Source organism: Lactuca virosa, chromosome 4 (genome assembly GCF_052849685.1).
Source record: "Lactuca virosa cultivar CGN04683 chromosome 4, Lactuca_virosa_CGN04683_v6, whole genome shotgun sequence".
NCBI classification, from domain to species: Eukaryota; Viridiplantae; Streptophyta; class Magnoliopsida; order Asterales; family Asteraceae; genus Lactuca; species Lactuca virosa.
In genome coordinates, this window is record NC_136429.1 from 257,612,062 (window position 1) to 257,684,150 (window position 72,089).

General features: G+C 38.5%; 1 protein-coding gene across 2 annotated transcripts; it reads right to left on the reverse strand.

Annotated features, from left to right (window-relative positions):
- Positions 1-31,626: 31,626 nt before the first annotated feature.
- Positions 31,627-35,951, reverse strand: LOC145108211 (RING/U-box superfamily protein). 2 transcript variants are annotated; one of them, XM_079045221.1, is made up of 5 exons: positions 35,660-35,951; positions 32,508-32,683; positions 32,333-32,416; positions 32,097-32,246; positions 31,627-32,006 (listed from the first exon to the last, which is right to left on the reverse strand). In XM_079045221.1, exons 1-5 carry the CDS (start codon positions 35,766-35,768, stop codon positions 31,884-31,886), a joined length of 642 nt encoding a protein of 213 aa, XP_078901347.1. In that variant the 5' UTR covers positions 35,769-35,951; the 3' UTR covers positions 31,627-31,883. The 2 variants fall into 2 exon arrangements, with proteins under 2 accessions (XP_078901347.1, XP_078901346.1); XM_079045220.1 differs by having other exon boundaries at positions 32,097-32,249; positions 35,660-35,950.
- Between the last annotated feature and the right edge of the window lie 36,138 nt (positions 35,952-72,089).

Consider the following 72,089-nt stretch of genomic DNA (forward strand, 5'->3'; position numbering starts at 1 on the left):
TTAACATAAAGGGGAAAACAGAAAACACTAGAACATTTACAAAGAGTACAATTTCGAACACACTAGAAGTACATAGTCGAGCGCACTAAGAGTACATTTCGAACGTGCTAGGGATACATCATCGTATAACATACATTCCCTTCTAATCGGCCGAACTTTGTTCAGTAAAGGGTCTGATGCTATCATTCGTCATGAATTGGCGTGGTCCTCACCATACTAAAGTTCATATGTTTCTATCGCCTCGATCGGCAAGTTCTCGAAGCTTTCGTCATTCATATCGACAGTCCGACATAAACCTTAGTTTTATCTCTCGTATTCTAAACCCCGAAGTACTCATGCGAAGAGTACTTTGTCCTCCGAAACCTCATCGTCGAATGTCCGCAGACCATCACGGAATACCACTTGTCCAGCAGACCCAGTTCGAGCAGAGAGGCTATGGACGAATACAGCCCACCTATCACTATACAGTGTATACACGAGGGTGGTATATGATCATGATTATGCAAATTTAGTATGTGTGTTTCTGCCCTATCTCCTGTTCCTTGTTTGGTTGTGGACCTGGGGCAGAGCCGCACATCCGACCGTCTTACTAATCCTAATTATATATGACTTGTATACACGAGGTGATGATATAGGCACCAAGTACAAATCCTATCATGAACACCAGGGCAAAAATTGCCAGGTCTACGAGTAGGTATTCTGCAAATCAGAGGAGCGCAACCCCAGCAGTACTGTAAGAAAGCCAATTTCGGGGCGAAATTCCCTCTAACGGGGGGATGATGTGACAACCGTCAATTTTGGTCAAACAAAGTCAACAAAAGTCAACAAGGTCAACTCAACTTGTATAGAATTTTAGGTGAATTGTGATATTCCCTAATGTGTCCAATGTACGATTGACAAATTATAATACAAAGTACCTCTCTTATTGGAAAATATTTGAATATAAGCCCTAAATAATGTTAGTATCGTAACAATTCGGTAATTCAATTCTATACTATTTTAGTATAAATAATATTTATAACTCAATGTAGTGGAGTCCATAAACCCTATGCTACATGGAAAATTCATAACAAATGGTACAAATACAAATTTTTGGTGAAAGCGTCACCAAATGCGACAAATTCTATACCCGGCCTAAAACGCCCAACTTTTAACGGAAAGAATCTAGGAATCAACCTAATTTTCGTGTAACGTATTATTATTTTTGATAATAATGATTTTATTAACAATTTGAATTTTTATAATTCAAATTAAATATTTATACATCGTTTATACAATATTTTCCTTATAAAAATACCACACTTTTTATAAAAAAAATGCCAACATTTTATAAAAATAAAGAGGGTTGACTTTGTAGGTTATGGAATCCATAAACTAGACATGATGTTTCCCCTCTTCCCAACAAAATCCTTATCCAACATACAACCAAGTCTTAACCATCAAATAACCAAGCTTTTACACCACATGTAACCATGCAACACCCCACCCCACCCCCCACCCACCCTCCCTCCCCTCCCCCTTAAAAGTTACAGCCAAAAGATGCCCCCTCCCACTCCATCTCCTTCACTCTTCTTCATTCCTCTCTCTTCATCTTCCTCTTCAAGAACAACCCAAGTTCTTTCAAGGATAATTTTCCACAAGTTAGTTCTTAGATTTTTAGTAAGCCTTTCTTCACTAATCTAGTAATTCTACACACAAATATACTAGTTTTGTTACATTTAAACACATCTATTTGTGTTATTATCCATAGGGTAATTCGACATTTAAGTGTTCTTCAAGAATCTTCAAGTCTTCTAAGCTTGAAAACCTTCATCTTCATCTCTTTATCCACTAAGAAATCCACTCAAGGTGAGTTCATACCCCTTCATTTTCGTTTTATCCAAGTTTTAGGGGGGAATACAAGTAAATTTGTGTAATAACACTACTTGTTATGCATGCTTAGTCTTCAAATTGTGTAAAAGTATTATTTACATGAAATAATGTTATTACCTAGTATTATGAACATTTATGTGTGGTATGTTGTTTAAAATATACAAAAAATCTATGAATAATGAGCATAAACATACTATATGTTCTTGAGAAAAGGTCACAAAAACAAATTTATAAAAACTATGGTTTTTAAGAACATAATATGACTTTACTAGCGAAAATGGTTTTAACCAAGCTATTACATTAATTTTGTATGAAACAAACCAAAATATGTTATTTGGGAAATATGTCTTGAAACTAGTCAAAAATATCAAAGAATTAGTTTTACAAATAGAAAACTCAAAAATCTATCATTTTATGTGTAACACCCCGTTTATTTAATAAATAAAAAATAAATTAATGAATGTATAACAGCCCTAAAAGCGGAATAGTGTAGCAAGGAGTTAGTTTCGGGGGTTAAAAAGTTATAATTGAAAGTTTAGGGGGTTAAAAATATAATCTTCGGGTTAGTTTATAAAGGATTTTTGAAGTCAGGGGCTGAAAGGTAAATATTGGAGTAAAGTGAAAAGGTTCTATGGAGTAAGGGGCTACAGAGTAAATTTTGGACCTAATTTGAAAATGATTTGTAGAGGGAGGGGTTGTTGGTAAATTTCGGGTTTAATTTGTAAAGGGTTTTGAAGGAAGGGGTTACAGTGGTAACTTTTGGACTCAGTTTGAAAGAAAAAGGGGAGGGAGGGACCAAATGTGACATTATGGAGAAAAGCTTGGGAAGGCGTCGGGTATATATCCCTCCCGAAACCCTAACCCTAGGGGTGACATCCAGCCTCCACCTTATACTCCACCCTTATGCCTCCCCGTCGGCGCTGCCGCTGTGTTGTTTCCGATCTACATCTGACGACGACACCACCGGACGACCACCCTACTTCTTCTTCTTCTCCTTCTTCGACTGCCGCCACCTTTATTCTACAGTACATTGTTGCGCGTCGCTGCCTGTTTCCATTGAAGACTAGTGGCCGTCGCTATCACGCAAGGGCCGTAGATCATTGTCACTTTTATGTTGTCGGCGAAACCACCAAATATAGAGCCGATACCCAGCCATGAGCAGTAGAGAGTTATGGTGGCTTGGCCGCTGTCCAGATGACAGATAACCGCCGCCTCTTTTCTGTATTCTTCCTTTCCTTCTCCGTTTCTGCCCGGTGCTACGACGCTGTTGGGATTCCTGTCACACCCCGATCCTTGTCGGAATCGATCAAGGCGTGATATATTGTTCAAAGTCTCATGACAACTATGTTATAATATGATTAGATTCAATTAAGTACTAAGTATGCAAACAAGATCCACAACATAAAAATACAAATCCAAATACGAACAACATTTATTACATCAAATTTAATTAGTCTTGTGGATTTCTAAGGCACAACCTATTTTTCATCAACTTCATTCTTCAAATCTGCATCATGGGTAAAAACAGGTCAACTACGAGAGTTGGTGAGATTTGAAGAATGAAGTTGACCTGTTTTTACCCATGATGCAGATTTGAAGAATGAAGTTGATGAAAAATAGGTTGTGCCTTAGAAATCCACAAGACTAATTAAATTTGATGTAATAAATGTTGTTCGTATTTGGATTTGTATTTGTATGTTGTGGATCTTGTTTGCATACTTAGTACTTAATTGAATCTAATCATATTATAACATAGTTGTCATGAGACTTTGAACAATATATCACGCCTTGATCGATTCCGACAAGGATCGGGGTGTGACAGATTGGTATCAGAGCCCTTGACTATAGGGAATTAGGTTAATTGCCTTGACCTAGTCTATAGCCTCTAGGGTCCTCTCGTATGCTAGTTTATAAAATGCACACACAACTGCATGCAATTCACACTTAGAAAATCCTAGGAATACCTTTGTGTGTTAATTGCTCCCTTAAGTGCATACGTATTACTCCTGACGCTTATATGTGTGCATACACTGGTGAATATTCTCCTCTTTCTCTGAAAATCACACACATATTCAAGTGGTTTAAAAAAAATGTATATACATATATATTCCTTAGAGCTCATAGGAAATTCAAAGTCATCCACTCTAGTTGGGTAGGATCATAGTAATGGACGTGTAGTAACTGGAAGGGGGAGGTGCCGGTAGCCCGAAAGTCCTGACTAGGCAAGCATTCGTATACATCCCAATCAACTGAGGGACCAGTTTGCTTACCTGGGGACCAAAGGCGAGAGTTCCCAAACCTATAGGCCAAAGCGCGTCATTCACATTACTTTTGAGCCATCAAAATACTCGACCTTATCAAACGTATCCAAAAGGATACACTCCAAAATGGCCAACTCATTGGACTATTAAGTTCCCTAATGGGCCTAGAAGTGGGAAAGACATGTGAAAACTTAGTTTTGTGGGGGCCCACGCAAGTGCTACATGTTTCACATTTAGTAACCATGGAAAGCCCAAAAGGTGCCCAACACTCCTAACCATGGCCCAACAAGTGTTTTACAATTATTTTACCCAACAATGTCTAAAAACTTTATTTCCATAATCAATTTACAAATAACTCACAAGTCCATATGCGTGTTTCTCGTAGATGGCATTACGACCCCCATACGCTGCTCGCAACAACCGAAGGCTAGCTGCCCTTATCGCCAAGGAGGTAGCAAACGTCATCCCAACAATTGCAACCCAACTTCATTCTCTTCAGCCACAAGCTCCAGCAACCACTCCTCGTTGCTCGTTCAAGCACTTTCGTAACTGCAATCCGCCTTACTTCAAAGGCATCGAGGGTGCCACCGCACTCCTCACATGGATTGAAGAAATGGAGAGTACTTTCATCCATAGCGAGTGTCCTGAGGACCTGATGGTCCGTCATGCTACAGGGTGCCTCCAAGGTCATGCTCTCACATGGTGGAACCTAGAAAAAACGGGCAAAGGGAGAGGCTGTATGCCTTGGTATATGTGAATCAAGTCTGGGAAGGATATAGCCTGATCAACTATATCTGTCCGAGGAGTGACTTGCATATACTGGGGGATAGTCATAATGGGAAACAAATCTAACAACCTAACTACATCCTACAGGGAATACTTTAAGAATCGAATCTAAACACCTAAAAATATTATAGGAGTATTTGGTGATACTATAACCAACTTATGTGAAAACTAAAGACCTCTATTAGTAGGCCTATGATAACTGAGTGCATACGCCAAAGGTTATACATAATTAAAGATATTATAGACTCAGAATCTATGACTATTGCTCTACTTCCTGTTCCTTGTTTGGTTGTGGACTTAGAGTAGAGTCATTTATTCGAAGGTCTATTCTATCTCAAATTATGTATAACTGGTATGCACTACGTGATTATAGACGTAACTAATAAGGATCACCCCCTATAAGTAATTATAGGATTAGGCGTCTATTAATTATCTCTTCTACCCCTATTCTCGCACGAACAACATGATGGGTAAATCTTAACGCCCGTACAAAACCTACTTCTACCCACTACCATAACTCCGTCTCCAAGACGTTAACAGAAACACCAAGAATAGTTCACTAAAGTGCGAAATTATACATGTGTATATAAATGGTAAGGATATTTACTAAAAGGTTCATCAATGAAATTGGCATGCATTTTATTTCATTGAATCTCACTACTTGGTATTACAAACAATTTACGACTGGTAACTCTAAGATTCTTTAGGTGTACCTCGAAGTTATGTGTAATTAAGAAATGATTGACCTAGAAATGGTGAGTCCGCCTTAGGACCTGTTCCTTGTTTGGTTGTGGACTTAGGGTAGACTCATTAGGATCAACAGTCTAATAAAATTTTAATTACACATAACTGGGGGCATGTTGAGTGAATCTTAGGAGTGGATCAGACATGGAACAAATCACAAGATTATAATCAAATTATTCCTACTAAATTCATAAGTCTATTTATAAAGACCTCTGGTATGGAGTCGTCGGCGTAGTCATGTCGGCAATCTAGAATATAGTTAAATACATAATACAAACTATAATACCCAAATTATACAAAATTTTCTGCATTAAAAATCAATAGACAAACACAATGAAACTGAAAAGGGTATCAAACTATCAAGAGAAAAACACATACAATGTAGATTAAAATCCACTAATTATAACAAAATGGCTAAAAGAAAAGGTAAGGACTAAGGATTGTTAAGTCCTCTCTTCTTATAAATAGCTTTGAAGCAAGTTTGCCTAAGCTTCTTTGTTCCTTCTGTCAATTCCATATCTGGCAATTTCTCCATCATCTTCTTGTGCCCTTCTAACGTCTCTATCTCCTCCTTTAATCCCAACTCCTAGTTTTTTTTAAAGGTAGATGTAATATATTCTTTCGTGTGAGTTCACAAAAAAATTTACAATGAGTTAAGTTTAAATAAATATAAATCAGGAAATCGTAGTAAATCAATTGATTTGATGTGGCATATACCTAGGGCCTATGTTTATGTTATAAAGAAACTAATAATTAAAATTTTAGAAAATACCAAAACTACTTTGGTTACCAAGTGCATGCATACATGCATGAGTAATGTATAGAAGGTTATTATCGTAGTTTACCTTGGCATTTTGAATGAGGGATTGAAGGCTCTTAAGTTTTCTATGAGGCCATCTGTTTATGTTTAGCTCTCTGCATCTTTTCTTCAACACTGTTAACCCTATCCCTAGTTCCTTTGCTGCCATGATTATCGGCATCTCAAAGTACTTCTCTATCTCTTCAAACTCTAATGGTCCCAATCTCTTTGCCATCTTCCGGCCACCGTGATCAGTGGTGGCAGCACTAGAACTACATGTAGCCTCACCACCAGATTTACAGTCTTTACTGAAACTAACCAATGGTAAATTACCATCCTCCCAACAATCCCATAAGCTTATGTCTTCAAGGGGATCAAAATCGTGAAACTCATTTCTAGAAATGATGTTTTGATCTTTGTTAAGTACTGTGGAAACGTTCTGATCGAGCACTTCATGCAATTTTTCCGACAACTCGTAATCATGATGGTCGAGCATGTCACCACTGCAAAAATCCAAAAAACTCAAGATAATCAAATCCAACACGAGGAAAGACTCTTTTTGATCCCTACAAATCCAAACCATGTTTTGATCAATGTCGACAAAATCACTTTTCTGTGCGAAAGATGGTGTAATGAGTGACGTTTAGATATACCTGAAAAGATCTTGATGATCAAAGTACTGAAACCAATCGAGGTCATCTATGGGGTTTTGACGATCTGCAGGTGGATCCATTTGTGAGGGAGAAGTTAAAAGTCGCAGTAAGAATGTGATGATTTATATAAGTGAAGTGGGAGAAGTAATTAATAGCAAATTGTTGGGAATGCAACAAAACAAGTTAAGCACTTCTGAAAAATTGATAAATGATTTCGGTAACACTCGTGGAATATAAACTAGTGAAAATTACAAACGAAATTGAATATATATAGTCTATGATGTTATGGTTATTGTGTATCTAACAAATGAAGAGAAAATGAATATATATATTCTTTGAGCCGTAACCTTCTTCTTCAATTCACACACATATACGTATCTGTTGCTGCAAATTATGACTTGTGTGCCTCATGCATTTAATGCATCACATGCCTACTGCATATTCTTGACTTTGAAGCTACGTATCAGTTTCCAATTTCCCCAGTAGCACACTTTTCATTAGAAAATACTCCAAGTCTTTACACATGAACCAGTTAGAAAGTACTCTAAGTCTTCACACATGAACCAATTAGAAAGTACTCCAAGTCTTCACACATGCAAATTATGACTTGTGTGTCGCTATAGGTATGTCGTTGGCTCTTGTTAAAAACCTATAGCGACAACAAGTCATCGTAATAGATTAAACCTGTGGTGACGACGAATGCCCTTGCAATCTTAATGATATACGACTAGTTTACGCCAAGCGACTATAAAAGAACTGGTAGGACTTATAATGCAAATTTCGTCAAAATTTGTTGTAACATTCGTAATGATGGAACTCGCTAACTATAAAATATTCATAGTGGTAATACCAAGGATAAAACAGGGAGTATAAAAGCACACATAGAATACTCTATCATCCTAAAACAATAAACTCCTTTTAAATTGACTCAGCTCAAGTTACAATAAGAAATTTCCAAGGTCGTCATGTGACATCAGGCGGGTTGTTCCTCACCATAATCAATTTCTTGTACTACGAGAAGTTTTCCACATCTTTTTCCAAACTCTTGAAGTCCCAGTCAAAATGCAAATTTCGGGACGAAATTCCCTCTAACGGGGGGATGATGTGACAACCGTCAAATTTCGGTCAAGTCAAAGTCAAACAAAGTCAACAAGTCAAACCGGTCAACTCCATTAACCCTTGTATGTTAGGGTTTACATTATACAATTCGCTATTTCAATGAGAAAACATCATTTGAAAAATTCATGTGTTTGATTTTCCTTAGCCTTAACAGTGCTAAACAACGAACCAAAGCGATAAAACACTATTGCACAATCATCAGGATTGTGTAAGACACTAAATCATGGCTTAACGGGGTTTATGGACCTTTCGTTGCGAAGCCAGACACTCAAAAAGATCACAAACGAAACCTCTCACAATCTCTTTCACTCAACCTCTCCCTATTAAAATCTCTCCCAAATCTCTCTCAAAAGTTCCTTTAAATTTTTGTAATCATTCGGGCCATCCCGACCCTTAACTGGGTCAAAAACCACTTGAAACGGGGTAAAAACGGGTAAAATAGGCTTAAGGACCCAAAACTGAAGCTTCAGGACCGAAGTCCCTGTCATAAAGGATGACGACACACATTTGTCTGTCGTAACCTTACGATGCGCGTGTTGATGACACGCAATGAGTATCAAGGAAGCCCCTGTCATAAAAGAAGACGACATGCATTTTTGCGTGTCATAATTTTTCCGGTTTTTCGACTACGACTTCGTTTTAGGCCCGTTTTTCATCATTTTAACGCGGGATTTTCACCAAAAAACTTTATTTTTACAGTTAGAACTCTATATTTCAGTAATCCCCACGTTTTTAGGGCCATTCATACCAATAATTAGTGGGGGAGGTGCTTGAGGTGGAAAGATGACTTTACTTTACTTTATGTCACATGCCACCACTCACAACCACTACATGGCCAACTCTTTCCCACTACATGACCAGCTCTTACCCACCATATGACCAACTCATACCCACTACATGACCAGCCCCACTCCTTGTCTAAGTATAAAAACCCATCCCCTCTCTTCATACTTCTTTCATTCTCTCATTTTCCTCCAAGGATCACACTCCAAATTCTCTCACCATTCTCTCTCAATTCCAAGACTTCCAAGGCTGATTATCAAGCTTTCTTCCACTCTTGGTAAGTATAATTCATTCTTCTTATGATTATTACACATCCTTCTACTCAAAATCATAAGAATCTTACACAAACATCGTCACCTTCATGTTAGGTTCTCGATTCGTCAAGGCATCTTCTAAGTGTTCTTGGGTTGAACACTTCTCTTCTCCAACATCCATACTCTAATAACACATAAGGTGAGTTCATACCCCTATATTTTCATGTTTTTCTTAAGTTTTAAGAGGGGGGGGGGAATACAAGTTAAAACACCAAAAACACAACTAAACTTATTTAACAGTCTTCAACAGAAACGTTTAACTCCATTCACGGACTGTTTTGGTCAACTTAAACATTTTAGTTTTAAAAACTGTTTCAGACGCATATAGTTCAGGTTCATACCTTTAAAATGACTACTTGCACATCACCATATGATTTTTCTACGATTTATGGTGATTTTTACAAAACTGTCTATCATTTCAGAAACAAAACCGGACCAGTCTGTGAATATGAATATTTTCACACAAGTTGGAGATCACTAAAAATCATGAGAAAATTTATGAACAAACTAGACACACTTTCTAAACTCTCAGAATTTGCGGTTTTTGATTTAGACCTTTGATGATTTTTCTATAAATTTTCTAAGAACAGTAACAGAAACGTTATTACTAGAAAAATACCATCAATTTCATTTACGCCTTGTAACTCGTTGAGCAAGGTGTATATCATTATGTAATCATATATTATTACATTATATGTCATTTTGTCTTGGTAATTAGACATACATCAGAAAACAAATGGATTTTTACCTTCACAAGTATGTTAAATAATTAATTTTTATAAACAAAGTTTACATCCGTTATACACAAACATTTGGTAAACTATGACAATTATAGTTTATGAACACTACTACTACCCTTGTTGTGATAAACTATAATAGGTATAGTTTATGATACATTTACATAACAAACTATAATTTGTATTAATACTGTCTTCTCGTTTAGCAGTTCCTAAACCAAAACTATTAATTATATTAGGTTCTACGCCATTTTGACCCGAACCGTCTATCGTACGACACATGCATTTCGTTTTGGGACTAAAGTGAGTAATCTACCCCATATTTTATAATTTTCAATACTTTTGGGGTGTATTATGTGGTTCTAATATGTTCCAACTTCATTTTATTGTTTTATCACAATTGAGACATTGTTGGGACATTTATACGTGAGTCATTAATTGTATAACTACTGTTTGTTTACGCTACATGTACTTGTAGTGCATTACCATTTTTAGTCTAATCTCCATGACTATGCCCGTATTCTTGAGGTACGTTATGGACAATAATAGCGCTATTGGGTTGACCACCCCGCCTTGGGACGCTAAGGTGATTGATCGCACGTGGTTGAGTGTGTTTGATGATTAGATGCTCCATCCTATATATATATATATATATATATATATATATATATATATATATATATATATATATATATATATACATATGTATATATAGGGTGAGGACTTATTGTTGTTGTTATCATTTGTTATCAATTTTGAATTTATAAACCGTTATCTCAAATACAATTGTTTGCCGACTTCAAAAGAAAACAAATTTCAAATTATAAATGTTTCAACTTCACAAATTTTCTCTACTAAAATTAGATTACTCACCAACTCTCGTAGTTGACCTGTTTTTACCCATGATGCAGATTTGAAGAATGAAGTTGATGAAAAATAGGTTGTGCCTTAGAAATCCACAAGACTAATTAAATTTGATGTAATAAATGTTGTTTGTATTTGGATTTGTATTTGTATGTTGTGGATCTTGTTTGCATACTTAGTACTTAATTGAATCTAATCATATTATAACATAGTTGTCATGAGACTTTGAACAATATATCACGCCTTGATCGATTCCGACAAGGATCGGGGTGTGACAGATCTGTCACACCCCGATCCTTGTCGGAATCGATCAAGGCGTGATATATTGTTCAAAGTCTCATGACAACTATGTTATAATATTATTAGATTCAATTCAGTACTAAGTATGCAAACAAGATCCACAACATACAAATACAAATCCAAATACGAACAACATTTATTACATCAAATTTAATTAGTCTTGTGGATTTCTAAGGCACAACCTATTTTTCATCAACTTCATTCTTCAAATCTGCATCATTGGTAAAAACAGGTCAACTACGAGAGTTGGTGAGTAATCTAATTTTAGTAGAGAAAATTTGTGAAGTTGAAACATTTATAATTTGAAATTTGTTTTCTTTTGAAGTCGGCAAACAATTGTATTTGAGATAACGGTTTATAAATTCAAAATTGATAACAAATGATAACAACAACAATAAGTCCTCACCCTATATATACATATGTGTGTATATATATATATATATATATATATATATATATATATATATATATATATATATATAAATATATATAGGATGGAGCATCTAATCATCAAACACACTCAACCACGTGCGATCAATCACCTTAGCGTCCCAAGGCGGGGTGGTCAACCCAATAGCGCTATTATTGTCCATAACGTACCTCAAGAATACGGGCATAGTCATGGAGATTAGACTAAAAATGGTAATGCACTACAAGTACATGTAGCGTAAACAAACAGTAGTTATACAATTAATGACTCACGTATAAATGTCCCAACAATGTCTCAATTGTGATAAAACAATAAAATGAAGTTGGAACATATTAGAACCACATGATACACCCCAAAAGTATTGAAAATTATAAAATATGGGGTAGATTACTCACTTTAGTCCCAAAACGAAATGCATGTGTCGTACGATAGACGGTTCGGGTCAAAATGGCGTAGAACCTAATATAATTAATAGTTTTGGTTTAGGAACTGCTAAACGAGAATACAGTATTAATACAAATTATAGTTTGTTATGTATATGTATCATCAACTATACCTATTATAGTTTATCACAACAAGGGTAGTAGTAGTGTTCATAAACTATAATTGTCATAGTTTACCAAATGTTTGTGTATAACGGATGTAAACTTTGTTTATAAAAATTAATTATTTACCATACTTGTGAAGGTAAAAATCCATTTGTTTTCTGATGTATGTCTAATTACCAAGACAAAATGACATATAATGTAATAATATATGATTACATAATGATATACACCTTGCTCAACGAGTTACAAGGCGTAAATGAAATTGATGGTATTTTTCTAGTAATAACGTTTCTGTTACTGTTCTTAGAAAATTTATAGAAAAATCATCAAAGGTCTAAATCAAAAACCGCAAATTCTGAGAGTTTAGAAAGTGCGTCTAGTTTGTTTATAAATTTTCTCATGAATTTTAGTGATCTCCAACTTGTGTGAAAATATTCATATTCACAGACTGGTCCGGTTTTGTTTCTGAAATGATAGACAGTTTTGTAAAAATCACCATAAATCGTAGAAAAATCATATGGTGATGTGCAAGTAGTCATTTTAAAGGTATGAACCTGAACGATATGCGTCTGAAACAGTTTTTAAAACTAAAATGTTTAAGTTGACCAAAACAGTCCGTGAATGGAGTTAAACGTTTCTTTTGAAGACTGTTAAATAAGTTTAGTTGTGTTTTTGGTGTTTTAACTTGTATTCCCCCCCTTAAAACTTAAGAAAAACATGAAAATATAGGGGTATGAACTCACCTTATGTGTTATTAGAGTATGGATGTTGGAGAAGAGAAGTGTTCAACCCAAGAACACTTAGAAGATGCCTTGACGAATCGAGAACCTAACATGAAGGTGACGATGTTTGTGTAAGATTCTTATGATTTTGAGTAGAAGGATGTGTAATAATCATAAGAAGAATGAATTATACTTACCAAGAGTGGAAGAAAGCTTGATAATCAGCCTTGGAAGTCTTGGAATTGAGAGAGAATGGTGAGAGAATTTGGAGTGTGATCCTTGGAGGAAAATGAGAGAATGAAAGAAGTATGAAGAGAGGGGATGGGTTTTTATACTTAGACAAGGAGTGGGGCTGGTCATGTAGTGGGTATGAGTTGGTCATATAGTGGGTAAGAGCTGGTCATGTAGTGGGAAAGAGTTGGCCATGTAGTGGTTGTGAGTGGTGGCATGTGACATAAAGTAAAGTAAAGTCATCTTTCCACCTCAAGCACCTCCCCTACTAATTATTGGTATGAATGGCCCTAAAAACGTGGGAATTACTGAAATATAGAGTTCTAACTGTAAAAATAAAGTTTTTTGGTGAAAATCCCGCGTTAAAATGATGAAAAACGGGCCTAAAACGAAGTCGTAGTCGAAAAACCGGAAACATTATGACACGCAAAAATGCATGTCGTCTTCTTTTATGACAGGGGCTTCCTTGATACTCATTGCGTGTCATCAACACGCGCGTCGTAAGGTTACGACAGACAAATGTGTGTCGTCTTCCTTTATGACAGGGACTTCGGTCCTGAAGCTTCAGTTTTGGGTCCTTAAGCCTATTTTACCCGTTTTTACCCTGTTTCAAGTGGTTTTTGACCCAGTTAAGGGTCGGGATGGCCCGAATGATTACAAAAATTTAAAGGAACTTTTGAGAGAGATTTGGGAGAGATTCGGGAGAGATTTTAATAGAGAGAGGTTGAGTGAAAGAGATTGTGAGAGGTTTCGTTTGTGATCTTTTTGAGTGTCCGGCTTCACAACGAAAGGTCCATAAACCCCGTTAAGCCATGATTTAGTGTCTTACACAATCCTGATGATTGTGCAATAGTGTTTTATCGCTTTGGTTCGTTGTTTAGCACTGTTAAGGCTAAGGAAAATCAAACACATGAATTTTTCAAATGATGTTTTCTCATTGAAATAGCGAATTGTATAATGTAAACCCTAACATACAAGGGTTAATGGAGTTGACCGGTTTGACTTGTTGACTTTGTTTGACTTTGACTTGACCGAAATTTGACGGTTGTCACAATTCCGATGAGCATTCTATCGTTGTTTCCGTTCGAGTGCTTCACGCCACCGCAGGGGTGGCCGGGACTGGTGTATATTCGGAGATGGATATGCGTGTTTTGGTGTGTTATGCGTGTTTCCTGTTGTACTGTGGGTTGCGTGTGTTATGACTAGCCGGAAGATCGAGCATAGCCACCACCACCACCGTGAGGTGATGGCTGCCACCATGTGCAACCGTCAGCCACTACTAGGATGGTTGTGTGTGTGTGCTTATGTTAGTTAGTGTGTGTGTGTCATTTTGTTGTTTTCATTGTAAACTGTAAAAATGGAATAATGGAAAGAAACTGAAAACCACCACCTTAGGGTGGTGGTTGCCGCCACCGGCCGCCGTGTCGGGTGGCGGTGTGCTTAGTTGTGTTGGGATTCCTTTTTTTGGACGTTTGGACAAATGACTAAAACCCTAATGGGCCTATTAAACCCTAATGGGCCCAATGAAGCCCTAATGGACCCAAAAGCCCAAACATGTGACTAGTGGGTGTAATAAACCCTAATTGACCTCAGGAAAACCCTAATGGGCTTAAGGACTTGGTTTTGGGCCTATTGGGCTAAGATGGGGTTGGAAACCCTAATTATGGTTTAGAAAACCCTAATATTGGATTTATGGGCTTGGACTTATCGGGACCCACATTTGGGCCATTGGAATGGAATTGTATATTAAGCCCAATCACACCATATGATTTATTTAGAAGAGTGATGGACTTAATGGATTAAGTCCTTAATGGGTTAAGTGAGAAACACTTAACCCTAATCATCATTTTATGTGAAAACCCTAATTTCACTTGGGCCTTGAGTTGGGCCTTTCCATTGGGCTTTGGTAATTGGATTATTAATGGGCTATCCAAGAATAATCATATGGACTAGAATATGTTGATGGACTTGGGGTAAGGCCCATATGAGGGTTTGGGCCCAATTTGGAAAATTGGGCCATAGTTGGGCCTTAATGATCATATGATATTGGGCCATTAGAATGTCAAATGTTGGTCTGGAATAAATGGTTGGGCCTTAGAGTGTGACCCTGTAAAGGTTTGGGCCCAATTTGGAAAATTGGGCCATATGTTGGGCTTTGATACCTAGTTTGACTTTTGGGCCTTTGGTTGGGCCTTGGGCTTGAATCGAGCCAAGATGGGGTAATGTAGCCTGCTACTCCAAGAACTTATGGTTATGTGTCGGGACCCAATTATTAATTGGGTGATGTTTTGATATTGACAGTTCGGGAATCTGTCATCTGCAGCTGGGATTGTGTCTGCGAGACTTCAGCAGTGCGGGGTTGGGTCTGCGGGACTTCAGCAGTGTGAGGTGAGTTACCTTCCAGTAGGGGTGGGTCTAAGGCACCAATTTCTGCCCACCATAAGGTGATTATGTTTGAGATGATTGTCTTTTTGATAATTATCTGGTTGCCATTATTTGATATGCTTATTGTGCTGGGATGCTATGAGATATGTGTTAGTAGTAGTAGGGGTGCAATAGTCCCCAGTTACCGGTTGAAAGATACCGAAGACGGTTACCGGTTAAAGATACCAAAGGGGTGGACAGAACCCATGCATGCCTAGTAGTATGTTTATGATATGTTATTATGTGACCAATATGTTTATGATATCTTATTATGTGACCAGTATGGTTTTGATATGCCATTATGTGATTCAGTATGTTTATGTTATGTTATCATGGAACCAATATGTTTATGACATGTTATTATGTGATAGTGATAGGGGTGAAATAGTCCCCGGATACCGGTTGAAAGATACCGAAGGGGAGGTTAGTTCCCGAGTACCGGTTGAAAGATACCGAAGGGGAGTCCAGCTCCCAGTTATGCCAGACAGATACCGGTTGCAAGATACCGAGGGATAGGCATTATGTGGTATGTGGTATGATAGGGGAACTCACTAAGCTTCGTGCTTACGGTTTTCAGTTTTGGTTTCAAGTACTTCGTTTTCAAAGGAAGGGAGCCGGCTCGATCACAGCGCATCACACCATGTTTTCCGCACACGAGATCCTTGGGATTACACTCTGATATGGTTTTATGATACTATGTTTTGATTATTGACACTTTGGTTTTGACATGAGATATTATTAGGAATTTTTTATACTAATGGTTTTATGTAATAACTTAATTAAAACGAAATTTTTGGCCTGTATTTTTGGGATGTTACAAGTTGGTATCAGAGCCTTGGTTTGAGGGATTCGGGCACACTCTCGGGTGTGTCTGAACTCAAACTAAGGACTTGGTATGAAAATTTCAAAAGTAAAAAATCATTTTATAAAAAGAAGTTTGAAAAGGGAAGAGAACTTTGAAAAGAACAAGGTGTGTGATGCATGCAATCAGCCGAGCTCAAGTAAGTTTTCCCCAAGATACCCATACATGTTATGTTATGATACGATTATAATAACTGCATGCTAGATTAGGGCTGAGGATCTAGGAGGATGTCTTATATGTCTGTTGTATGTGCTTGTAGACTTGCATGCTAGTACTGATCAGTCAGTGATAGGATAGCCCGTTTAGGTTATGCCTGATTGTATGAACCTTTGAATTGCATGTACAGACTCCTGAGTAGAGGATAGAATGGTTTGATTGGAATATGATGGTTAGATTTTCCATTGTCTGAATGTTGCTTGCTCTGTGCTTTGTGGGACTCTTAATAATGTGAGCTAGCTATATTCATGAAATAGCTAGTTGACATTACTGGGAATCTTTCAGCAGCTGAGGACTGGGTGAGTTCGAGAACCTAGGAAAGCCTAGGATACATTTCAGTGGGTTAGTAGTGAGGTTCAGTGAGACTTAGGTGTACCAGTTTGAGGAAGTGACTTGGAGGATTCGGGAGGATTGCTGAGGAAAGTAGGTGTCACACCCCCAAACCAAGGATGGCGGAAACGTCCGGGGGTGGAGGACTTCATGTATAGTATCACAACAACGAGTATGATAGTGCTCAAAGTAAATACAACCATCATAAATATAATTGAAAAAGTTACACCAAAGTATATGTTTACATGATTCAAATCAATTACATTATGATGACAAAATGAACTGTTTGACGATTTATCGTCCCATCCTCAAAATGTTGTTGGTTTTCCTGTTTCACTGATTTCCTGAGAATACAAGTAGTTTTGAAAAAGTGTCAACAATTAAGTTGGTGAGTTCATAAGAGTTTTGTTTGAGAAAGAAACCGTTTTCCTTGTAAAAGCGACAAAGTATGTTTCCAGAAAATCCAATATTTTCTTTATTAAGTGAAATGAATGCTTCTATGTTATGCAATAATGAACCCTAGAAGGACCCATAGATTCCTTCTATAATCGCCCAACGTATATAAGTTATATAAAATTTAAGTTAAATAAACCGTTGAATATAATGGGTCTGCCCAAGGTCCACAACCAAACAAGGAACATGAGATGAGGCGGACCCACCAATTCTAAGTCGATTGTGACTAGATTCTAATATAACTCTATCATATACACTTAGCAATTATAGCTGAAGTCTAACAATTCTAGCTTTATGTAGTTTTAATAGAAATATGTTCCAAAGAAAATCCAATATTTTCCTTATAAAAGTTAGGTAGTCCTAAATCCCAGGACCGAAAATGAACAAGTATTTTCCATACTTAAAGTAATTCTTGCAAGTTTAAAATGACATAAATGCGTTTAGTTTAGAAGTAAAACCCCTTTTCAAAGTAGAAGTTTACATGTAAACTTGAAAGATTGTTAACTACCTATGTGAGTCGCTATAACCATACTATGATGAGAAAATAACCTGCACAACGTTTTTCAGACGTTAAGATACTATGACTCTTGTCACCCGTAGAACTGCAGGTCCCGCTGTAGCTAGCAGCAAGGTGTGGGGTGTCAAACCCAATATAGATCTATGCACAATTCTCACGCTCTCCCTACAAGAGACTCTGGTTATAACTTACAGGAATTGGGATCCCGTACTCGAACGTACGGGGAGAGAATTGCCTCACAACCTAAGTTAACTAGTTTACACATAGTTTGATATTAAAACCTCTTCCGTGGAGGAAGTAAAATCACCTTCTCTGAATAAATTAGTGATATGAAATCCTTAAACTAATACTATTATATTTTATCACGTAGGATATGAAAAACCCATTTGTTTTGAGAGTAAAACCTTTTTCATGAAGTAAAAATCCGTAAACTATGTTTATTGAAGTTTATTATATGAGTTCGAAATGAATGAGTAAACCTTATCATGAATGACTAAATTTCAGTTTATGATGATAAACTAACAAGAAAATACATTCAATATTTAGAACTTATGGTTATACACTTTGCTCAACATACTACAAAGTGTTATGAAAGTTGTAAGCTGTTAACTAGTTTTTAATCTTTCTACACTGTTTTAGAAAAATTATAGAAAAATCATACGAAGTCGAAAACTAAATCCGTAAATACTGAGAGTTCACAAAATGTGTCTAGTTTATTCGTAAATTTTATTATGATTTTTAGAAGTCTTTAACTTGTGTTAAAATGTTCATATTCACAGACTGGTCCGAATTCGTTTATGAAATGATAGGCAGTTTTGTAAAACTCACCATAAATCGTAGAAAAATAGTATGATGATGTACAAATAGTCATTTTAAAGGTATGAACCTGAACTATTTTCACCTAATACAGTTTTGAAAACTAAAATGTTTAAGTTGTCCAAAACAGTCCGTGAATGGAGTTAAACTTTTCTGATGAAAGCTGTTGAATGAGTTTAGTTGTGTTCTTGGTGTTTTAACTTGTATTCCCCCCTTAAAACTTAAAAAAACATGAAAAGATAGGGGTATGAACTCACCTTGAGTGATTTCAGTAGGTGGATGATGGAGAAAAGAAGTGTTCAACTCAAGAACACTTGGGAGATGCTTTGAAGATTTGAAGATCTAACAACAAATATGACGATATTTGTGTAAGCAATCTATAATTTGGATGAAGGATAGTAGAATAATCATAAGGAGGATAATATCACTTACCAAAAGTGAAAGAAAACTTGATGATCAGCCCTTGAATCTCGAATTTGAGAGAGAGAGAGAGAGAGAGAGAAGTGAGAGAGAAAGGTGTTTGTTCTTTGGTGGAAAATGAGAGAAATATGAGGAGAGAGGAGGGTTTTCCAGCTCTTGACCAAGTGTGTGGCTGAAAAATGGTGGGAAAAGTACTATGGAATGACTAGGTATGGTGGAAGGACAAGGGGTTGTACTATGAAGGTATGGGGAGGTTGCTTGTGTCCTTGTCCAAAGGATAAGTCAACACTCCACCTAAATATCTCACCAAGTAGATTTTATTCTTAGGCAAGGATTTTCCCCAAAAATATAATTAAAGTATGAATAGTTGGGGTTTATTATGTTAAAATACGAGTTTGGGTGAAAATCCCGCGTTAAAATCTCGAAAAACGGGCTTAAAACGAAGTTTGGGTCAAAAACTGGCAATCTGGACCGAACCTGTGAGGTTCGGCTCTAAGGGAGTGAGAACCGAGAGTGGAGAAGGAAGGAACCGAGAGTAGAAGAGAGGACCGAAGGTGCGAGGGTTCGGTCGTGGCTCGCATCTCGGAACCGAAGGTCAAGTCCTCGGACCGAAGGTCAGGTCCTCGGACCGAAAGTGAGAAGAGAAGAGCAGAAGGTCAGGCTCGGTTCGGAATGATCAGGGGACCGAAATAGACAGAGCGCTCCGTCCATTTCGGTTGAGAGGGTTTCGGTTCTCAGGAGGTTCGGCTCTAAGAGGTTCGGCTCCTAAGAGGTTCGGCTCCTAAGAGGAGTTTCGGTTCCTAAGAGGAGTTTCGGCTCCTTAAGGCTGTTTTTCGCGTAGACTTCCGTTTTCGAGCGGTTTTCGACTAAATTAAGGGTCGGGATGCCCCGAGTGATTATAAGGAGTTGAGAGAGATTTGGGAGAGATTTGACATACTTGGAGAGATTTGACATACAGAGAGAGATTTGGGAGAGATTTCACATTCTTGGAGAGATTTCTCATACAGAGAGAGATTTAGGAGAGATTTCACACACTTGGAGCGATTTCTCCTACTTAGAGAGTTTTGGGAGAGTTAGAGTGAAAGAGATTGGGAGAGACTTCTTTTGTGACCTTTTTGAGTGTTTGGCTTCGCAACGCAAGGTTTGTACATCCCGTTAAGTCTCGTTATGATTGTTATATGCCCCTGAGGGTTAAGGAACAATGTTTTATCGAGTAGTTTCATCACTTGCCCTGATTAGGGTTTAGAATTTCCGAACACGTGAAATCTCTAAGTGATACTTTGTATTAAGATTGCGAGTTGTTCAATAAGAAACATAATGGAAACCCTAATGTACAATGGTTAGATGAGTTGACCGATTTGACTCATTGACTTTAGTTGACTTTGAGTTGGCCAAAAATTGACGGTTGTCACAGTATGGATAGGTGTGGAAGGTAGTATTGGGCCTGTACTACTGAAAGCACAGGATCCATACTCGAATCGGTGAGAGTCTTGGAGAATCTGAGAAGCTTCGGGGAGAACTTTGTGACCCGGTTTGGGGACAGAGGATGTTCTAATTGTTGCAGCTTAGCCATTGGCAAGCAAGCTAGCGAGCGTGACAGGGTGTCAGACCCTGAAGGATATTACTTCCAAGAGTTTTTAGACGCGAGATTGGTTTAGAGCGCCCTGGGAAGAGAGGTTTGTGCTAGGTGCATATAGTAGAGGGTCCCGGGGAGAGACCCATGACTTCTGATCATCGGGTGAAAGGCATGCAGGGCCAGAGTCAGTGCAGCACGTGTAGGAAAGTGCACAAGGGAGTTTGTCGCTCCAAGGGTTTAGGCTACTACAGGGTAGCGGGGTTGGTCATGTCAGCAGAAGGTGATCAGTATTCCTCCAGATGTTGCGGGTATGTCATCTTCTATTACTACTAGATGGATGTTGGGGATACATATCACTTTGGGATTGTGAGTGAGTTTGGATAAGTCAGATCTCGAGGCGGTTTTCTGCTAGTGTTTGAGTTATCAAGGATCATACATGCCATCTTGCATGCTGAAAGGTCCTTGATGAACCCACAGAGGGACGCATCTTCTGAAGTAGGTTCCGCGTGTACCGTTATCATTCTGGATCTTTGTCGAGATTTGTGCAGGGGTATTATTTGGGAGATCCTTGGTCGGGAATTAGTGGGATGGTTCTCCAGTGAAGTCAGAGTTCAGTGATTCTATCATTTGTTCGTATATGGTCGACATTTGCCTATGGAAGAACCTTGGAGTTCAAGGCACTACTGTTGCTAAGATAGGATTAGTAGCACGAAGATGGTGATGTCAGTTGCGGGTGTTAGATGTAGAAGTAGTTGGTCTTTGGATGTTCAAGAGAATTGCATCTCTCGCATGGGTTGTGTTCGGTTAGAGTTCAGTGATACTGCAAGAATGAAAGTGGGAATAAGGATTCGTCAGCCAGAGTGAAGATTAAGGCCTTCAGTTGACAGCATGGGAGATGGACTGAGGTGTCAGACTATACCAGATTTCAAGAGTACTTATCAAGATTTCCAAGGATGGGCGATCTCAAGGTTTAACCGGTGATTAATCGCTAGCATTGGTAAGCACAGGTTGTCATCAGTGGGATATTAGAAAGCGAGAAGGATTGGGAATCCTTCAATTCTCGCGTGCCGTGAAGACTTAGTCGAATCTAAGTGGGGAGTGACTTTTTTATAAAGTTCTCCAAATGTGAGTTCTGGTTGCGCGAGGTGCAATCTCTTGGGCACCTTGTCAACTAGAAGGGTCATCTGGTCGATCCGGCCAAGATAGAGGCCGTGATGCAGTGGGAGATTCTGAGGTCTCCATCTGAGATTCGGAGTTTCCTGGGTCTAGCGGGTTATTACCGGAGATTTATACGGGACTTCTCCGAGATTGCAGTTCCTTTGACCCGACTGACCAAGAAGTCGGTGGTCTTTCGCTGGGGGCCTGAGCAGCAGGCAGCCTTCGAGACTCTCAGATAGCAGGTTTCAGGAACCAGGGTAGAGCTCCAGTTAGGACTCAAGTTCAGTTGTGTGTTAGGTCGAGTGCGTGTTCAACCCAGTATGGAAAGTGTTGTAAGACTACGGGGGTAGCCGTAGCATTCACTGACAGTCAGATAGTGTGAAAGGTATTGTAAGTCTGCGGGTGTAGCCGTAGCATTCACCAGGTTGCCAGATAGTGTTAGAGTGTTGTAAGACTACGGGGGTAGCCGTAGCATTCACTGACAGTCAGATAGTATGGAAGGTGCTGTAAGTCTGCGGGTGTAGTCGTAGCATTCACCAGGTTGCCAGATAGTGTTAGAGTGTTGTCAGACTACATGGGTAGCCGTAGCATTCACTAGCGGTCAGATAGTGATAGAGTGTTGTAAGACTGCGGGTGTAGCCGTAGCATTCACTAGGTTAGTAGATAGCATGAGCGCGTTGTCAGATCGCGTAAGGAGCAGTAGTACCCACCAGTTCGAGTGTAGGAGTGAGGATGTGGAAATCCACAGATTGGTTTATGGATTTCCCCAGAGGGATTAGATCTGGGTAATCAAGCGTGAAGAACAGAGTAATCCATCGGCATTAGGGTTGCTCCACCTTTAGTATCGTGCTTAGGACCTCACGAAACTGACTCCACCATCCGCCTCGCCATTGCCACTGTTAGTCGCCCTCACAATATCGACCGACGATTTTAGGGCTTCTTTTTCTTGTATGCAGCACAATTGTTGGTATCACATTGCCGATTTCACAAGTATGAGTCATTGACTTTACAGGACTTTCAATTGTAAAGTATATGTTAATTCCAAAATCACTAATTTCTCTCGGTTTTCTTTGTCTCCGGTTTGTTCTCCTTCGTAGTCGTGAAAGGAAATATGCTATAGTAGGCCTGTTCTTCTGCCACCAATGTTAATTCCTCCCATTTACCCTTCTGATTTGGTGCAAATAAATCTAGTGTGCTCAATATGCGTCCCTATTGTTCCGAGGATGTTTCTCTTGTAATCTCATTACTGATGTTCACTTATTCGTGTTTGTTATATGTCTATTGATTCTATTAATCTTGTTGGCTAATATCTATCGGAGTCACTTCTTAGTTATCGTCAATTCTTGGGGTACATTCAATCACTCGGGATTGCCTTCGATATATGTCACTCGATTAACCGTGATCTTTCCATTTGTTACTTTGCCATATCCTTTAACTTTGCATTTATTGTTATTCCCAAACTTCGCAACACCAGCATTGTTTAGACTTCGATAATCTCGCGGATTTTCCTTTCAACCTGTCATGTGACGAGAGCAACCACTATCGATATACCACTGTTTATCGTATTACTCGTCACTCAACACCTGCAATCAATTAAAGAATTTAGGTCCCCAAGGCTTTTTGGGTCCTTGGTTATTAGAGTTGAATGCATTATGAAATGAAGATCCTAAAACCCAATTACGAACTTTATATTTCAAACTATGGATTAAGTCAACTTCCACAGACTTTGGTATCGAAATGAAATCATTCAATGGTTTAGAGTCGATACTGACTTTCCCTTTTCCATCGATAGTGCGTTGTGACTCTACTCTTGCTTCAAGAACTTATTTCCACTTTTGAACAGAGGGATTTGATTCCATTGATGAAGAACTACGAGTTTGGGATACATTTAAGTAACTTTCATAAGCATACCAGATTTCCTCTTGAGAAAACTTCCCAGATTGATAAGCTTTTCCTTTGCCTTTGAGCCAATGATTAATATTCTTCACATCAGATTTCCCTTTGGCAAATGAAGCTCTAACTTGTTTCTTCGAAACAGGATTAGGAAAGTGAGGTTGTTTTGGTTTGAAAGGTTCCTTTCTCTTCCCATTGACTTCCAACTTATTAGAGTGTCGTTTTGGAAATGTCGATTGTGCATGTGGTTGGGAACGATTTTGAAAAAGTTTATTACAACCGACACTTGTTCGATTAAAAACTTGTTGTGCATTGGAAAATCTTCTTTGATTTTGAACTTGAGGAAAGAATCTTTGTTTATTTTGTGGAAAACCATTTCTTTGAAAATTATTGTGTGAAAACCTTTCATTTTGTTGATTAGGAACAAAAGTCCTTTGTTGTTGGTTTTTAACAAAATTCTCATTTCTTGGTTTTTGAACAACCGGTTTTTGACTTGGCTTTTGAACTTTGGAATGAATTTTTGATAAATCATTTTGTTTTTGAGTGGGTTTATTCTGAATAAAAGACTTATTTTGAGAAGAATTCTTAACTTTTTCAGCCTTTTTCTGTTCAGATGATTTTTTTAACAGAACTTTTTGTTTCTTACGAGACTCGACATTTTGCCAATAAACCTTTTTCCTTGCTTTAGTCATCGAAATTCCTTCATCATTTGAAATATTTTGAATTTGTTCATAAAACATTTGAGCTTTAGTATTTTGAGAAACTTATTCATTTGAATGGTTGTCATCATTGACTTTATCTTTCTTAACTTCTCAAACTCTTTTTGGTTTTTGCCTTTGAAAAGTGGATGAGCTTTTGTTAAGATTTGTTTTCTATGGTACTTTGAGTTGAGAAAAATCCTTCTTTCGAAACTGCTTTGTTGTCCTCAACAACAATTTTGTTGATCTCCGGTTTAACTTTGTCACCATTTTCTGAGGTAACAAACACTTGATTTGGAAAGACAATATCATCTGTACATTTGAAGTTTGGATAAACGACAGAGTTCGATTCAAGATAATGAGAACCTTTTTCCTTCATTACCTTTTAGAATGTATCTATACCCTCATACACTTGATCAACAACAACTCTTGGAATAGTTGTTTCACTCGGAACATTTTCGTCATCATCACTATCTGTTTGACTATCTTCGATAGTTACATGATCATAGTCACAAAATTTTGATGTTGAGGGTTGATCAGGGTTAACTTTTAACCAAAGAATCATCACAAATTTCTTTACCCTTAGCCATCAAAGTGACATTAATGACAGATAGCTGAGAACAATCAACAACTTCCTCCTCCTCAGTTTCCCTGATATTGTCAGAATCATCTTTGATATCAACAAAATTGTTTTGAGAGTCAGATGTCGAATGCTCAGTCTTTTGTAAAATTTTCATTTGTTCGTTTTTGGTCAAGGTCTTTTTCACAATATTAACCAGATCATTTGCATCTAAACATTCATCTATCTTAACAATACCATATGCATATGAGTCATTCGGGACCTTGTCAAACTCAGAAATTTTTTTCTCGCAGTCAAAGGTGGTCGAATCTATCTTTTCCCTTTCGAAAGTCAAGAAAGGTAAAAGTTTCCTATGCTATTCTTTGCTTATATCCGATGAATGATGTAATGCAATCAACTTAGCATAAAGTCTTAGTTGAATTACAATATATGTTTCTTTATTTAAGCAGAATACAATTGTCAATTCTCAAACCATCCTTATCACAAATAACATTTTAAAGCTCCAATTATAAATGATCTACTCTACTGCGCTTCGACTCCAGTCTTTTCTGAGATTCTAGTAGTAAATATTTTGATTTTTCAGCTTCACTACTAACAGAAATAAGCATGTCATTAAATCAAAATAAAGTATTATCGAAGTCAGACAAGATAGCAGCATATGAACTAAAAGGAATTTCAAAGGATTCGAGAAGAGCACATACCTTCAAAGTCATTGGAGACTTGTAAGCACCAGTAGTAACGAAGCATTTGTCAGTCACCTTCTCTTCTTCCTCGCTTTCCTCATCATACTCAACAAACATAGCACCATGCGTGGGGTTTCGCATTTCCTCATCATCTAATCCAGATGACCAGATTTGGTATGTTCCATCCCCTTCGCCATTTCCTCTCGCAACCAAGGACATCACTTTCATCTTAGCTCTTACTTCTTCTAGCCTCTCAGTATAATACACCTCGTCCTTCACTCTTTCTTTCTTCTCTTCTCTCTTCCTTAACATGTTGTCGATTGCCATATGGTTTGCACCATTACAGTAATGGCAATCGAAACCAGAGTCACCTTTCAATTTCTTCTCTGGCTTCACAACCTCAGACTTGTTTTCTTTTATCTCCACCTTCATCTCCTCTCTCATACCCTTCGAATTTGATGAGTTTCCCTTAAAATCACTTTTTTCCTTTGAACTTCGAATTGAACGGATTCTTGAATAATTTCTTTAATTTATTTGTTTGAGTAAAAAGCCACCGCTTCATCATCAGAATTAACAATCAGACCAGGGCCGGTCCAAACGTATATGGGGCCCGGGGCGAAAAGAAAAAAAGGGCCCCTCAAAGACAAATATAATAAAGATTAAAAAAAATATCATTTATTCTTCGGTTTAGACGTGTTCAATTAGCAATAACAAGCAAGTCAAATTGTTTATCTTTTGAGCTAATTTGAGTTTGAACCCACTTTACGCCCTAAAAATCATTTAGGTAATAACTTTTTTTTATATATATACACTACATAGCCCATAAATTTTGGGGCCCCCTGGAGACGTGGGCCCTAGGCGGTCGCCCGGGTTTCCCACCGTCTGGACCGGCCTTGAATCAAACCTTCATCTTCGGATCCATCATTCTCAGCTGATTCGACTTCAGTTTCTCTAACTGTCACCTTCGACACCAGTGCTAGAGGACCTCCCAAATTCATTTTTGTTTCTTCAGCTATTTCGTTGATCTCACTTTCATGAGCCTTCAAAACATTGTAGAGATCACCAAGAGGAAAGTTGTCAAAACTTTGTTGGGTCTTAATCATCAAACTGATATTACGCCACTCCTTACGAAGCCCCATCAGAAAAGTCAAGTTGAATTCAAGAGTAGGACGATTGACTCCATATCGACTACATTTGAAGATTAATTCATTTAGACGATCATGGTAGAGTTCAATATTCTCACCTTCCTTCTGTTTGAATTCTCCTAATTCAAGAAGACACTGCTTAACAGAACTTTTCTTCATCTTCTCTGATACTTGTCTTTCAAAGTATCCCAAATCTCTTTAGCCGTTTTGCATCCACGAACATAGTTGTACACCACAGGTGGAAGAGCTCCACGTAATTCAGGCATACAACGTTTGTCATTAGATTTGTATTTTTCAGTTTGAGTAGCAACATCAACAGATGAACCATCATTTCCGATTTCAGCAAGCATCGAAGGACGAAAGTTTCCACTCTTTACACATCGCCATAGATCTTCATTGATCCCAGTCAGATAATCTTTCATCCTATCAGTCCATTGATCATAGTACTCAGGAATCAACATAGGAATTTTGGTTCAAGAACCGAGGAGATGAGAAAATCCAGTCATCGTGCATGTTGAAGTTCGCCATTAACGTACGGACAGAATTGATGAAAAGCTTCTAGAAATCAATCACTGAACACTCGATTTATCAAACAAAAAGCAGAATCGAATCAAAACAATTGATTAGAAAAGATTTTCTAGATCAAAAGTGTTGAATATTTTTGAATCTAGAACAGCGACTCAAAAACTTTTGAAACAAAGAGAAAATCAAAAATCAATTGTTAGAATCCTGCTCTCTGATACCAAATGTAGTTTGTATTGATCGAGTAAATGAAATGAAATCAGAGTTTGAATTGAATCTTAGAAAACAAGAGTAAATATAATCTGGATGGCTCAATTAAACTCCTAAAGGTTACAAGAGCAAATAGAGTAAGAACACGAAAATGCCCAAAAGTTACTCTATCTCTAGTACCTATCCCTATTTATAGGCATTACAGAAGTTTACAAAAAATACATAAGGGCTAAATCTATTAAGCTTCAACATACAAAAGTGCCCCTATGATATACATACAACAAAAGCTGATATACATACTTCGACGCTAAGACAGACTCATGACACTTCGACACCTCACAGCATAATTTGACCTTAACAACGCCAAACATCCTTTCCTTTTCTTTTTATATAGTTACTCATTCTAGTTTTCCATTGTTCATATTCATAATAAATCAGTATGGGTGCTCATGTGGAACATCCCAGACCGATGGAGACATTTACAACATATATCGGTTGTAAATTAGCCATTTTTGCAAAAGATTTTTTGAGCGACGATGGTATATAAAGACTACTTCCAGCTTCCTTGAATTTTAAGTTACCAAGGTTCCTTACAATGATAATATGGTGAGAGTGGATAGTAGACAACCAATCTAGGCTCTGATACCAAATGATAAAACCAGGAAAATGCTCTTAAGTAAAATGACCGAAGTAAGTGTGGAAATAATAACTTAACAACTGATATAAAGAACAATAATGAAAGATCAAAAGCGTAAGTAAATGAATATTGTAAGTTAACAAAGAATAATCATATATTGAGTAGATTGTTTATCCAGATAGCCAAGAAACGTGTAAGGAGAACCACATCCTGGTTCCCCTTTTTATAGACATACTATGATGAAAAAATGGTAAATAAGTTCTGACAAAAGATAGTGACATGACTAAGTAGTCTATTCATTATCCAACAATCATTACAATCTAGCAGATATTAACTACCATAACTAAAAGACAAAACAAGAGTCAACTTATCTTGAACTTCACATCTCCTTCTGAAATTAGAAACTTCTGGATCCCTTCACAACTTCGGTTATAACACCCTTCGGTCAGCAAGTATTGACCTCAACATAGGGTCACTTTCGGGTTCAACAAGATCTTTACATTTAAACCTCTTAAGTCTACAAGTTTCTTATTAATCAATTAAAATCTTAATTAATTAACAAACTAAACCCCAATACAACTCTCATGTCAGTTTTTGCTCTTACTTATCCTTATATGTAACCCAAAAGAAACCTACTATTAATAGTAATATTACCTTATGATGTGACAGTTGACACTATTTTCAACATATTAAAAAATATCAAAGTAAATCCATGTTCTATAAAGCAACAAAGGGTAAAGTGCTAACTTACCACAAATTTAAAAAATTACTAAATTAAAATACGCATCATATATTTTAGGAAAATATTCATTAAAGTCCATATAATTTGAACTTAAATCCAATTAAGTCCTATATTAGTTTTTTTCTTAAAATCAAGCCCAAAATACTTGTAATTGTAATTAATTGGGTTTTATGCAAAAAGTTTCATTATTTTGGAAAATTTTATATAAAGTCCCAAAAAAATTTGAACATAAAAGTCTCGATTATTTAATATTTTGCCCAAATTAACGAAAAAATCTTTATTTTTATTTTAACAGAAAATGACAGATTATCGTCTAAAATTAAATAATCAGGATTTTTCTGTTCAAAAAAAATTAGGACTTTATCAAAGCATTTGCCAAAATAATGAGACATTTCTGCATAAAACAATAATCAATTTCGGGTAAATAACTAGTTTCACAATAAACACTTGGTAACCATCTAATGTGATATTGTATATCTTCAATGAAGTCTGCATTCTGACCTTATGTACAATTAAGCCCTAGTTTTTATTTAACAATATTACTAAATTGATATTGTCTCCCCTATACTTTTATTGACATGTGTTCCATGTTAAAGATTGAAGTTTTTGGACTTGGATCCTTAGAAGAGGAAGTGTGAATTTAAAGAGACTTAGACATCAGGATTAGCACCTAGCAAACACTTTACAGTTTTAATTAATGGTAGTTTTGTAATTAGTGTTGCTATGGATTTGGAATTTTGGAGACCCCAAATTATGCAATGGCATGTATTTATATGTTGAATATATTGGACTTGCTTCCATTGGAATGTTGAATATATTGGACTTGCTTCCATTAGACATGACATTAGTGCAACTAATATCTACTATTTTATGCTAGTCCTAGTATTAAAATATAGGGTGTTACACAGCCTATGTGAATTGCAGGTCATAACAGAAATGTCAAAAATAGAAACCTACTTTGCTAAATTTGATTTTAACACTTCAAACATCATTTTTTAATGGTTTTCAATGATTAGACTAATTTCTAATCTTAAGTGCACCTTTTTTAATGCATTCGCTATCATCATTACCACAATTAGACCTTGAATCAAAATGAACATTCTGAGAACTTCAATTTTAGACTTTAAAACGTAAAAATGGTTGTTAGTTTGAGTTTTCATCCATGATTTGCATTGATGATGATATGAATCAATTCCAAAACATATTAAAAGGTTAATTACATGATTAATTAATAACACCAATGGATCTATGAGTGTTTTTGTCAATTTGTGCTTAAAACTCCATAGAAGCTTAAAACCTCCAAAAACTTAGAATTAGCAACATGCATTTCAATATTTATTAGAGCGCTTAATAATAGATTTCAATTGAAAAAAAAAAAAAAAAAAAAAAAAAAAAAAAAAAAAAAAAAAAAAAAAACTTGTATAATAGAATCATAAAGTATTATTTAGATATTTGAGTGAAATCAACGATCTACATTACATTCAAACTCCATGGATGATAGCTAGAAGCTCCAAAACATAAATTATTCTCAACAATCACCAATAGAAGCTTGATTTGCAAACTTAACTAAGATTGATAATCTGGTAACTTGAAATGAACTTAGAGATCATCTTAGCTACTCAATTCCATCCATGAAATTCGAATTTTAAAGGAGCTAGGGTTAGAAATCCCCAAAAACTTATTCAAACTCCAAATCTCACCATTATAATGGAAGTAGTGGATTGAATCATGAACTAGAAAGGAATTGAGAGCTAATAACTCAACTGAAAACGGGAAAGGATACGTAGTTTATCTAATTTAATCGAAGTCAACACAAGTTTTTCAAACTTAACAAAAAAAGTTACTCGACACTAAAATCTTGATTTATCTCTTAGTTAATCTTTGTAATAACTTTGAATCTTTAAATTTCACTATCATAATTTTATTTAATTATTTTCTATAATTTATTTTATTATGCATATTTAGTTCAATTATTTTTATTTTATTTCATTTTTTAGAACTTAATCTAGTAAAACGTCCAAAAACGCCCTAAAATAAGAATGTTACAAATTATTGACTAATTATTTGTCTTATTTTAATCTCCGATAATACATATTAAATTAGTAATAGTCGTGAGTTTAATCGTCAAAATGTTTCATCAAATGTTGTGCGAGGATATATGAGTGAAATATTATAAACTCTACATTTGATACTTACTCATTTTAATTTTGTGTCTCGTAATATACTGATTTTATTTAATGTTATCATTAAATGTTTTGTGTTTTTTTAGATATTACATATGTTTAAAAACAAAAAAATTAGATTATAAGGCTTTATAAAACATTTCAAAAATATAGTGTTAAATAAGTGAAATTTTAGAAAGTACCTTAATATTGAAAATTTTGGTTTTTTCGTAGGGTTTTTGGCTTTTTGCTTCCATTAAGGTGGGATCTTGATTTTTTTTCCCATGTTAATTTTGGATCCGGAAGAAAAATGGAAGGTAATTTTTTATTTTGGCTTCTTCCTTTAACGAATACGACATTTTTTTATTTGTATCAATACTTCAATAGTTCATTTCTACACCACTCAAAACAATTATAAATTATAATCAACATCAACCTTTTATTTATTATTAACTCAAAGATATACAATAACACATTTATTTCAAAATAGTCTCCATGACTCCATATACATACCCTAAATTGCATATTTGTAACAAAACACAACCCATCTTACAAGAAGCTATACACATCCCAATGGCATCATCATCTTCTTACAACAATCAACACACACACACATGTATACATAAATATATATATATACACCAATAATTTTATACATAATTTATTTAACAAAAACTTACACATGTTGTCGGCATATGGGGCATGATCCATGTCTAGATAACCACTTATCCACACAACTCTGGTGAAACATGTGTTGACAATGAGGCAAGCTTCGAGCAATTTCACCAACTTTAACATCCTGCCATGGTCAACCAAATACTTGATATCGGTCAACTCAAACATATATGATTAAAAAAATATATAGTTTTGAGGTGAGAATATGATAAACCTGCAAACATATTGTGCAACAAATGGTTTGATTCGGTTTACTTTCATCTGAAATCTTGTGCCATGGTAAACGTCTCAATGAATCATCTGACAACCCTTTGTGTGCCACGTCATCATTAAAATCAAGTACATCAACAGGACTCATGCTCACCTGCTGGAAAAGTTTGATAATGTCCAAAGTATAATTATTTTTTTTATGTTTTGCATTTGGATTATGGTTTGTTGCAAAATTTGGACCTGAAAATGATATGCTGTTAAAAGTTCAGGTGGAAAACGTTCCTCTGAAAACCTTCCACGAAGAAGCTCCTCCATAAAATCTGCCTATAATAACCAGGAGTATGTTTATAAGATATTTATATATGTTTTGGGAAAATATTATTTAAATGTGGAGTGATTAGTGATTATTAATTACCATTGATGAGTTTCTGTTGGAAGCGAGTTCTTGAGACCAATAAGCACGTGAAGCTTCTAAAACCTCAACAGAAAGAACAGCTCCAGCAAGAGCACCGAGTCCAGCTCCACGGAGGGCCCCACAATCAGAAGCTCTACCTGCCACAGCACCAGTGATGGCACCCGTGAAGGCCCCACCTGCAACAAAAGTCAACACCAAGTCAATGCTACATATATGTTCATTGAGAAATCAATGGTTTACTTTGACTGAATTAATGTATATAAATGTTCATTACTATATAAGCATAAGATCATTTTTAATTGTTATTTGTTAGCTAGTTTTTTATGTAGTATACATTAACATGAAAAAACAAACCTTATGGATCGGGTAATATGGCCAACGAGCATTTACAATAGATAGATTTCAAATACGGAGGAAATTTAGTGGGAAAAATGTGCACAAAAAGCATGTAATGAACACTTATGATTAACAACCCAAAAAAATAATTAAATTTATAATCCTAAAACTTTATAAAATTAACAAAACATTCCAAAATAAATTTCACACATAGTACAAATAATTATGTAATAATTAACAAAATAATAAAATAAAATAGGGATTTTCTAATATGTGCCCTAAGGACACATATAAGAAGCATTGATTGAAGTATTAATTATAAAAAATATTACTATAACTAAATGTGATGAACATTAATTATGTGTAATATTACCATAGTTAAATGTAAAATACATTAATTATAAAGGATAGTAGTATTATTTATAATTAATAATTATCACATTTAATTATGGTAATATTTCACATAATGAATACTTCAATTAATACTTCTTATATGTGTCCTTAGGCTACACGGTGCTGTGATGGGGTAACCGGCGGTATCCGACGTGTCACCCTTTCACCGCCGGTGAACACCGCGCTGTGAAGGTGGTTTTACCGCGAGTGAAATACCGCCGGTGGCCTTCTACCGTTGGCAAAATTTTAAATTTTGTGGCATTATGGGGTAGGGGATGTTGCCAAACGGTCAACAACGGCTAGTTTGGCAATTTTCTTTTTTTTTTAAATCTACTATATGTACAAATCAAATTTCCAAAATTTCACCACACTATACATTCTCAACAAATATTTTTTCATTGAAAATGTCTTCATCCAACAATCCAAACTCTTTTAAACAAAATGCTCCAAACCAAAATGTTAACAACCCTTTCACACTTTTCGGCTACGATCCGTCGTCATCATCATCTTACAGGCTACACATGGATGGTGTTCCTAGCTATTATTCACAATTCCAAATGCCCCAACAATTTCATTTCCAATCTCAACCTCAAACCCCAACCATCTCAAACCTAATTTTCATCCCAACCACCATTCACACCTTCAACCGAATTATTTTCTGATTCCGAACACAAAGAACAGCAACAACCTCAACAACAAAAGAAAGAGAATGCTGATCCGAGAAGATGGACACAAAAAGAAGAAGTTGAGTTAGCAAGGGCATGGGTCGACATATCTAAAGATGGTGGCACGGGAGATGGTCAAAATCGTGATCAGTTTTGGTTACGTATCACGGAGCGCTTTTGTAAGAGAATGGATCGAAATCCAGATTATCGGACCTCAGACCAATGTAACTCCAAATGGAATCTTATGAACAAAGTCGTCACACATTGGAATGGAATTTACACAAACTTTGAAAAGCAATGGGCTAGCGGAGAAAGTGAAACGAGTTTGTTGAAAAAAACACACGCTACATTCCAAGATGATATGATAAAGCCTTTTAAGTTTATTCATGTGTGGGAAGTTGTCAAAAGAAGCATTCGGTGGAGGGAACTTGCACCACATAAAGAAATTGCTAATCCGCCAAAAAGAGGTCGGACATCTTCATATTCGAGCTCGCAACAAGTCTCATCGGATGGTCATGTATGCGTTAATCTTAATGATGATAACGACGACATTGAAGAAATATGCCCGCCTCCTCCTCTAATGGGAAGGGACAAAACAAAAGCTCGAGCAAAAGGAAAAAGGAAAGCGACATCTTCAAATTCTTCATTCAGAAGAGAGCGGTCAACTAGATTGGAAGAAATGATGACACAAATGGCACAATTGAATTCAACTTTGGAGAGACATATGGCTAAAACTGTCCGACTCACCGAGTATACGTTGTTAATGCAAGATGTGAGACACCTCGACCCCCGAAGATCCCCGAAGATCAAGAGGCGGCTAAAGCGATGAAGCAGTCGATTCGCGAAAAATATAAGCTACACCGCAAATGAAATTTCGATGTTATGTTTTTTTCTAGTTTTTTTTTTTTTTTTTAAATTCACTTTATGTTTTTTTTTTAGGTTTTTAATGTAATTTTTAATTTCATGTTATTTTTTACTTTTAGGATTTCTAAAATAAAATTTTTAATTTTAGTATGTTTTTAAAAAAGTTCTTATTTTTTATTGAAATTTAAAAAAAACAAACAAAAAAAAACCTCATAGGTAAACCATTTACCACACCATAGTCCGTAAGTGAAAATTGTAAAAAATGTGAAAGTTGACGTGGCGCATGTTTGACACTTTTTTACCATTGGTAAAAAAGGGACGGTACCTTACACTTGGGGCACATATTAGAAAATCCCAATAAAATAACATTAAAAGAGGAAATCAAGTTAAGTAAATAAATAAAATAAATTTAAATCAAATTTTGATTTGAAGTGCAACGTATAAAGGGCGCAGGAGCATAGAGTATTTAGTATTTACAAGACATTTATTACTTGACAATTTTCAATTTCACATATTACCACAATTCACAATTTTACGTACCCAAACAGAGAGAGTGGAATAGAACTAAAGCGAGATTGAGACAGCCTGGTAATTAGGGTTCTTCTAATTTTTTGGGATTTAGACGAATTAACTTTTTGTGGATTTTATTGTGTATACGTTTTAAAAGTTTTGATAACTTTGGATATGATTGTTAGGATTTAGATGATTAGGCTTTGTGAGATTTCGTGGATTACAAGGTTGTAAAGATTTTGGTATTTGTTACAGAAGGCCCAGAAGGAAACGTCGCTATACACAGAGTAGTGACTCAACACTTCACTAACTTTATAACAATTAATCAAAGAAATCAAAGTATATGAAAAAAATCTGAACTAGGAAAACGAAGTAATAAATTACCGAATGCGAAGAGACCAGTAAGAGCACCGGAGATAGCGCCGGAGATCAATCTGGGAATGAAATAATAAACCCTAATCTCTCCTTCAGCACCTCCAATTACAGCGTCCATTTAAAGGGTTTTGAGTTTAAATAACAAAAGAATTATCAAAGATAACGTAGCTTTTGTATATTTGAAAAAGAGAGTGAGAGAGCTCTATAGATAAGAAGAAAGAGAAAGAGGGAGGGTGATGTCCGACATGAGAGGAGAAGAAAGGTCGCGAAGGGGGCGATAGTCTTCCCATCGTATCGACTTTTTCTACTTTCCTTTTAACCGTCATGTACTTTATCTTCTTCTAATTTAGGTCACTTGTCAAACATTATTTTCTCGTTTTTGTGGTGTTTTTGTGGTGTTTTTGTTGTTTTTGTAATTAATTGATAATCATACACATTATATTATTTATAAATATTTTTAAGTAAAGTAAGTTAAAAGGTCATATATATTAAAGGTCCTTTTTACTAATGTTGTCCATTTTCAACCGTTAGTGTATATCACATGTTAGGCATGTGAGGGTATTTTGGTCTTTTTAGATATAATATGCTAGGCGTATGAGTATATTTTGGTCTTTTCAGATAGAACATGGATTGCATTCGTGATATTTGGTCATTTTCATTTTTAACACATATCATGTGCTAAGCATGTGAGTGTATTTTGGTCTTTTCAGGTATAACAGAAACTGAATTCTCTAGACATGTGGGTGTATTTTGGTATTTTCAGGTATCATAGAGACTGAATTCGTAATATTTCGTAATTTTAAGCCATTAGCACATATCACGTGTTAGGCATGTGAGGATTGAATTTGTGATATTTGGTAAACCATATAGACCATTTTTGTAATTTGTCTTGAAATAAAGAAATACAAGAAACTAAAGGGAGGAAGATTCAAACTTGGGACCTCCTCCCCCCTCCTCTCCCTCATCAGTCAACACCCTAACCAATTAGGGTAGAGTCAAACTTGGTTTATACTTACAAAAACTAATATTACTAATTAATATTATGTAAAACCAAAAAATATATAGAAAAAAATATTTTTTTACATAAAACTTTTTTTTTAATAAAACAAAATATACCTTCACGTATTGCAAAAAAAATTACAAACAGTTAATATGCTTTTTATGTCTTTATTTTGTATAAAATATGTTTTTTTATTTATTTTAAATATATATTTTCGTATAATATTATGTTACGTATACGTTGTTATAATCATAAAGTATACTTTTATTTTATGTTAACGTCTTTAGTTGATTTAAACTAAAAAGACAAGTATATATATAAAATTACAGACGTTTTCGAGACGTCTTTAATTGATTTGAAGCAAAACGACAAATATACGTAAAATAAATTAAAAAAATATGTTTTAATGTATTTAAAAAAATAAGTTTTTGTAATATGTTGTTACGTTGTTATAATCCTAAAATATCCTTAAAAAATTACGTAAAAAAAAAAGAACTTATTTTTTTTATGAAAACGTGAAAATATGTTTTATGATCATAATAATGTAATAATATATTATATGAAAACGTATTTTTTTAATATATTAAAAGCATATTTTTTTAGTTTATTTTACGTATACTTACCGTTTTGCTTTAAATCAACTAAAGACGTCTCGAAAATGTCTATAATTTTACGTATACTAGCCTTTTTAGTTTAAATTAACTAAAGACTAACATAAAATAAAAATATATTTTAGGATTATAACAACGTAATAACATATTATAGGAAAACGTATTTTTAAAACACATAAAAAATATTTTATATAAAATAAATACGTAAAAAACATAATAATTGTTTGTAAAAAATATTTTTTTAAATACGTAAAAATATTTGTTTTATTAAAAAAAAAATTATGTAAAAATATTTTTTTTTGTAATTTATGTTTTTTATTTATATTTTAGGATTATACATAATATTAATTAGTTTTTGGAAGTATAAACCAAGTTTGGGTCTAGCCTCGAGTGTTGGCTGATGTGGGAGAGGAGGATGTGATGTGACACTTATTTCGTTAGAATGAACTATAAATTGTGACTGATTAATAGTGTAAAATGTTGTATATGAGTATGTTAAAGTGGGAATTTGTAATAGAAATGTTTAGACCAAAAGGGTATTTTGGTCATTTTGAGTAAATGATGAAATTAAAGATATTAGCGAAATCTTTGTTGATATAAATAAATATGGTGTTTGTAATGAAGTAGTGGTATAAAATGTATAAGTATGTGTATTAAAAGTTAGAAAAAAGTATTGGTAAAAGTAATTAGTCCAAAAAATGGTATTTTGGTCATTTTGTGTAATTGTAAATTTGAGTGGAGTTTTATTTGATTGTTAAAGGAATGATATGATTCTAAAGTATAAATAAGTTCTTAATGGAAAGGAATTAATATAATGAGAGTGGGATAAAATGAATGAGGTAAAACGGGAAAAATTATGAAGAGTTGTTAAATTTCAATATTAACGGAAGCGGTGCTACGACGTGAAAATAAAGCAGTAATCCGGTTGACATAACGTGAATAGTGAGGGTAATGTACTTTGTAATGGTCACGACATGCTGAAGATAAGACACGATGTGAGAAAGTAGAATAACATCTTCTTTTATGACAAAAACTTTTAGCGACGGAACAGAAGTGTCATAAATTGAAGGAAAATGACGACGTGGTGAGCTAATTATTCCACGACGTGACAAAAGTATTGTCACGACGTGACAATGTGATAAATAAAATCATATAAAAGGGATGAGAGTTCCTTTTCATCTCTCATTTTCCTTATACTCGTTCCAGAACAGAAAAACACGAAGGTTAAGGTCTTTTGGTCAGATTTTAAGGGAGAAAGAAGAAGAGATTAAGAAGGAGCTATCAAGGTATGGGTTTCCAATTCTATAATCAACAATAAGTTCTATATATGAGTTAAATATGTCAATTAGGACAAACTCGGGTTTAGGGTTTAATTACCCCAATCATAACAATCGATTTCTTTTACGGAATTCTGATGAGTAATAGCAAGTAGAAGTAGTAATTACGTGATTGTAAGTGTATGGAGTGATAATAACAATCAATTTTGTGAATTTGGGGATGAATTGTTATGAACCCTAAAACTTTAAATTGATGATTTTGGTGAATTGAGCTTATGATATGTCTAATATGAATACATAAATGATTTATATGATGTATATGAATGAATTTAGTGTTTGAAACTTGTGTTACACATAATTGAGTATTATGGAGATATATATGGTGTTATTGATTTTGAATAAGTCATAACATGTAACACCCCATTTAATAAATAAATAAATGAACAAATTAATGGATGAATAGTAGCCCTAAAATCCGTAATTATATAGCAAGGTGTTGGTTTCGTGGAGTTAACTGACATAATTTAGAAGTTGGGGGTTAAAAGTGTAAGTTCCGAATTGGTTTTGTAAATATTTATGAAGGCAGGGACTACTTGGTAAATTATTGGGACTTAATTTGAAGATATTTTGGAGGCTTAGGGGCAAAATGGTAACATATGGACTTCATCTGAAAACAATTTGTAGATGAGGGGTTGTTTGGTAACTGTTGGACCTAATATGAGAGGAATTGTGGGAGTCGGGGTTTAAAAGGTAAATAATGGAGTGAATTCGAAATGATTTTAGAAGGAAGGGACCATTATTATTATTATGGGAATAAGTTTTGTAGGGTATCGGGTATTTAACTCCCGTCCAAACCCTAACCCTAAGGGATGTAACAGCTGCCACCCTCTCCATCTTCAACCTCCGACCGCCGCTGTCTGGCCGGGTTCGATCACCACCGCTTCACCCACTGTCGTTGAAGACGAGAAGCCCCGGATCCGACGTCATAGTCGAGGAAGATACGGTGAACAAGGCCCGCGAGTGCTACTGCTCGTCGATTGTCTTTCACAGTGGACCTCGACCGCCATGAGGAGCCCTCATCCGCCACCTGTTACGTCGCCGATACGTGACTCTCCAGCCGCCGGATACCGTATTGCACCGCTCTATCGCCACCACCACTTCAACAGCGGTTCCACCGCCATCTTCTGTCGATGCTGCGCTCGGTTGAGAATCAAAAGAACCACCGCCACCACCGTGAGGTGGTGGCTGTCATCGCAATCTGTTGTTGTCGCCGCCGTGAGCCACAAGGTGGGTGGCTGGGGTGCATCTCACAAATTTGTAGCGTGTGTGTGATTATCTTAGGGTTTGTGGGTGTTTTGTGTGACTAAAAAACCAAGGAAGCCACCACCACCACCGTGAGGTGGTGGCTGCCACCATGTGCCACCGCCATCCACCATAAGGTTGGCTGTGTGTGTGTGTGTTTAGCTTAGTGTGTGTGTGAGTTATTTTGGGATTTCGCATTGTAAAGATGTAATCAGGTCGGAATAATCAAAAGAAAACTCAAAACCACCACCATGAGGTGGTGGCTGCCGCCACCAGCCGCCGTGTTGGGTGGCGGTGTGCCTTGTTTGTGTTTTGATTCGTTTGGGATGCTTGGACAAATGGACTAGAACCATAACCACCACCATGAGGTGGCCGTCGTCGCTGTGAGTCGTCGTTGACCACCACTACCCGAGGTGGTAGTGGGTGGTGCCCGACTAACGAAACCCTAATGGGCCTAGTGAAACCCTATTAGGCTTAATGAAACCCTAATGGGCCCAATGAAGCCCTAATTGACCTAAAAGCCCAACCATTTGACTAATGGGTTAGTATTTGGGTTGGAAACCCTAATTAGGGTTTGGAAAACCCTAATGTCATGAAACCCTAATTTTGGGGATTTAATCGGGACCCGCACTGGAATTATTTATTAAACTTAAAATATTAATTAATAATCATTTGCAATTAACCTAAGTCAATATTGGACTTAATGGATTAAGTCCTTATTGGGTTAAGTAGGAACACTTAACCCTAATCGTCATTTCATGTGAAAACCCTAATTTCACTTGGGCCTTTCTTTTGGGCTTTGTGATTAGGTTATTAATGGGTCATCCAAAAACAAGCATATGGATTGAAATATTTAGATGGGCTTTAGGATAAGGCCCATTAAAAATGTTTGGGCCCAATTTGGAAAATTAGGCCATAGGTGGGCCATAATTGGGCCTTGATGATTGTGAGATATTGGGCCATTGGAGTACCAAGAGTGTGGACTAGAATAAATGGATGGGCCTTAAGGAAAGACCATGTAGAGGTTTGGGCCCAATTTGGAAAATTGGGCCATATGTTGGGCTTTGGCCCATCACTTGACTTTTGGGCCTTTGGAGTGTGAGTTGGACCTTGGGCTTGAAACCCAATTATTAATTGGGTATTGTTTGATGTTGACAGTTCGGGAATCTGTCAACCCGCAGCTGGAGTTTTATCTGCCGGACTTCAACAGTGCCAAGTGAGTTCTCCTCACTATATCAACAGGGTCTACGGCACCAAGGCGGGCCCTTTATGATTTGCATCCTGGTTTTAGGATGGTTGCTATGTTATTGATCTGTTAGATTTCATCCTGGTTTTAGGATGGTTGTTATGCTAGTAATTTGTTAGATTGATATCTTAGTTGTAGGATGGTTGCTATGCTAGAGATCGGCTAGATCGGTATCCTGGTTATAGGATGGTTGCTATGTTATTGATCGGTTAGATCGGTATCCTGGTTATAGGATGGTTGCCATGTTAGTGATCTGTTAGATCTGTATGACTATCTGTTATTGCGTGCTAGCGTATGATATTTATGCGCACATGTTTGTTGGTTTGGGGGAATGGGTTGAGGCAGGTCCTACTTCGTGCTGTAGGCCAAGATACCCAGGGCGGTCCGGATAGACCACAGGACCAGGAGGGCATGTTGGTCAGACCGAAGGCCCCGAGGAGGGCGATCCAGACATGCCAAGGGCTTGGAGAGTGGTCTAAATAGACTGAGGACCGGGAGGCGGTCCAGTCAGACTGATGGCTCATTATGCATGTTGTGTTTTTATATAATATGGTTATATCTGTATGGCGTTGGTATTTTGGGGGTAACTCACTAAGCCTTCGAGCTTACATTTATCGATTATTGTTTCAGGTACTTCTGATGATCGCGGGAAGGCGAAGGCGTGATCGTACAGCTCCTCATATTTCATGATTTTATGATTTGATTCTCGGGATACTCTGATGTTTAAACTATTTTGAAAACAAACTATAATAACTTAATGGTTTTAAATGTTTTAAAAAGTTTTAAATTGGCTTGAATTTTTATGGATGTTACAAGTTGGTATTAGAGCCTTGGTTTGAGTGAATTGGATGAAACACTCGCGTGTCTCCAGTCTCAAACTGAGGACAAGATTTTAAAACGATTTTCTTAAAATGTTTTCAAAATAATAAAGGAGGATTTCCTGTTCTTGTTTATGAAGGGCTTAGGGTAGGATCAGGTATTCGAAAGTCTATAGGGTCCAGCGTTATGTATGGCTAGCATACACGAGTGCTGCAAGGTTGGTGGAAGTTTCATGGGTGGTTTGTGTGAGACCGGTAGGCCAGTATGAGATATTTAGCATTACTCTAGGAGTGAGGGTTGAGCGCTCGCTATGTTTATGTATATTGTTAGGGTGTTGTGGTGATACTTGAGACAAATATGTGTATGTGTGGAAGGTAGTATGGGCCCGTACTACTGAAAGCACAGGACTCATACGCGTAGCAAGGAAGTCACAACCCCTGGGGTTTAGTTGGAAGTTTGTTCCCTGTTATTATATGGATTATCCGAGATCTCTTTGGTGTATTATCAAAATGGTGGTTACGAGACGTCTTGAGACCGGATCAGGGTTAGGATCGGGGGCTGGCAGCCAGGATAGGCTAGTATTGTTGGAGGATCGTGTCAGGAAGATCATCCGGGAGGAGGTGATCGAGATTGTTCGGGGACAGTTGACAGAGATGTTTGGGTCTATCAAGACCGCCACGATTGAGTATTTTGATGAGCGCTATGAAGCCATTACCGAGACGGCTGCCGCGGCAGCTACAACAGCCATAACGGCGGCAGGGGGAGGAACTGGTCAAGCTTTTCAGTACCGAGACTTGTTACTGGGACATATTCTGATGAGCCGATGGCTGCAGTTGTTTGGGATCGGGGAGATGATCTGTACTCGTTATATTCCGTGGGTTGAGCGAGAGAGGCTAGCACAAGAATTTATGGATTTAAGGCTTCGGGGGTTTTGCTCGAGGCCGGAATGCGAGTCGCGGGGACTCCGAAAGGGAGTGATGATTATGTTCAACTGGGGCTTTGCAGCTGGAAGTAGAATGGTTAATTGATGGATTGGAATGTCGTTTTCTAGGGCAAGGATTGTGCCCTTTCAGTTTTTTCGAGCTCGAAGGAGTGAGCAGGCTTGTGACCGCAGGATCAGGTTGTATTCCAACTCGGGGTCAGTTAGTCGCAGATATTGGCGACAATATTTCAACGCTGGTGAGCGCATGTGGGTCGATGTAGCATGAGTGTCTTGTGAGGCGTACACGATTACCGTCCCGACCCATAGGAGCTAAGATCAGATTCGCCTTGGATCTCTTGTATCGGGCGGTAAGGATTGATTGTGCGATCTATTGCACTTTTGGGATTGTAGACTATGTCTTGGGAGTAGTTGTAGCCCGGTTTAGGGAAGAGGTTGCTTCAGCTACTGCAGTTCAGCTGTGGACGATTGAGCTGGTGAGTGAGTCAGGGTGCGAACCCTGAATGAAATGATTTCTAGAGCCCGAGAGCGGGAGACTTGTTTGGAGCATCTTGGGAAGAAGGGTATTATGTGGGAGGTCTATGGACAGGGTCCCACAGGATGGTTATTCAGCATTGTCAGGATTCAGTGGTTTTAGTAACCGTTATTGATTGGCGGATGAAGGCGCCAAAGGAAGTAGCTCGTTGCGGAGGTATTAGTTGGAGTATCTATCTTTTGGTATTCAAGATTTGAGTGTGGGATCATTCAAGCATTACGGATTATCGGTTTCACTGGGATTCAGGAAGTGTTCATCTAGCTCTTAGAAGCGTGTGAACATTTAGGATTGGCTAGTAATGGAGCACTAGTTGGAAAGAGTTGGTTGTCATCGGATCGTTCGTTGGGAAGTGAGAAGGATTGGGAATCCTCCAATTTTCATGTATTGTGAAGGCTTAGTCGAATCTAAGTAGGGGAGAGTTACCCCGGGATGCAGAAACGGGAGCGGTTTTGAAACGGGGACAAGTTTCACATCCCGACAGGGAGAAAGGAAGCCCAAGTGTCTTTTTGGTTTGAGGGTTGTGTTAGTTGGGGGTTCGGTAAAACTCCCCAGCATGATAAACGCGTCTTCTTGGTGCTTGATAGCAGAATTTAGGGAACCAGGTCGGGGTTCTAGTCATGAATTGAGTTTAGTTCGGGTATCGGTCGAGTGTGTGCTCGACTCTGAGGGTTTTGGATTGATAGATTGAGGGTTTTGTTAGCTGTCAGGGCTCGGCAGTACATTCAACACGGGTTATTTAGCGTATGTGGTAGATACGCGGGTCAGGGATCAGACTGCTGTTTCCCGAGAGGTTGGGCAATCAACATGAGGTCTAGAGTTAGGCCGAGATTATAGTCCACGGATTGGATCAGGAGTTCGAAACCCCAAGTGGGGGAGAACTGGCTATATGGGAAAGGGCACCAGGATGGGTCCAGGTTTATGCACAACAGACTTAGAGTGGTCCGGATAGACTGAAGGCCAGCGGGGCATACAAGTCAGGCCGAAGGCTCGGAGAACGGTCCAGACAGGCTGAAGGTCCGGAGAGGTGGTCCAGACATGATGAAGGTTCTGAGAGTGGTCCAGATAGGCTGAAGGCCCGATGAGGCGGTCCAGTCATGCTGAAGACTCTGTATGTAATCCGTTAGACCTAATAGTCAGATAGTGAGGGAAGTGTTGTGAGACCGCGGGAGGACCCGTAGCATTCACTAATTGTTTCAGACGATTAGGCCAGGGTGGGCCGGTTCGCAAGATTGTGGGTAGACCACAGTATAGTCGGAATCAGGAAACGGTAGGTCGTTGGAGACCGGACATGATGTAAGACTACAATATTCTGGTAGCGTTCACTTTTCGTATTTAGTTCGATGGCGACAGATTGTCAGGTCATTATGGTCGGATGGACAGGAAGGATTGATGGAGCCATGAGTGGCGATATAGCTAGGGCAGTTATTGCTAGTCGAGTTTCCTTCGGGAATCGCGTGGAGCGACTGTAAGATCGCTTGTTGGTTCAGCAACCGGGCAGGAATCCGGTATTCCGGATGAGTTTTCTGTCATTTATAAGTGTACTATAGGGAAATTTGGTCTGTGACTCTGTCTTCTAGTAGGAACCTCAGGTTATCATAAGTTGAGTATATTGGATAATGTGTCTAAGTCCATAACTATATTTGGTATGTACTTGACCCGGCTTGGCATGGTCCATTTGGGTTGCATGGCATCGCAACAATTGGATAGACAAAATGAGAGAAGGACACTTAGGATTTGTTAATATGTTATAAGTTCTAATATATTAATATGAAATCATATTATTTAATTAGGATTGATCAAGAATTAATTTGGAACTAATTTTGTGATCAAAATAGACTAATTAAATATATGGGGATCGATTATGTAAATCATTCATTCTTATATAGCGGGCTTATGATCCATGATTCACTAGATTGGGCTAAGTCTCATTGGGTGCTCCATGGATGCTCCATGGAGGTTAAAACCCATGGATCATGGAGGAAATGAAAAGCCATGCACATTAGGGTTTACATGGTGTAACCCTACATGTGGCACACTATATAAAGAGCCCCATGGCAAGCAAAAATGGGTACTAAGACTAAAGAAGGAGGGATAGCCGATTTTGTGCTCAAGTGTATTTCTCTCAAGTTATTCCAAGAGTTGTGGTGTTGTGTGAAGCATTTGAGGCATCATATTTGGGGTGCTAGGCTCACAAGGTCTTAAGGAATTCAAGCAACAAGAAAGGTATGTCATTCTACTAGTTTTTATATTACATGTACCCCATTCACATGCTAGTTAGTATGAAACCTTGGAAAATGAATATTTGCATGTATAATTGAGAAAACATAGATCCAAAGTTTCTAGGGTTGCATGCACACCATAGGAGTGTTAGAATGCTCAAAACTCATCAGTGGTATCAGAGCCTAGGCTTGTTTTCATTTTACTTGATGCAAATTGCTGAAAAAAGTCGAAATTTTGCTCACTGTTCAGTGAACTCGTCGAGTCCATGGAGGGACTCGATGAGTCCAAGTGAAAGTTCACCTACTCGTCGAGTAGGTTTTTGCACTCGGCGAGTAGGAGGCCCTGAGTGCAGAAATTCGAGTTTTGTTGCTAGAATTGGACTAGAATCATTACCCTAAACTGTTTTGGACTTATAAAATCTGTTTTTGATGTGGTAATGATTATGCTAATCCATTTTCAAAGGTTATTATCAAAGTTTCAAGTTTTATATATGCTTATGTGATTCTTGAAAATTGTTGATATGAATGTTCATGCTTATGAGGTTGGTAGATCATAGGAATTATTTGCAAATTGTTTGTTAGTGTAATTCTTGATCTTAATGTCAATTAATGGACTCCATAACTTGTCCTCAAGTTATAGAATTCCAAAAGTCTTTTCTTTAAATCCATTAAAACTCATAAGTTATAGAAATGAAAAGTTTTGAATAGTTTCAAAACTTGCCCTCAAGTTTTGGAATTTGTAAAGTCACTTTAGAAAACTTTAATTCCAAACCCTAGAGTTTTAAAAGTTTAAAATTCTACCCTTATACTATTATAATATTATAAGTTAATAATAATATATATATGTATAAGATCAAGTTAGTCTTACCGTTAGTAGGTCACATTCACGAAGTCGGTCTATAAGGGGGGTATAAGGTTGTTGCCTATAAAATGACAGCTTAATGGGTGTCCACTCTCACCCACCGCTTCCTTGACTGGTGGAGGGTCGTTAACCGAACGGGTAGGACAAACACTATAATTCTCATTAAAAGTATAATGATCGTAAAGTAACTAAACCTTTTATAAATTCCCAATCTTAGTTACTTTAGGAAAATGTGAAATTAATGCTAACCCATAAAATTACACTTTGCACCTTGCTAAAGTCGTTAGTGGAGCGTGTGTGGTTAACCAGCACATTAACTTGGACTTAACAAGGGTGGCAAAGGGTGGCTTAAGGTTTATCATAGATCGGTGGAGCGTGTGTGGTTAACCGACACAACGGTTAGGTGATAAAATTAAGAGTACCAAGTTAATTTGTATGGTTCTTCACACCTTGTTTGTGATCCTCGGTATCCCAGTCACAAACTTGAAGGGCATAATCGAGATTTAAACATGTCATTGCATTGTTCAATGAATCTCAAAAGATCTAGGAGTTTCAATCCAATTAAAACCTAATAGTCTATTTCGTTTTTCATGGTGGAAATTGGTGAATCGTCATTCGCCTACCTTCAAATATTTTGTAGCGTGGATTACGGCATCCCTCTTCCAAGTTATAAAATATTGTGGTTGGTCCTAGCCTTAATATTTCATTTGGGTGTCTTATTAAGGATTCTATATCTAATCTAAACTTGTCTTTCTTCCTTTTTCTTCCAATAATGCTTCTGGCTCAAACCCTTCTGGCTCCTTCTCTCTCATGAACCTTTGTGGGAGAGTCATCTTTGATGGTTCCAACTTCAATGATTGGATTAGGAACATCGGGATGGTCACTCGTTATGTGGACAAGGAATATGTCCTAGACAAGGATCTGAAGGAAATCGATGAGTCTTCTGCTACTCCAGAGGAGATTGCTAAGTATACTAGCCATGAGAAGTATGCCACTAAGGTGGCTTGTATCATGTTGGCTACCATGACATCAGAACTCCAGAAATCCTATGAGATCTCTACCCTTATGAGATGCACCAGGACCTGATGGAAAGATACCATCAGAGTGCTCGTCAAGAGAGGTATGAAATCATCTCTTCCATGATAACAACCAGGATGAAGGATGGTGAACCCATCACGGGCCACTTGCAGAAGATGCAAAGGTTTGTGGACCGATTGCTTAAGTTGAATGTGAACTTCCCTGAGGAGCTGGCTATTGATATCATAATGCACTCCTTACCTCCATGTTATGATCAGTTCCGTATGACCTATCAATGAACAAGGAGGAGGTCACACTTAGCAAACTTCAAGGACTTTTGAGGAGAGTCGAAACTGGTCTCAAAGGTAAAATGGTTGTATCTACTCCTACCACAGCCCCTGTTCTGGAAATCGGGCAAGGTAAAGGGAAAAAGAGGAAGGCCTCTTCGAAGGGTACCAAGGGAAAGTCTCTTGATAGCTCCTCTTCGAGTGGAACCAAAGGAGGTTCTGCTACTCCCTATTCCAACCCGAAGGATGCACAATGCTTCTATTTTCAGGAAAAGGGGCACTGGAAGCGAAGCTGCCCCAAGTACTTGCAGGATCTTAAGGATGGGAAAGTGAAACCCACCCATGCAGGTATTTACTGTGACAATCCGAAATTTTCATTTGTACAAACTCTAAAGTCATGCACTTCAATTACTAGTCAAATCCATCTCTATTGATTTTATCCGGTTTAAAGTCCGTTTGGGTGTTTTTATTTTTAAATTCGTCAAACGAACAAATAAAAGGAAGTATCTTCTAAGAGTGATGAGTAACAAATAAACAAATAACACCTTAATTAGGTGTTTACGGCCAAACATGAGGAGTTTGGGTTGTAAACTCCCCTTTGACCATGAACTCATGGTTAAGGCATGAGTTTACTCCTCATTTTCCCCACTTCTCACTTCCAAGCTCAAGAACACCCAACTTTCTCTCTCAAGTATCATAACATAGTTCTTCCAATATTCCAAAAATGTAAGTGTTTCTTCTCTTGATTTTTGTTATAACACTTCATCTAGTAGTTATACATGATTTCATCCATGAAATCTTGTCTTTTTCATAGATCTTCAAGTGTTCTTCAAAACACCAAGAACACCAAGAACACACACTAGTGTTCTTGGGCCTTAAACACTCTTACAAGCTTCCTATAAGTAAGTACACTCCTCCTAACTAGTTATTTACTTAGAACACTTGTTAAACCATGGAAAAACACCAAGAATCCCCCAAGAACACATGGGTTTACGGCCAAGGCAATCTCCATGGACCGTAAACACCATAAGGTGGTGCATTTGTACCTCCATTACCTTCTAGGGCTTGGATAATGGACTTGAACCTTGCATGCATGAGCTAAAGACCTTGAACCACGAATTGGTAGGAGTTACCATGGGTTTACGGTCGTAAACCCACTTGGACCGTAAACCCAAAAACCGTAAACTCCATGGGAGTTGGTCCATGAACCTTAAACCCTAATAAGGGGGCCATATGAGCCCTAGTCCCTTCCTTAGCCTTGGATACTAGTCTAGATCACTTCCTTGGAGTGTTTGGGACCTTAAACAACAAAAAGATCAAGAACACATAGAGTTTACGGCCGTAAACTCATGAGGAATGGTCCTTGGGCCGTAAACTCTATAAAGTGGTGCCATTCTACCACCATGACTTCCTAAGGCTTGGACTTGACTATAGGATGATTAACCTTGACTTATAAGACCCTAAAGCACACAATGGTACTAATTACCATGAGTTTACGGCCGTAAACTCATGGGGGAAATGACCATAAACCGTAAACTCATATGGTGTTACCATATGGGCAGTAAACTCCAATGTGAGGCCATACTCTCTTTAGATGCAACCCATTGATACTCCTAGCACTTGAATCAAAGTGCTATCCATGTTTTAGGGTGTCCTTACTTGATTAATTAGTTGTTAAATGACTAATTAGATACACATATGTGCCATTACATGTTAAATAGGATCCGTGTGTGTGTTCAAGTCTTCACTTGACACTTAGCATCCTATCCGACACTTCCATCCAAATCACTCACTACAAGTGAGTTCATACCCCTTAATCAACCTTTGAAATGATTTTAAATGCTATTATGGGGGGGAATACAAGTTGAAATATTCTAGTTATTGCTTTAATCACATGTGATTAATGACTAGAATAAACAGAAGGATTTACTACTACTTTCAAGTTACTATCAAAATTATGGTTTTCGAGCGTTTTAAAACCTTTTATTTAACTCTTTTAGATGCTAATATTGTTTCCAAACTCTTTTAAACTTACATTATTTTCAAACCCATATCTACACCAATATATTTATATAAGTAAGACTTGAAGGACTTAGGACTGATAGCTCACCTTATTTCCTATTCCTTGTTTGGTTGTGGACTTAGGGTATCCTGTTATTTGTCCGAATGTCATTGAAATCTTAGTTATATATCATATATATATATATATATATATATATATATATATATATATATGTGTGTGTGTGTTGGATATAAAAGCTTTCACTTCAGTTCAGTACCTTTGTGTAACAAAGGCATACCTACAACATTACTATTTAACTATAATAGGTATAGTTAAGGTTTTACTACTCACTACTACTATTACAACGACACATACGAGAGCCAGTACAGTTATGAGTCAATACACGCTATATACTATACAAGAGAACATACTATACACTATACAAGAGAACATACTATACACTATACAAGAGAACATACTATACACCATACAAGAGAACATACTATACACTAGTACAGAGAAAACATTACTACACTATGACATACTACATAAACATTTGAATACTATAAACAGAATGTGACATACTACTTCTCGATACGACACTTTATTGTGCTATCACTTTGTAACCAGAGTCTCCTGGAGGGAGAGCGAGCATTATGTGTATAGATCTATACGGGACAGACACTCCCACATCCCGACTGCTAGCTACAGTCCCAGCCGAAAGGCCAAGGGATGACAGAATGTTACTTCACTACATATGACCTGGAGGGTCATCAGTTATTCAGCCGTCGATCAGCATGGTTACATACGAGTTCACATTCAAACCTTTAATTAACCAATTAAGAATTAAAGGCAAAATAGACTTTTCGAGGCGTATTGTTCATTTAATACCACCTGGAGTCTACATGTTACTACTTTAGACTCCCCGAGGTGTACTGTGCATTTAGTACTACCTAGAGTCTGTATTTCATTACACTGTGATTTTGTCACATACACGTTTAAATAAACTATATTTTTATAATGATAGTTTCACTGAGGAAAAACTCTTACACTACATAAGGAACAAATACACAAACAATCGGGTCTTGGTAGAAGACTACATTTTTGCTGGAAAATATAGGATTTTCTAGGGAGTATACTATTTACAAACATTTGAAATCAGTTACTACATCAAGTTGTTACAAACATTTTCATACAAGCAATGACACTAAATACTTATGAACTCACTAGCTTTATGCTGATAAACTCTTTCAAAATAACTTGTATTCTCAGGTCATCAGTAGACAGGTACAGATGAAGCTTTTGAGAAGATGGAGCACATACAAGACTCATCTTTATTTTGATTATACATTTTTGGTGTCTTACAAACTATACAAAACACGCTTGTATTACAATTATTATATTAATGCAATGGATGTTGTTGCTTGTCTTTACTATTATGCATTGTTATGATACTGTACATGACGTCCTCCACCCCAGAACGTTTCTGCCGTTCCGGTTTTGGGGTGTGACATTTACACTATATTGTCTAATAATTCACCACACACTAATTCTTGGGTCCTTGATACAGGGTGTGGAATTCACATTTGTTCTGATTTGCAGGGCCTAAAAAGAAGTGAGGATGTGGAGCACGAAAAGATAAACTTGATCATGGGGAATAGGAAAGTTTCACATGTCACCAAGATTGGAGTTTATTCTTTATTGCTTAGTAGTGGATTAGTATTAGATTTGAATAAATGTTGTTACTCGTCTGAAATGGCGAGAAATATTATTTGTTTTCATGATTTGTACAAACAAGGATTTACTTTTTCATTTGATAATGAATGTGGTGGTATTGATGCTTTTTATAATGGTGTTCTTTATTTTAAAGCATTACCTTGTAATGGTGTATATGAAACTGTGTCGATTGTAGACAACTTAGGAAATAATGTTTTGCATATTGATTCTTCCACTAGTTTGGATAAGGCATCCTTGTGGCATTGTCGTATTGGACATGTCAACAAGAAGCGCATAGGCCAACTCCAAAAGGCTGGAGTCTTGGAGTCATTTGACTTAAGGTCAGATGATAGTTGCGAATCTTGTTTACTTGGAAAAATGACTAAGTCATCCTTCACTGGTACTTGTGCTAGGGGTGAGGGTTTGTTGGATCTCATACACACAGATGTGTGTGGACCCTTCAGAACCGCCACAAGGGATGCTAACAGCTTCTATGTGACTTTTACTGATGATTACAGTAGATATGGTTATGTCTACTTAATCAAGCATAAGTCAGAAACTTTTGAGAAATTCAAAGAGTTTAAACAGGAAGTGGAGAATCAGTTGGGCAGGAAGATAAAGATGCTCCGATCCGATCGAGGTGGTGAGTATCTTAGTATCGATTTCCTTGACTATCTTAAGGAATGTGGAATTGTTTCACAATTGATACCTCCTAGGACACCACAACTGAATGGTATGGCTGAGAGGAGCAATCGAACCTTGTTGGACATGGTTCGTTCCATGATGATTCGAGCTTCGTTACCAATCTCATTTTGGGGGTATGCCTTAGAGACTGCCGCCCATATCCTTAATCTAGTCCCTACTAAGAAGGTTTCCAAAACACCTCACGAGATGTGGACTGGGAAAGTTCCCAATTTAGACCACATCAAGATTTGGGGTTGCGAGGCTTTCGTGAGGCGCGAGACTCACGACAAGCTTAAACCTCGAAGTGAGCGGTGTATTTTCATCGGCTACCCACGGAAATCTTTTGGTTACCTCTTCTACAGACCCAGTGAGAATGTGGTCTTTGTGGCAAGGAGAGGAGTCTTTCGTGAGAGAGAATTCATAAGCCAAGGAAACAATGGGAGGCAAATTGACATTGAAGAACTTCGAGAGTCAAGCGGTGAAGGAACCTCAAACACTAGCAATCAACCTGAGGAGGAAATTCCTGTTGATGAGTCTGTACCTCTGAGGCATTCCACAAGGGTTAGGAACACACCTGAGTTTTATTATGGTTTCCATATTACTACAGAAGGTGATGCATTTATCAGTGATAGTACACTGATATATTTGGATGAACCTAACAACTTTAAGGAAGCCATGGCAGGCCCTGAATCTCCCAAATGGAAAGAGGCTATGGACAGCGAGATTCAGTCCATGTATGACAATCAAGTTTGGAACTTGGTTGACAATGTACCGGGTCGCAAGACAGTCGGGTGCAAATGGATCTTCAAGAAGAAGACCGACATGGATGGGAATGTACACACTTATAAGGCGCGACTGGTTGCGAAGGGTTTTACTCAAACTCCGGGAGTTGATTATGATGAAACCTTCTCACCAGTAGCAAAGATTAAGTCCATTAGAGTTATGCTAGCCATTGCTGCATTTCATGATTATGAAATATGGCAAATGGATGTCAAAACCGCTTTCCTTAATAGAAAGTTGGCTGAGGATGTTTACATGAATAAGCCAGAGGTTTTTTTTGATGCAAAGCACTCTAATAGAGTGTGTAAGCTTGAGAAATCCATCTATGGATTAAAACAAGCATCTCGCAGATGGAATCTTTGTTTCGATGAGAAAGTCAAAGAGTTTGGCTTTTCGAGGAGCGAGGATGAGTCCTGTGTATATGTTAAGGCTAGTGGGAGTATAGTTAGCTTTTTGGTATTGTATGTGGATGACATACTACTCATAGGAAATGACATCCCAACCTTGTAGGAGGTTAAGTCCTGGCTTGGGAAGTGTTTCGCTATGAAGGACCTTGGAGAAGCTGCCTATATCCTAGGGATAAGGATATTGAGAGAGAGGAGTAAGAGACTAATTGGACTCAGTCAAAGTACCTACTTGGACAAGGTGCTGAAAAGATTCAGCATGCAGGATTCCAAGAAAGGTGACTTACCAATCCAGAGTAACGCCAAGCTGAGTAAGACTCAGAGCTCGAGTACAGAGGCTGAGATAGCTGAGATGAGTCGAGTACCGTATGCTTCCGCTGTAGGCTCGATCATGTATGCTATGACATGTACTCGCCCTGATGTGGCCTTTGCTTTGAGCATGGTCAGCAGATATCAAGGGAATTCGGGCAAGGCTCACTGGACTGCGGTGAAGAACATTCTCAAGTACCTGCGGAGGACTAGGGACTGGGTCCTTACCCTTGGTGGGAGTGGTGACTTGAGAGTAGTGGGGTATAGTGATGCTAGCTTCCAGACTGATAGGGATAATTTCCGCTCTCATTCGGGCTGGGTCTTTACACTAAATGGAGGAGGAATTACTCGGAAAAGTTCCAAGCAGGAGACAGTAGCTGATTTAACTTGCGAATCAGAGTATATAGAAGCAAGCGAGGCGGCGAAGGAGGCTATATGGCTGAAGAACTTCATTGGAGACATTGGAGTTATACCAGCTATAAAGGAGCCTATGGAGATTTTATGTGATAATGAGAGTGCAGTTGCCTTAGCCAAGGAACCAAGGGATCACGACAGATCCAGGCACATCGACAGAAAATACCACTTCATTAGACATCGAATAGAAGAATGACTCCTCGTGGGAAAGAGGGTATCATCGGATGAGAACCCAGTATATCCCCTCACGAAGGGACTGTGTAGGGTTAAGCATTTACAGCATGCGAGGCGCATTGGGCTGAAGGATGATATTAGTTTTATTAATTAGATAGCTTTCAAAACTTGTAATAGTTGAAATGTAATTGACATTTGATGTTTAAATAAAAGGTGTTTTTTTGATTTACTAGTATGGTACTGTCTTGTGTCAATCGTTTACTATTGTTTTATTTTGCATGTTTTGACTTCCAGAATAATTATGTTATGGTATATCATATTATTCAAACTATCCACAGTCGATCATACTTTGGAAGTAGGTATTGAAATAAGATTGTCATGAATTGGGTTTGTAGATTTGTCTGAATTGTATTGGACATAGCAATTGTTGCTGCAACATTCATGAGTGCTCATAAGTTCTGAGTATTGGATTCAACCCACGCTCACTTGTATCACTTCATGGAATTTATCTCGAGTGATCGTGAAACAGTAATATCATATAAGTCTTGAAGCCAAGAGATATGAGTTGTTAACTATGAGTTGGTTGTACATTGATAGTACGAAAACACATCAATAACTTGATGTTATAAAACATGTTGTTGTGTATAATTTGATGATTAGGTAGTACAAGCAGTTGAGTCGAAGTTTATCTGTTCCTTTTAGTCCTCGGAGGATTAAAAGCAATATCTTGGGCCCCTCGATGATTTTGTTTTGACTTATGTGTCACACCCCCAAACCAAGGATGGCGGAAACGTCCGGGGGTGGAGGACTTCATGTAAAGTATCACAACAACGAGTATAATAGTGCTCAAATTAAATACAACCATCATAAATATAATTGAAAATGTTACACCATAGTATATGTTTACATGTTTCAAAATCAATTACATTATGATGACAAAATAAACTGTTTGACGATTTAACGTCCCATCCTCAAAGTGCTGATGTTTTCCTGTTTCACTGATTTCCTGAGAATACAAGTAGTTTTGAAAAAGTGTCAACAATTAAGTTGGTGAGTTCATAAGAGTTTTGTTTGAGAATGAAACCATTTTCCTTGTAAAAGCGATAGAGTTTGATTTCCAGAAAATCCAATATTTTCTCTAGTAAGTGTGAAATTAATGCTTCTAAGTTATGCGATAATGAACCCTAGAGGGACCCATAGATTCCTTCTATAATCGCCCGATGTATATAAGTTATATAAAATTTAAGTTAAATAGACCGTTGAATATAATGGGTCTGCCCTAGGTCCACAACCAAACAAGGAACAGGAGATGAGGCGGGCCCACCAATTCTAAGTCGATTGTGACTAGATTCTTATATAACTCTAGCATATACACTTAGCAATTATAGCTGAAGTCTAACAATTCTAGATGAAATATAGTTTTAATATCATAAAAACTATTTTGTGTGAAACTGGTACTTTGTATTTGTACCCCTTTTTGGTACGAAACCGGTACTTTGTATTTGTACCCCTTTTCGTATGAAAGTCTGGTACTTTGTATTTGTACCCCTTTTTGTATAAAACCGGTACTTTGTATTTGTACCCCTTTTTGTATGAAATTGGTACTTTGTATATGTACCCCTTTTCGTATGAAAACTGGTACTTTGTATTTGTACCCCTTTTTGTATAAGACCGGTACTTTGTATTTGTACCCCTTTTTGTATGAAAACCTTTTGTAATGTAAATGAACATAAACTATACCTATTATAGCTTATCAAAATGTTTGTAATGTATATGCAACCTAACTATACCTATTATAGTTTAGTATATTTGTTTGTGGTGTATAAGAACCCTTTTCTATGTAAGTCGAATGTATGGCAAAATATAACTATGTTTATCATTCTTGTTTTGTACTAATGGTAATGGTGGAGGATTCTTATACTTCAGTGAGTATTTATCTGTTATGTAATTATACCACATCAATAAACACATGTAATATATGAAATCTTCAATATTAACAATTTGCTCAACAAGTTACAAAGTGTGATGAAAGTTATAAACTGTTATCTAGATTTTTACCTTTCTACACTGTTTTAGAAAAATCATACGAAGTCAAAAACTGATTCCGTAAATTCTGAGAGTTCACAAAATGTGTCTAGTTTATTCATAATTTTTATTATGATTTTTAGAAGTCTTTAACTTGTGTTAAAATGTTCATATTCACACACTGGTCCGAATTTGTTTCTGAAATGATAGGCAATTTTGTAAAAATCACCATAAATTGTAGAAAAATCGTATGGAGATGTGAAAATAGTCATTTTAAAGGTATGAACCTGAGCTATTTGTATCTAATACAGTTTTGAAAACTAAAATGTTTAAGTTGACCAAAACAGTCCGTGAATGTTGTTGAACTTTTCTGATGAAGGCTGTTAAATGAGTTTAGTTGTGTTCTTGGTGTTTTAACTTGTATTTCCCCCCTTAAAACTTGAGAAAAACATGAAAAGATAGGGGTATGAACTCACCTCGAGTGATTTCAGTAGATGGATGATGGAGAAAGGTAGTGTTCAACTCAAGAACACTAAGAAGATGCCTTGAAGATTTGAAGATCTAACACAAATGTGACGATATTTGTGTAAGTAAGCTATGATTTGGATGAAGGATGTTAAATAATCATAAGGAGGATAATATCACTTACCAAAAGTGAAAGAAAACTTGATGATCAACCCTTGAATCTCGAATTTGAGAGAGAGAGAGAAGTGAGAGAAAAAGTGTTTGTTCTTTGGAGGAAAAATGAGAGAAATGAGAGAAAGATGAGGAGAGATAATAGTTTTCAGCCTTTGACCAAGAGTATGGCTGGTCAAATGGTGGGGAAAGTACTCTTGAATGACCAGGTATGGTGTGGAGGGGTGTGGGCTGGTCATGGAGTGGGTGTGGGTGGTTGCTTGTGTCATAAACTAAAGTAAAGTCAACACTCCACCTCAAATATTCACCCACTAGATTTTATTCTCTAAATAAGGATCTCCATAAAAATATGTTTAAATTATGAATATTTAGGGTCTTATATGTTAAAATATGATTTTTGGAGAAAATCCTGCGTTAAAATAATTAAAAACGGACTTAAAATGGAGTCGTGGTCGAAAACCGGGTGGAAGATGGGAAATCCGAAGTCAGGAGGTGATTCCGGTCTTGGTCGTTGAAGTGGATCCGAAGGGAGAAGGAGCTGCGGTCCGAGCTGGTACCACAGGCGGGTTCGACAGGTAGGACCGGAGGCGTCTCGGATGCGGTGCTCCAGGTGGCTGCGGTCGGTGGCTGCGGCTACTCAAGGAGACTCCGGTTCAAGGAGGGTTTGGTCCCTATAGGGGGACTTCGGCCCTAAAAGGCTATTTTCCAAGGCATCGTCTCGTTTCGAAGGGGTTTTCACCAAGTCAAGTGTCGGGATGCCCCAAATGATTACAAAAGATCAAAAGAGGTTTTGAGAGAGATTTGGGAGAGATTTCACATTCTTGGAGAGATTTCTCATTTTGAGAGAGATTTGGGAGAGATTTCACATTCTTGGAGAGATTTCTCACACAGAGAGAGATTTGAGAGAGATTTCACATTCTTGGAGAGATTCTCATACAGAGAGAGATTTGGGAGAGATTTCACATTCTTGGAGAGATTTCTCATACAGAGAGAGATTTGGGAGAGATTTCACACACTTGGAGAGATTTCTCATACAGAGAGAGATTTGGGAGAGATTTCACACACTTGGAGAGATTTCTCATACAGAGAGAGATTTGTGAGAGATTTCACATACTTGGAGAGATTTGGGAGAGATTACACATACTTGTAGCGATTTCTCCTACTTAGAGAGTTTTGGGAGAGTTAGAGTGAAAGAGATTGGGAGAGACTTCTTTTGTGACCTTTTTGAGTGTTTGGCTTCGCAACGCAAGGTTTGTACACCCTGTTAAGTCTCGTTATGACTATTATATGCCCCCGAGGGTTAAGGAATAATGTTTTATCGAGTAGTTTCATCACTTGCCCTGATTAGGGTTTAGAATTTCCGAACACGTGAAAAACTCTAAGTGATTCTTTGTATTAGGATTGCGAGCTGTTCAATAAGAACATAATGGAAACCCTAATATACAAGGGTTAGATGAGTTGACCGGTTTGACTTGTTGACTTTAGTTGACTTTGACTTGGCCATAATTGACGGTTGTCACATCATCCCCCCGTTAGAAAGAATTTCGTCCCGAAATTAGCGTTTCGGCTGGGACTTCAAGAATTTGGAGGAAAGATGGGGGAACTTTTCGTAGTATAAGAAATTGATTATGGTGGGGAACAACCCGCTTGATGTTAAATGACGACCTTGGAATTTCTTATTGTAACTTGAGTTGAGTCGATTTAAAAGGAGTTATTGTTTTGTAATGATAGTGTATTCAATGTGTGCCTTTATGCTCTCTGCTCTATACTTGGTATTACTACTTCGAATATTTTATAATGAAGTTAGTGAGTTCCAACATTACGAATGTTTCAACAATTTGTGATGAAATTTGCATTATAAGTCCTACTAGTTCTTTTATAGTCGCTTGGTGTAAACTAGTCGTATATCATTAAGATTGCAAGGGCATTCGGATGGGTGACCCCGCCTTAAGCCCACAACCAAACAAGGAACAGGGAATGAGGCGGAATCACACATTCTAAGTCCACAGAATCTTAATGATATATGACCATAATGTTTACACTAGCCATCATAGATTCACTAGTAAAAACCCTGCATTTTTATATAGAAGATAAGACTTATTCGGGTTTTGCCGTGTTCTCGAGATTTATGGTTGATATACTTTAACCGATGCTAGTTTTTAAGTATAGTATTTCCCGATTTTTCGAATGTGGAAAACAATTCATACCAGAGGTATATATAAATAAACTTATGAATTTAGTAGAAATGACTCGAATGTAATCTTGTTATTTGTTCCATGCCCGATCCACTCCTAAGATCACCCAATATATACCAGTTGTGTGTAATTAAGGTCCAATAGGTCGTTGAACTTAATGAGTCTGCCCTAAGCCCACAACCAAACAAGGAACAGGACCTAAGGCGGACTTTCCATTTCTAAGCCGATCGTCTCTTAATTACACATAACCTTGAGGTATACATTAAGTAATCTTAGAGTTTCCATAAGCAAATCGTTTGTAATACAGGTTATGAGATATGTGGTAACTCCCACTGAAATAAAATGCATGCCAATTTTTATTGATATGTTCTAGTTATATCCTTACCATTTATATACATACGTATAAATTTCGCACTTTACTGAACTATTCTCGATGTTTCTGCTAACATCCCTGAGACGGAGTTATGGTAGTGGGTAGAAGTAGGTTTTATACGGGCGTTAAGATTTACCCATCATGTTGCTCGTGCGAGAATAGGGGTAGAAGAGATAATTAATAGACGTCTAATCCTATAATTACTTATAGGGGGTGATCCTTATTAGTCACGTCTATAATCCCATAGGGCATACCAGTTATACATAATCTGAGATAGAATAGACCTTCGAATAAATGACTCTACTCTAAGTCCACAACCAAACAAGGAACAGGAAGTAGAGCAATAGTCATAGATTCTGAGTCTATAATATCTTTAATTATGTATAACCTTGGCGTATGCACTTAGTCATTATAGACCTACTAATAGGGGTCTTTAGTTTTCACATAAGTTGGTTATAGTATCACAAAATACTCCTATAGTATTTTAATGTTTGACCTATGTTTTTTAATGTTTGTTTGTAGATAGAGTTGGTAAGTTTTTAGACTTGTTGCAACAACACAACCATTCTCGGGCATATGCTAATCACTTCTGGGTTAGACATAGTTGATCAGGCTATGTCATTCCCAGACCTGACCATACATCCCCAAGCCTACTCGTGCCATTCAATAATCACAACTTTTGTTTTGTTCTAGAATGATGCTGACCTTAATATGTATGCATACATGTATACTTTTAACAAGAAACTATTTATTTCTAAAAGTATAGTTATTTGAAAATGTTACATCAGAGACCTTAGTCCCAATGCATTTATAGTTTGTATATCTTATGTGGTTCGATATACTTAGTTCACTATAAACAATGCTCTGATACCAATCTGTCACACCCCCAAACCAAGGATGGCGGAAACGTCCGGGGGTGGAGGACTTCATGTAAAGTATCACAACAACGAGTATAATAGTGCTCAAAGTAAATACAACCATCATAAATATAATTGAAAAGGTTACACCATAGTATATGTTTACATGTTTCAAAATCAATTACATTATGATGACAAAATAAACTGTTTGACGATTTAACGTCCCATCCTCAAAGTGCTGATGTTTTCCTGTTTCACTGATTTCCTGAGAATACAAGTAGTTTTGAAAAAGTGTCAACAATTAAGTTGGTGAGTTCATAAGAGTTTTGTTTGAGAATGAAACCGTTTTCCTTGTAAAAGCGATAGAGTTTGATTTCCAGAAAATCCAATATTTTCTGTAGTAAGTGTGAAATGAATGCTTCTAAGTTATGCGATAATGAACCCTAGAGGGACCCATAGATTCCTTCTATAATCGCCCAGTGTATATAAGTTATATAAAATTTAAGTTAAATAGACCGTTGAATATAATGGGTCTGCCCTAGGTCCACAACCAAATAAGGAACAGGAGATGAGGCGGGCCCACCAATTCTAAGTCGATTGTGACTAGATTCTTATATAACTCTAGCATATACACTTAGAAATTATAGCTGAAGTCTAACAATTCTAGATGAAATATAGTTTTAATATCATAAAAACTATTTTGTGTGAACCTGGTACTTTGTATTTGTACCCTTTTTTGGTACGAAACCGGTACTTTGTATTTGTACCCCTTTTCGTATGAAAGCATGGTACTTTGTATTTGTACCCCTTTTTGTATAAAACCGGTACTTTGTATTTGTATCCCTTTTTGTATGAAACCGGTACTTTGTATATGTACCCTTTTTCGTATGAAAACTGGTACTTTGTATTTGTACCCCTTTTTGTATAAGACCGGTACTTTGTATTTGTACCCTTTTTTGTATGAAAACCTTTTGTAATGTAAATGAACATAAACTATACCTATTATAGCTTATCAAAATGTTTGTAATGTATATGCAACCTAACTATACCTATTATAGTTTAGTATATTTGTTTGTGGTGTATAAGAACCCTTTTCTATGTAAGTCGAATGTATGGCAAAATATAACTATGTTTATCATTCTTGTTTTGTACTAATGGTAATGGTGGAGGATTCTTACACTTCAGTGAGTATTTATCTGTTACGTAATTATACCACATCAAGAAACACATGTAATATATGAAATCTTCAATATTAACACTTTGCTCAACAAGTTACAAAGTGTGATGAAAGTTATAAACTGTTATCTAGATTTTTACCTTTCTACACTGTTTTAGAAAAATCCTAGAAAAATCATACGAAGTCGAAAAATGATTTCGTAAAGTCGGAGAGTTCACAAAATGTGTCTAGTTTATTCATAATTTTTATTATGATTTTTAGAAGTCTTTAACTTGTGTTAAAATGTTCATATTCACAGACTGGTCCGAATTTGTTTCTGAAATGATAGGCCGTTTTGTAAAAATCACCATAAATTGTAGAAAAATCGTATGGAGATGTGAAAATAGTCATTTTAAAGGTATGAATCTGAGATATTTGCATCTAATACAGTTTTGAAAACTAAAATGTTTAAGTTGACTAAAACAGTCCGTGAATGGAGTTGAACTTTTCTGATGAAGGCTGTTAAATGAGTTTAGTTGTGTTCTTGGTGTTTTAACTTGTATTCCCCCCCTTAAAACTTAAGAAAAACATGAAAAGATAGGGGTATGAACTCACCTCGAGTGATTTCAGTAGATGGATGATGGGGAAATGTAGTGTTCAACTCAAGAACACTAAGAAGATGCCTTGAAGATTTTAAGATCTAACACAAATGTGACGATATTTGTGTAAGCAAGCTATGATTTGGATGAAGGATGTTAAATAATCATAAGGAGGATAATATCACTTACCAAAAGTGGAAGAAAACTTGATGATCAGCCCTTGAATCTCGAATTTGAGAGAGAGAGAAGTGAGAGAAAAAGTGTTTGTTCTTTGGAGGAAAAATGAGAGAAATGAGAGAAAGATGAGGAGAGATAATAGTTTTCAGCCTTTGACCAAGAGTATGGCTGGTCAAATGGTGGGGAAAGTAGTCTTGAATGACCAGGTATGGTGGGGAGGGGTGTGGGCTGGTCATGGAGTGGGTGTGGGTGGTTGCTTGTGTCATAAACTAAAGTAAAGTCAACACTCCACCTCAAATATTCACACACTAGATTTTATTCTCTAAATAAGGATCTCCATAAAAAATATGTTTAAATTATGAATATTTAGGGTCTTATATGTTAAAATATGATTTTTGGAGAAAATCCCGCGTTAAAATAATTAAAAACGGACTTAAAATGGAGTCGTGGTCGAAAACCGGGTGGAAGATGGGAAATCCGAAGTCAGGAGGTGATTCCGGTCTTGGTCGCTGAAGTGGATCCGAAGGGAGAATGGGCTGCGGTCTGAGCTGGTACCGCAGGCGGGTTCGGCAGGTAGGACCGGAGGCGTCTCGGATGCGGTGCTCCAGGTGGCTGCGGTCGGTGGTTGCGGCTCGCTGGCTGCGGCTACTCAAGGAGACTCCGGTTCAAGGAGGGTTTGGTCCCTATAGGGGGACTTCGGCCCTAAAAGGCTATTTTCCAAGGCATCGTCTCGTTTCGAAGGGTTTTTCACCAAGTCAAGTGTCGGGATGCCCCAAATGATTACAAAAGATCAAAAGAGGTTTTGAGAGAGATTTGGGAGAGATGTCACATTCTTGGAGGGATTTCTCATTTTGAGAGAGATTTGGGAGAGATTTCACATTCTTGGAGAGATTTCTCATACAGAGAGAGATTTGGGAGAGATTTCACATTCTTGGAGAGATTTCTCACACAGAGAGAGATTTGGGAGAGATTTCATATTCTTGGAGAGATTTCTCATACAGAGAGAGATTTGGGAGAGATTTCACACACTTGGAGAGATTTCTCATACAGAGAGAGATTTGGGAGAGATTTCACACATTTGGAGAGATTTCTCATACAGAGAGAGAGATTTGGGAGAGATTTCACACACTTGGAGAGATTTCTCATACAGAGAGAGATTTCACATACTTGGAGAGATTTGGGAGAGATTACACACACTTGTAGCGATTTCTCCTAGTTAGAGAGTTTTGGTAGAGTTAGATTGAAAGAGATTGGGAGAGACTTCTTTTGTGACCTTTTTGAGTGTTTGGCTTCGCAACGCAAGGTTTGTACACCCTGTTAAGTCTCGTTATGACTGTTATATGCCCCCGAGGGTTAAGGAATAATGTTTTATCGAGTAGTTTCATCATTTGCCCTGATTAGGGTTTAGAATTTCCGAACACGTGAAAAACTCTAAGTGATTCTTTGTATTAGGATTGCGAGCTGTTCAATAAGAATATAATGGAAACCCTAATATACAAGGGTTAGATGAGTTGACCGGTTTGACTTGTTGATTTTAGTTGACTTTGACTTGGCTAAAATTGACGGTTGTCACATTATGTGTCGGGCCCGGTCAGAACTGATTAATGTGTTCAATTAAGTTCTATGTCAAACAGATCGGAAATCGGGAAACAAACTGCTGGACAATAAGTACGAAATTGTTCCATGTATTTGTCCGGATGATATCTTGAGCAGAGGATTATATGATCACTTATCTTAAATTGCGCCTCACCCTAGTTCCGCGAAACTTTGAAAGAGCTACGATTGCTGGTCGGATCCTGAAGTCGTACTTGCAGCTATAGTTATTAGACTTATCCAAGTGGGAGATTGTTGGATAATGTGTCTAAGTCCATAACTATATTTGGTATGTACTTGACCCGGCTTGGCATGGTCCATTTGGGTTGCATGGCATCGCAACAATTGGATAGACAAAATGAGAAAAGGACACTTATGATTTGTTAATATATTATAAGTTCTAATATATTAATATGAAATCATATTATTTAATTAGGATTGATCAAGAATTAATTTGGAATTAATTTTGTGATCAAAAGAGACTAATTAAATACATGGGGATTGATTATGTAAATCATTCATTCTTATATAGTGGGCTTATGATCCATGATTCACTAGATTGGGCTAAGTCTCATTGGGTGCTCCATGGATGCTCCATGGAGGTTAAAACCCATGGATCATGGAGGAAATGAAAAGCCATGCACATTAGGGTTTACAAGGTGTAACCCTACATGTGGCACACTATATAAAGAGCCCCATGGCAAGCAAAAATGGGTACTAAGACTAAAGAAGGAGGGCTAGCCGATTTTGTGCTCAAGTATACTTCTCTCAAGTTATTCCAAGAGTTGTGGTGTTGTGTGAAGCATTTGAGGCATCACATTTGGGGTGCTAGGCTCACAAGGTCTTAAGGAATTCAAGCAACAAGAAAGGTATGTCATTCTACTAGTTTTTATATTACATGTACCCCATTCACATGCTAGTTAGGATGAAACCTTGGAAAATGAATATTTGCATGTATAATTGAGAAAACATAGATCCAAGGTTTCTAGGGTTGCATGCACACCATAGCAGTGTTATAATGCTTAAAACCCATCAGAGTAGCTAGTTGGGAGATAAGTGCAATGAATTCGGCAATGATTTAGTGTGGGCGGCCGGTCAGGGAGCCAGACCATCTCGAGACTTCAGATTTCAGATTGAGTAAATGTGATCATATTGCAAGGAATTCGTTTATCTTCAGGTTTCAGAACCCTACAAGGGTTTATTACGGTTGCCTCGGAAAGGCTGGGGTATGCTTATAGTTGTGACCGTGTCGCTCCAGTCATTTGGCATGTAAGGAATGGTAAGGAATGCTTTCGAGGACGAAATCTAATTTAAGTGGGGGAGAGTTGTAACACCCTGTTTATTAAATAAATAAATGAACAAATTAATGGATGTGTAACATCCATAAATTTTACGCCAAATTTAAACTTTTTCAATCATAAATAAAACCCAATGGTATTGTTTACAGAAATGTTTTCAAATCATTATTCAATCAGAGTGTCCCAAAAGCCAGATCATAAGTATGAGGAGCGGTACGGTCACGCCTTCGCCTTGCCATGTTCTCCTGAAGTATCTGAAACAATAACTGAAAACTGTAAGCCCGAGGGCTTAGTGAGCTACCCCCAAAATACCAATACCACACTTATAATACCATATCCGTAATAATCAATCAATCAACATGCATACTGGGCCATCGGCCTGACTGGACCGCCCTACAGAGCCTACAGTCTAACTGAATCTACACCGAGCCTTCGGCATGACTGGACCTCCACATGGGCCTACAGTCTCCCCGGACCGCTCATAGGGTATGTTGGCCTTCAGCACAAAGCAGGACCGCCTCAACCCAACCAACGAGCAAATAATCATGTGCGCATAACTAACGTATACTGACATATACAAACATCAAATATATCTATCTTACTGATCATCAATCATAGCAATCTCTCATAACTAGAGCACCAACCTAGCAAGCCGCTAACATACCAATCCCTAAGGATCATAAAAGCATAACATACGGTCTATCCTGATTCCGATCTATCAGATCATAACCGCATATAACATATCATAACCATAACAACTAAAGGGCCGGCCTTGGTGCCTTAGACCCTTTTGATATAGTGAGGATAACTCACCTTGCAGATGTCGACTCGGTAGATAAACTCCAACTCTCGAATCACTTGCCAAAGACTCCACCACCTATTACCATAATACGAATATACACATAAGTCCTCAACCTTACTAGGTACTCCATAAACCAACTAGTCAACCCTTGGTCAAAGTCAAAGTCCTCAGTTAAGGTCAACAGTCCATGTTGACCTTAACTCGCCGAGTACCATCGGCTACTCGCCGAGTTCCTTGAAGTACTTGCCCACTCGCCGAGTCACCGGGGTGACTCGTCGAGTTGCTTCGGTTTACGATTGAAACCCTACGGCCACCCGTCGAGTTTCCTTCATGCAACTCGACGGATACGCACGCATACATAACTTGGGGGAAATCTCATCCGGCTCGCCGAGTTGTTCGTCCAACTCATCGAGTCTACAACAATCTTCATCGGACTCGCCGAGTTGTTCATCCAACTCGTCGGGTCCAGGCTCATCTTCATGAGACTCGCGGAGTCAACCTTGCGACTCACCGAGTTCCTTCAGTCCTTAAGCTATACAGACTCTTTTAAGCCATGCAGTGGCTCTAAATTACAGATCCAGGCTTCTAAGGCATGCTTTTCACGTAAAGTTGCAAACTTTACGTGCATGCATAGCTACAAAGGCTTTAAATGTCAAATCCAAGCTCATAATGGGGTTTCATACTCAAAGAGGCTTCATACATGACCAAATTCGGGGCTTTATGACTCTAGAACCCTAGAAGGGTCTAGATCTGAAGTTACAACTTCAGATCTAGCTCATATCCCCCATTATCATCTCAATCAAACCATAGAAACCCTAGATCTCAACCAAAAGAGGCCTAGAAGGAAAATGAAGTAAAGGTGACGACTTGATACCTCCAAATGATGCTATCTGAGGTAGATTTCTGATTTCCCACACCTCCTTGCCCCTAGCCTTTTGTCCTCCAAGCTCTTCTTCTGAAAATATCTCCTCTCCAAAGCTTTAGACACACAAGAGTGAAGCACCACACGAATTAGGGTTTCTGAGCTCTCAAAGGACTGCAAAGAGGCCAAAGGAGGCTTATGCTTCCTTAAATAGGGTGCAAAACCCCGGGATTTAGGGTTTCATCTGCCAGCTCCTACTCATCGAGTCCCTTCATGGACTCAGCGAGTAGGCCACTAATTACGCGTCCCCAACCCGCTGCTACTCGGCGAGTAGGACAACCAACTCGTCGAGTAGACCTCATATTTAAACAATACCTGAGAATCGGGGCTTTACAATTCTCCCCCACTTGAACTAGACTTCGCCCTCGAAGTCTGCTGGAATAAACAACGTCGGGTAATGCTCTCGCATTTCCGCCTCCGGCTCCCATGTCCACTCGGATCCCCTCCGATGTTCCCACTGCACCTTCACCAAAGGTATTTCCTTGTTCCGTAAAATCTTCTTCTTCCTCTCCAAGATGGCCACAGTCCTGTCCACATAATTCAGGCACTCATCGACCTGAATATCATCCAGCGATAATACTGCCTCCTGATCCATGATGCGCTTCCGCAACTGCAAAACATGGAACGTGCTGTGGATCCGGCTAAGCTCCTCTAGAAGCTCTAGCCTATAAGCCACTTTGCCAACCCTGGCAATGATCCTGAACGGCCCAATATATCGGGGACCTAATTTTCCCCTCTTCCTGAAGTGGATCACACCCTTCCAGGGCGAGACCTTCAGGAGTACCATATCACCGACCTGAAACTCTAGCTCGGATCGGCGCCGGTCGGCGTAAGTCTTCTGCCGACTCTGAGCGGTCTGCAGACGCTGCCTAACCTGCTGAATCTTCTCGGTAGTCTGCAAGACTACCTCCGTCCGTCCCATCACCCTGTGTCCGACCTCACCCCAACAAACTGGGGTGCGACACCTCCGTCCATACAACAGTTCGAAAGGCGGGGCACCAATACTGGAATGATAGTTGTTGTTGTAGGCGAACTCTGCAAGCGGTAGGTGAGAATCCCAGCTCCCACCGAAATCAATAACACACGCCCTCAACATATCCTCGAGGGTCTGAATGGTCCGCTCGCTCTTACCGTCGGTCTGCGGATGGAATGTTGTACTAAAGTGCAGCCGTGTGCCCAGTTCCTCGTGAAACTTCTGCCAGAAACGGGATGTAAATCTAACATCCCAATCGGAGACAATGGAGACTGGAACCCCATGGCAAGCAACGATCTCGCGAACATATATGTCGGCCAGTTTCTCGGCCGACGAACTCTCCCGTATTGCCAAGAAATGGGCACTCTTGGTCAATCGATCCACGATGACCCATATATCATCAAACCCCTTCGCTGTTCTTGGCAACTTGGTAATAAAGTCCATCGTGATCTGTTCCCATTTCCACATGGGAATCTCCAGGGGCTGTAGTTTACCATGCGGCCTCTGATGCTCGGCCTTGACCATCCTACTGGTCAAGCACCTCTCGACGTACCAAGCGATTTCTCGCTTCATGCACGGCCACCAGTAGCTCAAACTCAAATCCCGGTACATCTTGGTGGCCCCCGGGTGTATAGAAAAGTGAGACTTATGAGCCTCCTCCATCACTGTCTGTCGGACCCCTCCGGACATCGGAACCCAAACCTGACCGTATCAGGTTAACAATCCCCGGCTATCCGGCACAAATCGGGTGTTCTCACCCCTGATCCTCTCCAGCTTCCAGTTCTCTGGCCGCATGCCCTCGACCTGAGCATCCCTAATCAAGCTCACAAGCGGGGAATCCACCGCTATCCTCATACACCTTGCTGGGGTAGAAGACCCAACTGACTTGCGGCTCAAAGCGTCCGCAACCACATTCGCTTTACCAGGATGGTAAAGGATCTCACAATCATAGTCCTTGACTACATCCAGCCACCTGCGCTGCCTCATAATCAGGTTCAGCTGATCCATGATGTGCCTCAAACTCTTGTGATCCGTGTATATAGTACATCGGACCCCGTACAGATAATGCCTCCAAATCTTGAGAGCGAATACCACTGCCCCCAACTCAAGATCGTGCGTAGGGTATCTCGTCTCATAAGGCTTCAGCTGCCGCGATGCATAGGCGATCACTCGTCCCCTCTGCATGACGACTGGCCCCAGGCCTGTGATGGATGCATCACAAAATACTACAAAATCCTCGACTCCCTCGGGGAGCGTCAACACTGGCGCCTCATATAAACACCGCCGGAGAGTCTCAAACGCCCTCTGCTGCTCAGGTCCCCACCGGAAATCCACCCCCTTCCTCGTTAGACGAGTGAGGGGTACTGCAATCTTGGAGAAATCTCAAATGAATCTCCGGTAGTACCCTGCTAATCCCAAGAAACTCCTGATGTCTGAGGGAGATTTCGGAATCTCCCACTGCATAACCGCCTCGACCTTGGTCGGGTCGACCAAAATCCCCTCCTGGTTAACGAGATGTCCGAGAAACTGGACCTCTCGTAACCAAAACTCACACTTCGAGAACTTGGCATACAGTCGTTCTCGTCATAGAACCCCCAGCAGCTCCTTGAGGTGCTGCTCGTGCTGCTCTCGGGTCTTGGAATACACCAAGATATCATCTATGAATACAATGACCGAGCGATCGATCATCAGTCGGCAGACCCGATTCATCAAATCCATAAACACTGCCGGCGCGTTAGTGAGCCCAAACGACATCACCACGAACTCGTAATGACCATAACGAGTCCGAAACGCGGTCTTCTCCACGTCTTCCTCCCTCACCCTGACCTGGTGATACCCGGATCTCAAATCGATCTTGGAAAACCAACATGCACCCTGCAGCTGATCGAAAAGATCATCTATCCTTGGGAGTGGATAACGGTTCTTCACCGTTAGCCTGTTCAACTCCCTATAGTCAATGCACATCCTGTGCGAACCGTCCTTCTTCCTGATGAAGAGGATCGGTGCTCCCCAGGGTGAACTACTCGGACGAATAAACTGCTTACCCAACAGCTCCTGCAGCTGAGATGACAATTTCTGCATCTTTGGCGGTGCCAAACGGTACGGCGCCCTAGCGATAGGGGCCGCACCCGGCACTAGATCAATCCTGAACTCCACCTGCCTCTCCGGAGGCACTCCAGGTAACTCCTCTGGAAACACGTCAGCAAACTCTCTAACCACCGGGACCTCTGAAACTGAAGTCTGATCCCTGACCCGCGTGTCCACCATACACGCTAAATAACCGTCACACCCGTGCTGGATATACTGTCGAGCCCTGGCTGCCGAACAAAACCCTAATCCTACTCTGGTGCCCTCACCATATACCACCAGTTCTCCCCCACTTGGGGTTCGAACTACTACTCGCTGTCCCTCACAATCGATCATGGCGACAAAACGACTTGGCCAATCCATCCCCATGACCACGCATACTTCCCCCATGGGAATAGGAATCAAATCTATGGGGAAAGATACCCCAAAAATTTCCAACTCACATCCCCGGTAGACCGAAGAAGCAAAAACCCCATGTTCGTTGGCGATAGAAACTCGCAACGGACACTCAAGCTCATCTACCGGCACACTGAACCCCCTACTGAAAGTGTGGGATACAAACGACCGACTCGCCCCCGAGTCGAATAAAACCAATGCATGCAAAGAGTTTACTAAAAATGTACCTAAACACAGGTACCAACGATAAGCACAACATAGATAAAATAACTGAAACAGAAAATAGAAACATACCAGTAACCACATCCGGTGCTGCCTTGGCCTCCTCGGCCGTGAGCTGGAAGGCGCACCCCTAAGCCTTCGGAGGCTCCACCTTGACTGACCTCCCATCCCCAATCCTCAAAGTAGCCGGTACGGATCCCTGCGCCGGCTTGGCGGCGAGCTGCGGGCAGTTGGTCTTCACGTGACCAACCTGATGACACTGGTAACAAATCCTTATATCTGCTGGAGGGGCGGATTGGCGACAGTCCCTGGCATAGTTCCCCTCCTTGCCACATTTATGGCGACCACCTCCTGCTCGACAAACCCCAAAATGACCCCGGCCACACTTCCCACAAGTGCGGCTCTGCTGACCCCCGGTCCGAGTATCAGCGGTCTTAGACTGCTTAGGTGCCGGCTGAGACTGTGCCGGACCCTGACGCTGCTCCCTCAACTGCAGCTCAATCTCTAACTCATGCCGCCTCGCGGCTTCCTGAAGATCCAGGAGGGTATCACAATGCTGTGTAGCCACAAACTGTCGAATATCCGTCTTGAGCATAATCAGATTACGAGTCATCTGAGACTGCTCTGAAGCAAACTCCGGGCAGAACATAGCCCTCTCTGTGAACATACGAGTAATCTCCATCACAGACTCCCCATCCTGCCTCAATGTCAAAAACTCCTGAGCCAGCCGCTCCCGCTCGACACGTGGAACGTAGCGGGTGCGAAACATATCCCGGAACTGCTCCCAAGTAACAGCAGCTCGCTGGTCATCAGTGTACGACCCTGTCGTCAATCTCCACCAGTCCTTTGCCCCAAGCCTCAGCAGGTTCAGAGCACACCTGACCTTGTGGTCAGCAGGACATGAACACGTGAAGAAAAAGCCCTCCACGTCAGATAACCACCTCATAGCCCTGATCGCATCCTGTGTACCATCAAACGTTGGGGGCTTCGTGTTATCGAAGTCCCGGTAGTGGAAAGCCCTGCCGGCTCCTCCTCCAACCCCTGTCGCGGTTACAGCCGAGGTGGCTGCAGCGGCCTTGGTGCCTTAGACCCTTTTGATATAGTGAGGATAACTCACCTTGCAGATGTCGACTCGGTAGATAAACTCCAACTCTCGGATCACTTGCCAAAGACTCCACCACCTATTACCATAATACGAATATACCCATAAGTCCTCAACCTTAAAAGGTACTCCATAAACCAACTAGTCAACCCTTGGTCAAAGTCAAAGTCCTCAGTCAAGGTCAACAGTCCATGTTGACCTTAACTCACCGAGTACCATTGGCTACTCGCCGAGTTCCTTGAAGTACTTGCCCACTCGCCGAGTCATCGGGGTGACTCGTCGAGTTCCTTCGGTTTACGATCGAAACCCTACGGCCACTTGTCGAGTTTCCTTCATGCAACTCGACGGATACGCACGCATACATAACTTGGGGGAAATCTCATCCGACTCGCCGAGTTGTTCATCCAACTCGTCGAGTCTACAGCAA

Coding starts and splice junctions, on each gene's coding strand:
- LOC145108211 (XM_079045220.1), bottom strand. CDS start 35,768: ATGGACGCTGTAATTGGAGGTGCTGAAGGAGAGATTAGGGTTTATTAT. Junction 32,417..32,507: donor CCAACAGAAACTCATCAATG/GTAATTAATAAT, acceptor TGGTTATTATAG/GCAGATTTTATGGAGGAGCT. Junction 32,007..32,096: donor GTTGCACAATATGTTTGCAG/GTTTATCATATT, acceptor TGACCATGGCAG/GATGTTAAAGTTGGTGAAAT.